General features: G+C 45.2%; 1 protein-coding gene across 3 annotated transcripts; it reads right to left on the bottom strand.

Moving 5' to 3' along the window:
- Window positions 1–32,822: 32,822 nt before the first annotated feature.
- Window positions 32,823–61,945, bottom strand: LOC121539222 (serine/threonine-protein kinase PAK 6-like). Of its 3 annotated transcripts, none has more exons than XM_041847559.1 (9): window positions 61,502–61,945; window positions 43,231–43,478; window positions 41,460–42,098; window positions 39,004–39,537; window positions 36,313–36,446; window positions 34,945–35,071; window positions 34,711–34,836; window positions 34,392–34,533; window positions 32,823–34,281 (listed from the first exon to the last, which is right to left on the bottom strand). In XM_041847559.1, exons 2-9 carry the CDS (start codon window positions 43,432–43,434, stop codon window positions 33,929–33,931), a joined length of 2,259 nt encoding a protein of 752 aa, XP_041703493.1. In that variant the 5' UTR covers window positions 43,435–43,478; window positions 61,502–61,945; the 3' UTR covers window positions 32,823–33,928. The 3 variants fall into 3 exon arrangements, with proteins under 3 accessions (XP_041703493.1, XP_041703494.1, XP_041703495.1); XM_041847560.2 differs by having other exon boundaries at window positions 34,030–34,281; window positions 34,399–34,533; XM_041847561.2 differs by having other exon boundaries at window positions 34,030–34,281; window positions 34,417–34,533.
- Window positions 61,946–62,596: the final 651 nt, after the last annotated feature.

Here is a 62,596-nt window from a genome sequence, read left to right as displayed (position 1 = left end):
GTCTTGCTCACATCGGCTACGGAGAGCGTGATCTCACAGTCCGGAACAGCTGGTGCTCTCATGCATGCTTCAGTGTTGCATGCCTCGAAGCAAGCCTAAAAGGCATTTAGCTCGTCTGGTAGGCTCGCGTCACTGGGCAGCTCACGGCTGGGTTTCCCTTTGTAGTCCATAACAGTTTGCAAGCCCTGCCACATCCGACGAGCATCAGAGCCGGTGTAGTAGGATTCAATCTTAGTCTTGTATTGACGCTTTGCTTGTTTGATGGTTCGTCTGAGGGCATAGCGGGATTTCTTATAAGCATCCAGATTAGTGTCCCGCTCCTTGAAAGCGGCAGCTCTAGCCTTTAGCTCAGTGTGGATGTTGCCTGTAATCCATGGCTTCTGGTTGGGAAATGTACGTACGGCGACTGTGGGTATGACGTCGTCGATGCACTTATTGATGAAGCCGGTGACTGAGGTGGTATACTCCTCAATGCCATTGGATGAATCCCGGAACATATTCCAGTCTGCGCTAGCCACACAGTTCTGTAGCGGAGCATCTGTGTCATCTGACCACTTCACTGGTACTTCCTGCTTTAGTTTTTCTTGAAAGCAGGAATCAGGAGGATATAATTATGGTCAGATTTGACAAATGGAGGATGAGGGAGAGCTTTGTATGCGTCTCTGTGTGTGGAGTAAAGGTGTCTAGAGTTTTTTTTCCTCTGGTTGCACATGTGACATGCTGGTAGAAATGAGGTAAAACTGATTTAAGTTAGCCTTAAATCCGCTCCTGGATGAGCATTTTCTTGTTTGCTTATGGCCTTATACAGCTCGTTGAGTGCGGTCTTAGTGCCAGCATCGGTTTGTGGTGGTAAATAGACGGCTCCGAATAATATAGATGAAATCTCTCTTTGTACAGTCGTTGTCAAAAGTTTTGAGAATGACAAAAAATACTAATTTTCACAAAGTCTGCTGCATCAGTTTTGATGATGGCAATTTGCATATACTCCAGAATGTCATGAAGAGTGATCAGATGAATTGCAATTAATTGCAAAGTCCCTCTTTGCCATGAAAATGAACTTAATCCCAAAAAACATTTCCACTGCATTTCAGCCCTGCCACAAAAGGACCAGCTGCCAACATGTCAGTGATGTCAGTGAACACGTGCCGTCATCATTGCTTTGCACAAAAAGGGCTTCACAGGCAAGGATATTGCTGCTAGTAAGATTGCACCTAAATCAACCATTTATCGGATCACCAAGGACTTCAAGGAGAGAGGTTCAATTGTTGTGAAGAAGGCGTCAGGGCGCCCAAGAAAGTCCAGCAAGCGCCAGGACCATCTCCTAATGTTGATTCAGCTGTGGGATCAGGGCACCACCAGTGCAGAGCTTGCTCAGGAATGGCAGCAGGCAGGTGTGAGTGCATCTGCACGCACAGTGAGGCAAAGACTTTTGGAGGATGGGCTGGTGTCAAGAAGGGCAGCAAAGAATCCACTTCTCTCCAGGAAAAACAACAGGGGCAGACTGATATTCTGCAAAAGGTACAGGGATTGGACTGCTGAGGACTGGGGTAAAGTCATTTTCTCTGATGAATCCCCTTTCCGATTGTTTGGGGCATCCGGAAAACACCTTGTCCGGAGAAGACAAGGTGAGCACTACCATCAGTCCTGTGTCATGCCAATAGTAAAGCATCCTGAGACCATTCATGTGTGGGGTTGCTCACAATTTTGCCTAAGAACAAAGCCATGAATAAAGAATGGTACCAACACATCCTCCGAGAGCAACTTCTCCCAACCATCCAAGAACAGTTTGGTGACGACCAATGCCTTTTCCAGCATGATGGAGCACCTTGCCATAAGGCAAAAGTGATAACTAAGTGGCTCGGGGAACAAAACATCGAAATTTTGGGTCCATGGCCAGGAAACTCCCCAGACCTTAATCCCATTGAGAATTTGTGGTCGATCCTCAAGAGGCAGGTGGACAAACAAAAACCCACAAATTCTGACAAACTCCAAGCATTGATTATGCAAGAATGGGCTGCCATCAGTCAGGATGTGGCCCAGAAGTTAATTGACAGCATGCCAGGGCGGATTGCAGAGGACTTGAAAAAGAAGGGTCAACACTGCAAATATTGACTCTTTGCATAAACTTAATGTAATTGTCAATAAAAGCCTTTGACACTTATGGAATGCTTGTAATTATACTTCAGTATACCATAGTAACATCTGACAAAAATATCTCATAACACTGAAGCAGTGAACTTTGTGAAGACCAATACTTGTGTCATTCTCAAAACTTTTGACCACGACTGTATATAGTGTGGTCTACAGCTTATCATGAGGTACTCTACCTCGATACTTCTTTAATATTAGACATCGGGCACCAGCTGTTATTGACAAATAGACACACACCCCCGCCCCTCGTCTTACCAGACGTAGCTTCTCTGTCCTGCCGATGCACGGAAAACCCAGCCAGCTCTATATTATCTGTGTTGTCGTTCAGCCACGACTCGGTGAAACATAAGATATTACAGTTTTTAATGAACCGTTGGTAGGATAATCTCAAACGAAGATCATCCATTTTATTTTCCAGTGATTGCACGTAGGCCAATAAAATCGATGGTAGAGGCGGGTTACCCACTCGACGACTAATTCTCACAAGGCACCCCGATCTCTGCCCCCTGTATTTCCGTCTTTTCTTCACGCAAATGACGGGGATTTGGGCCTGGTCTCGGAGAAGCAGTATATCCTTCGCATTGAACTCATTATAGAAAAAATCTTCATCCAGTTCGAGGTGAGTAATCGCTGTTCTGATATCATAAGAAACGGTAGCAGCAACATTATGTACAAAATAAGTTACAAGCAATGCGAAAAAACAAACAAAATAGCACAGTTGGTTAGGAGCCCGTAAAATGGGCAATTGCATTTGGGTGTCTAATTCCTGGTTGTCCAAAGTGCCTCAGTGTGAGAGCTGATATTAGCTATCTTAAATCTGAAGAGTGATGACACAGCCTTGTAATTACCATCTGGCCATGGTGGGGACGAGGGAGGCGATAATAGATGGGAGAGCAGAGGGAGCGGGGGCTCTGAGGGGCTCAACTTCATGGTCAATAACATGCTGAGGCCCCTGTGATTGACAGGTCCTAGCATGCTGCCAGGCTCCTCAGCTGAAAGCCTGCAACTCACTGTAATAGTCCTCTCAGTCAGCACTGTGCTGGCCTGGCCTGGGTTCCTTCACTGAAATATAACCCTAAACAACAACAACGCACTCTGACTCCCTCTATTTTTTATTCCTGTGAAGTAAACACTGAATGCTAGAGGTGAAACTTCTTTATTAAAGTTGGGAAAACATTTCCACAAGAGAGGCTGTACAGTTGAAAAGGACATGTGCCGTCGACAGTAGCACTGACCTGGTCTCCTCAGAGACCAGCTCCATGACAGGAGGCCAGCTGCTTCCTCCCTGTGTGTGAAAACTTCTCCTGAACTCAAGCTGTCGTGTCCTCGTACCAAATCAAAGGCCATTAGTACAATTAGAAGGAGATGAGGAAAGCAAGACACTCGAGCAGACTCCTCTCCACTACATACAGAGAGATCAATCTAGTGAGCCCCAGTCAGTTATCTACCACCGCCCAACCAGAGAGGTAGTGTTCAGCTAATATGTAACAGTGGAAAAACACAGGGAGACACAGGGATCTGTGCACAATGGACTGGTGTTCTGCCCTGTCCACTCTGATGTATACGTATAATGCAAACATCTCATCATGGACAACTTTAGCATTTTAACTCATTAGCAACTTTCCAACTACTTACTACTTTTTAACTATTTTGCAACTACTTAGCATGTTAGCTAACCCTTCCCCTAACCCTAACTTGAACCATTTAAGCTAACCCTTCCCCTAACCCTAACCTTAACCCTTTAACCTAACTCCTAAACTTTACCTTAACCCCTAACGCTAACCCCTAGCCTAACCACCTAGCTAGAATTCGTAAAATATCTTCAGTTTAGCAAATTCATAACATATTTTACGTTTTGCAGATTCGTAACATATTGTACGTTTTGCAAATTCGTAACATATAATACGAATTGTAATTAGTAACATATCATACGAAATGGGTGATGGACATCCACACATTAATACATACTATACGAAATGTAACATATCATACTAAATAGAGTGTCTCAGATTTACATACAGAATAAAACAAAATGCTCTGAAACCAGGTTGCTCACTCAGCAACTTCACTCCCACTCATCTCCAGTTCCACATTCCAACCCTCGGTTTCCCTCAGCCCATCCCACCTATCTCTGCTGGCCACCCTCTTTGGATTTCTATAAGCCATATATCTTTCAACTATGCTGTGATGTTTAACATACAATTTGAATATATCTAATCGAATAGAATCCACCAATTGCGAGTTGAAGATAAATACTTTTGCTAAGAGTATTAATATATTATCCATTGACTGACCAGGTCTCGCCAAATCTTCCAAAAATGCTACACTACATATACAAAAGTATTTCAGCCACACCCGTTGCTGACAGGTGTATAAAATCGAGCACACAGACATGCAATCTCCATAGACAAACATTGGCAGTAGAATGGCCTTACTGAAGAGCTTAGTGACTTTCAACGTGGCACCGTCATAGGATGCCACCTTTCCAACAAGTCAGTTAGTCAAATTTCTTCCCTGCTAGCGCTGCCCGGTCAGCTGTAATTGCTGTTATTATGAAGTGGAAACACCTAGGAGCAACAACGGCCATGGCCGAGCATGGCCGAGCAGCCGCACACAAGCCTAAGATCACCATGTGCAATGCTAAGCGTCGGCTGGAGTTGTGTAAAGCTCGCCGCAATTGGACTCTGGAGCAGTGGAAACGCGTTCTCTGGAGGGATGAATCACGCTTCACCATCTGGCAGTCCGACGGACTAATCTGGGTTTGGCGAATGCCATGAAAACGCTACCTGCCTGAATGCATAATGCCAACTGTAAAGTTTGGTGGAGGAGGAATAATGGTCTGGGGCTGTTTTTCATGGTTCGGGCTAGGCCCCTTAGTTCCAGTGAAGGGAAATCTGAACGCTACAGCATACAGTGCATTCGGAAAGTATTCAGACCCCTTGACTCTTTCAAAATGTTGTTACATTACAGCCTTATTCTAAAATTGATTAAAAACTTTTTTTTTCTCATCAATCTACATACAATACCCCATAATGACAAAGCAAAAACAGCATTTTAGAATTTTTGCAAATGTATTAAATATAAAGATGTTCGATCGGGTTCAAGTACGGGCTCTGGCTGGGCCACTCAAGGACATTCAGAGACTTGTCCCAAAGGCAGTCCTGCGTTGTCTTGGCTGAGGGGTCGATGTCCTGTTGGAAGGTGAACCTTCGCCCCAGTCTGAGGTCCTGAGTGCTCTGGAGCAGGTTTTCATCAAGGATCTCTCTGTACTTTGCTCTGTTCATCTTTCCCCCGATCCTGACTAGTCTCCCAGTCCCTGCTGCTGAAAAACATCCCCACAGCATGATGCTGCCACCACCATGCTTCACTTCAGGGATGGTGCCAGGTTTCCTCCATACGTGACACTTGGCATTCAGGCTAAAGAGTTCAATCTTGGTTTCATCAGACCAGAGAATCTTGTTTCTCATGGTCTGAGAGTCTTTAGGTTCCTTTTTGCAAACTGTGGGCTGTCATGTGCCTTTTACTGAGGAGTGGCTTCCATCTGGCCACTCTACCATACAGGCCTGATTGGTGGAGTGCTGCATAGATGGTTGTCCTTCTGGAAAGTTCTCCCATCTCCACAGAGGAACTCTGGAGCTCTGTCAGAGTGACCATCGGGTTCTGGGTCACCTCCCTGACCAAGGCCCTTCTCCCCCGATTGCTCAGTTTGGCCGGGCAGCCAGCTCTAGGAAAATAATTGGTGGTTCCAAACTTCTTCCATTTAAGAATGATGGAGGCCACTGTGTTCTTGGGGACCTTCAATGCTGCAGAAATGTTTTGGGACCCTTCCCCAGATCTGTGCCTCGACACAATCCTGTCTCTGAGCTCTACGGACAATTCCTTCGACCTCATGGCTAGGTTTTTGCTCTGACATCCACAGTCAACTGTGGGACCTTATATAGACAGGTGTGTGCCTTTCCAAATAATGTCCAATCAATTGAGTTTACCACAGGTGGACTCCAATCAAGTTGTAGAAACATCTGAAGGATGATCAATGGAAACAGGATGTATCTGAGCTCAATTTCGAGTCTCATAGCAAAGGGCTGAATACTTATGTAAATAAGGTATTTCTGGTTTTTATTTTTAATACATTAGATTTTTTTTATAAAAACCTGTTTTCGCTTTGTTATTATGGGGTATTGTGTGTAGATTGATTAAGAATTGTTTTTATTTAATCCATTTCAGAATAAGGCTGTAACGTAACAAAATGTGGAAAAAGTACAATGACATTCTAGACGATTCTGTGCTTCCAACTTTGTGGCAACAGTTTGGGGAAGGCCCTTTCCTATTTCAGCATGACAATGCCCCCGTGCACAAAGCGAGGTCCAAAGCGAGGTCCATGCCCGACCTCACTAATGCGCTTGTGGCTGAATGGAAGTCCCCGCAGCAATGTTCTAACATGTAGTGGAAAGCCTTCCCAGAAGAGTGGAGGCTGTTATAGCAGCAAAGTGGGGACCAACTCCATATTAATGCCCATGATTTTGGAAAGAGATGTTCGACGAGCAGGTGTCCACATACTTTTGGTCATGTAAGGTATTTCTAGGGTTAATTTTTGATAATTGTTATTATTTTTCAGCCATTCCTGAAACTGAGACCAGAAGCAGGATACCTGAGGGCAATAGTCCCCTGTAGCTCAGTTGGTAGCGCATGGTGCTTGCCACGCCAGGGTTGTGGGTTTGTTTCCCACGGGGGGCCAGTATGAAAATGTATGCACTCACTAACTGTAAGTGGCTCTGGATAAGAGCGTCTGCTAAATGACTAAAATGTAAATGTAAATACCAGAACAAATGGTCTATTGATTCTGTATCCTCGCAACAAAATCTGCAGAACTGCGATGGTTGTATGCATCCCATGGAGTTAATACAGTACCATGTCTGAATATGAAAGCTTAGTTAATTAATCTGGAGGGGTTGGCCTGGCGTGTCTTATTTTTCTTGTCGGGAAGTCGTCGAGGGAGAAGCAGAATAATGATAGTGAAGGAGTACATCCTGTTTTCCTCAGTGTGTTCTGGGTAATCCCAGACCCAGGCAGGCATCCTCAGGTGTTCTCCAATTAGGACAGACAAGATTAAACACTCCTAATGGGCTGTGTGCCTTTTGCCGTTTACTGGTAAAATGAAAAGGTCTCGTTGAATCAGGTCCCAGACTAACTCCTGTTCATGATTTCTATGATTTTTTAAGTCATAAAAGTTGTGAGGATTCTTTGCCATCCACAAGTAGCTATGTTATTTTTCTCTGCTGTGCCTTGAGAGACTTGTTGATTCAGTATATGTGGACGTGTCCTCTCCCTAGAGACTAATTCAGTCATTATGACTGATGATACCACACTGGCTTTACATGAGCCTTAATTTTTGATCAGCCATTCTAGTGGGCTGCAGCTGGCTGAGAGCGAGCAGGGAATGGGAGATAGAGTATTTATCCTGGCATCTCTGCTTTCTCCGCATACATCTGTTCAATTAGTCAGCCTCATGGGTCCTGCTCATTCAGACTCTGCATATTTAAACTATATCCCTTTCATTCTATTATCTGAATGGAAGGTATAGTGTATTTAATGACAAATGCAATCCCTGTGCATTTTTGTCATCTCTGAACATATTCAATGATCCAGTCTGGAATGACAATTCTTATTCTGCACTCTTTTGGATCACTTAAAATTCTAACCACATACAATTGCACTTTTTGTCAAAGCCTAGGAAAATGCATGAAAATGATACATGAAAATTATGCATGAAAATGATGTACATATAAATTAGAACGACATGCCACCCACAGATCCTGAGCTGTTTCTGTATTAGGGACTGTACATTATTTATAATGAGGAATACCTGGAGAAAATCGTATCTCTGAAATGAAATATATTTTTACCCGACCCTCCCTGAATGCTTAAAAGAAAAAAACTGTCCCTCCCCTATACCCAAAAGAATTATTAAAACATAAAATGTATAGCAGAGACCATGTCTACTGTTTACTCTCACTACTAGGACAGACCAGAGCCTTAGATATGCCGTTTTAGAAACTGTTATTAGTTTTGTTAGCGTTACATGGCAAACTAGCCAGAAGGTTGTGAATTTGCAGACCACCGCGGACAAGGGTGAAAAGATATCCATTATAATAAAAGCACTGCATGAATCTATTATCTTATTTGTGGTCCGAGAAGAAATGGCCTTTTATAAATGCATTTCATGCAATTCTACTTCATTTTACATGATTGGAGACAAGCAGAATCTTTTTTAATATCACAACAGAGCATGACAACGAATGACTGCATGTTGCAGCACTGGAGATGTTTTGATTTCTATACAGGCTATTGTTGAAAAATAGGATAATCTAAGTTTGGGACAGTGCTAAAGTTGTTTATCAACTGTAAAAATGTAGCTCAACAGAACCAGTTACAACTGAAGTATCTGATCATCCATTAATTTGAGAAAAAGGCATTCATTGTTTAATACAACAGCCACATATCATCAGGTATGCACTTGTAACTATTTTTTCATTTGGGAAAGTATTATTTTCTAATGTATTATATTTTATTCCATGATATTGTTGTTACAAAATAGATTTGTGTTGACTGTGATTAGGTCGTGGGAATATAAGAGCATCTGATAGGCTAAATTAACAAACTAGGCATGCATAGCTCACCACATGATCCTCAAACCAAAGACTGGCAAACTCAAGTTTCTAAAAGTGAATTCAGAGGCACTGTTGAATGACTGTATAGCCTAATAAGGCATTTTTCGTTTAATTATTATTTAATTCTAAGATTTTTTAAAATGTATATTTAATTGTATATAGCCTAAATGCTAAATGTACAGGCATGTTGTTGAAGTACTGAGCGTTCCTGCCAGCCTGTAGTGTGTCACAAATGCTTTATAATTGATTTCTTAAATGGCCTTGAAATAATAGTAATATAGCCTAAATAATTCATTTTTGTTCCTTAGGCTACCTGGCTTGCTCCAGACTGATTTACAGTTAGTATGTTGTTTAATAGTCTGTTGAAATGTAAAGTACATTTTTTGTCTCCTCGTCGGCTGTAGAAAACTCTGAATGTCATAGAGACAAACCAAATATATCCCATATGCATCGGAGTCACGTCTTTCCCCAGCATTTTACAGCTTGTTTCTAGAATAAAGCATTGCGGACTAAAGCGTCGTTATAGATCGCTTTATATAAACAGGTCCATATATATATATATATATATTTTACAAATCTTAAGTTAACAAGGGGTAGGCCTATGCTTTTAGCCATTTTCTTTAACAAAAGCCACAATACCCTCACATACCCCCTCAATTTGAGCCCTGGTTTTAACGTAACACACCAAGCTCTTCACTGACACTGAGATATTTAAGGAGTGTATGGTGACTGAAGGAATTGGCTGACAAAATCTATGGATAGTAGACTATAATTTCGTCTGTCAAACAGACCTACCTCTTTTTTCTTGAATAGGAAGAAATAGGCTCCAACACAAAGCCCTCTTGTTGTTAGTAGCCTAAATTACAATTAAAATGAAGACTGTTTAAAAGAATTAGGTCTTCTCGAATTAGCCTACTTTCATCTCCACGGTGGCCGCTTCATAGTAATGTATGTAAATTACTTGAATATGGCTTATCTACAGTATAAGCCAGCCTTTCTCAAACTTTTTTTGTGCCAGGGACACCCCAGAGGTGTCAAGGTGTTTTCAACAGCCAGTCTGTTGCCATATTTAGATATTGTTGCAGCAAGAGAGGAGAAACTGGTCTCATATAAGTAGGGAGAATGAAAGGGGATTAACGTCTTCACTGCCATCTCACAGAGTTGCTGGTATTCTCCGCTGCTGAACAGCTAGAATGTGGATAGGCACATCTCATTAAAGCGAGCACTCAGGCCTTGGTCACAGGACAGCTCCAATAAGGTCTGAATACTTTCCGAAGGCACTGTATGCTGCAGACCAGCAAGCATTCCTCCACAGACTGTTGTCGGTCCACGGACCGGGGTTTAAGAAAGGCTTTTATAGGCTATGGATCATTTTATTGAGACCACACTAGGCGCACTTGATGTTGCACACCCAGCAGAGAGTCAGGGATGAGGGGCATCGTCGAGCACACATGAGAGACTAAGCAACTAATTCTCAAACCCTGAGCAATATGACATTTAATTGATTACAAATTACATGACCCTCCCCTAGACTAAATAAAAAAAATACTAAACCCTCTCCGTCTGAAATTTTAAAAGCATTACACTCCCCCATTTTCCTCCAGGTAACTATTGTATACATTTCGACCTCTCCCTTAGATCACAAATCCTAAAATATATGTGTAATATTATGCACCTCAAAAGGCAAAACTGGCAATATCAACAAGTAGGCCTACAGATTATCTGGAGTTGGAGAGAATTGTGGGAGCCAACACAATAACTCAAGCACAGCCTGCAGACTCCCTGCTAGGATTCACTTTAGTCTGAGAGCTCAAGTCTATTTCTGAAGGAACCCAGCTCTGAAATAGCCGCCAAGGGCAGCAAGCACTCCACTGGAATACAAGATAAGCGGACGCATGGAGAGCACAACTTTTATCAAGTAGCATACTGTGCAACTTTCCGCTTAGTCATAATCTACGAGGTGGGCTTGTTTGTACACTACATGGCCAAATGTATGTTGACACCTGTTCATCGAAAAGCTCATTCCAAAATCATGGGCATTAATATGGAGTTGGTCCCCACTTTGCTGCTATAACAGCCTCCACTCTTCTGGGAAGGCATTCCACTAGATGTTGGAACATTGCTGCGGGGACTTGCTTTCCATTCAGCCACAAGAGCATTAGTGAGGTCGGGCATGGATCTCGCTTTGGACCTCGCTTTGTGCACTGGGGCATTGTCATGCTGACACAGGAAAGGGCCTTCCCCAAACTGTTGCCACAAAGTTGGAAGCACAGAATCGTCTAGAATGTCATTGTATGCTGTAGCGTTAGGATTTCCCTTCACTGAAACTAAGGGGCCTAGTACGAACCATGAAAAACAGCCCCAGACCATTATTCCTACCCCAACAAACTTTACAGTTGGCACTATGCATTGGGGCAGGTAGCATTCTCCTGGCATCCTCCAAACCCAGATTCATCATTCGGACTGCCAGATGTTGAAGCGTGATTCATCACTCCAGAGAATGCATTTCCACTGCTCCAGAGTCCAATGGCGGCGAGCTTTACACAACTCCAGCCGACGCAATGCATAGTGCCAACCGCTTGTGTGCGGCTGCTCGGCCATGGAAACCCATTTAATTAAGCTCCCGATGAACAGTTCTTGTGCTGACTTTCCTTCCAGAGGCAGTTTGGAACTTGGTAGTGAGTGTTGAACGGCGGTCCCGTTCTGTGAGCTTTTGTGGCCTACCACTTCACGGCTGAGCCGTTGTTGCTCCTAGACGTTTCCACTTCACAATAACAGCACTTACAGTTGACAGGGGAAGCTCTAGCAGGGCAGAAATCTGACGAACTGACTTGTTGAAAAAGTGGCATCCTATGACGGTGCCACGTTGAAGGTCACTGAGCTTCAAGGCCATTCTACTGCCAATGTTTGTCTATGGAGATTGCATGGCTGTGTGTTCAATTTTATACACCTGTCAGCAATGGGTGTGGCTGAAATAGCCAAATCCACTCATTTGAAGGGGTCCACATACTTCTGTATATATAGTGTATCAATGACTCATATAATTACCTTAAAGATAGAATCCATTTTTGGACTTATTAATTTATGATACAGTATATATACATATTGATTATTGAAGAATATAATTTATTAATTGCTCATGAGCTTAGTTCAACTGTCGTATCCCATCAAAACCCAGAATATAAGCTTGCTTTACTCCAATGTTTGTAAACAATGAAAATTTAAAAGAAATACTCTATAGACTCAAAACATGGTTAAAACTATAAATTGTGATATCATGGATGGTCAGTCCTTGCATCAATAGCTCTGTCTATGAATTTAAGAGTAGTTACATTTCTCCAGGCTCATCCCTCAGCCTTTTACCAAAACAGAGGCGGGCTGCCTGCTTTGTTATTGTTTCAATTAAGGATTCTAGCTTTAACTAGCTCCCTCTGCTGAGATAAGAACTCTTGTCATTGAGTAGTTATTAATATTTTATTGAATATGCTGCTGTGCTGACGTGGTCTGCGATATCATCATGTATCTATTACCATGCTGCGGTTGAGGGAAATTGACCTGACCTAGTTTGGCCTCCTGGGATTAGGTTATATTTGCTTAGTTAACAGAATCTGCTGAATCTTATTGACCTGATTAAGATCTCATCAGCATTGGCGGAGACAGAGGTTGCATCATAAACACAATGGCTCATTGGTATGGAGAGCGTGCGTTAGCAGCAATTAAAGTAGGATGGTGGAGGGAAGCAGAGACACTGGCTGTCCTGGAGCTAAAGGGATAACTCAGCTGTCTCTGAGGACATCCTGCGCTGACACACCACTCAGTCTGAGCTTTTACCGGGAAATACAACTAAGGTCCTCTGGAGTTAAGTTACCACTTGGGATCGGTTATTGAGGATTTCTTTTGAAGGGAAAAGCCTAAAATATTTGAGGGTATACGGGGAAATGTATCCTTGAAATCAAGAGGGTGAATGTAGAACCATAATTAAGACATTTATTGAAACATTTGCTAAGACCACATTATTACATACCTGCACTACAATTATATATTATAAAACTGGTTGTTTGATCCTGGGTGCTGATTGGACAAGCAGCGTTCCAAGCCGTGCTGTATTGGCCATCACAGACACACCTCTAACTGCTAACAGGAACCTGTCAAGAACAGGAACCTGTCAAGAAAACAACACAAGGAGCAAAGTCTACTGATGCAGCTCCCATTGAGGCTACTAGCAACACTCAGACTCCTAATGTCACGGAGGAAGTGCCAGAGACCATCTCCAAAGCTACAGTTGTGGCAGCTACAAAAGGAAGAGGAAAAACGCCCAAAAAGGGAAACGCTGTATCTCGGGAAATTGACATTGAGCAAGCTACTGAATCAGAGCAGCCGAGAAAGCCCTGCAGAGGGAGAGCGGCAAGAAAATAGAGCTTAGGCATTCATATATTTTTGTTTGTATGATTGCTAATGTATGACTGCTCAACTTATTGCATTTTTTTTTTAACTTGTCTGGTGTTATAGTTAAGCAATAAGGCCCGAAGGTGTGTGGTATATGGCCAATATACCACGGCTAAGGGCTGTTCTTATGTACAACGCAACGCGGTCTGCCTGGATACAGCCCTTAGCCGTGGTATATCGGACATACACCACAAACCCTCGAGGTGCCTTATTACTATTATAAACTGGTTACCAACGTAATTAGAGCAGTAAAAATAAATGTTTTGCCATACCCGTGGTATACAGTCTTATACACCACAGCTGTCAGCCAATCAGCATTCAAGGCTTGAACCACACAGTTTATAATAACATACACAGTGCATTCGGAAAGTTTTCAGACCCCTTGACTCTTTCCACATTTTGTTACGTTACAGCCTTGTTCTAAAATTGATTAAATTATTTTTTTCATCAATCTATACACAATACCCCTTAATGACAAAGCAATAACAGGTTTTTTGAAATGTTAGCAAATGTATTAAAAATAAAAAACAGAAATACCTTATTTACATAAGTATTCAGACCCTTTGCTATGAGACTCGAAATTGAGCTCAGATGCATCCTGTTTCCATTTATCATCCTTGATGTTTCTACAACTTGATTGGAGTCCACCTGTGGTAAATGTAATTGATTGGACATGATTTGGAAAGGCACACACCTGTCTATATAAGGTCCCACAGTTGACAGTGGATGTCAGAGCATAAACCAAGCCATGAGGTAGAAGGAATTGTCCGTAGAGCTCCGAGACAGGATTGTGTCGAGGCACAGATCTGGGGAAGAGTCCCAAAACATTTCTGCAGCATTGAAGGTCCCCAAGATCACAGTGGCCTCCATCATTCTTAAATGGAAGAAGTTTGGAACCACCAAGACACTTCCTAGAGCTGGCTGCCCGGCCAAACTGAGCAATCGGGGGAGAAGGGCCTTGGTCAGGGAGGTGATCCAGAACTCGATGGTCACTCTGACAGAGCTCCAAGGTTCCTCTGTGGAGATGGGAGAACCTTCCAGAAGGACAACCATCTCTGCAGCACTCCACCAATCAGGCCTGTATGGTAGAGTGGCCAGACGGAAGCCACTCCTCAGTAACAGGCACATGACAGCCCACTTGGAGTTTGCAAAAAGGCACCTAAAGGGTTCTCAGACCATGAGAAACAAGATTCTCTGGTCTGATGAAACCAAGATTGAACTCTTTGGCTTGAATGCCAAGCGTCACGTCTGGAGGAAACCTGTCACCATCCCTACAGTGATGCATGGTGGTGGCAGCATCATGCTGTGGGGATGTTTGTCTGCGGCAGGGACTGGGAGACTAGTCAGGATCGAGGGAAAGATGAACAGAGCAAAGTACAGAGAGATCCTTGATGAAAACCTGCTCCAGAGCGCTCAGGACCTCAGACTGGGGTGAAGGTTCACCTTCCAACATGACAATGACCCTAAGCACACAGCCAAGACAACGCAGGAGTGCCTTTGGGACAAGTCTCTGAATGTCCTTGAGTGGCCCAGCCAGAGCCCGGACTTGAACACGATCGAACATCTCTGGAGAGACCTTAAAATAGCTGTGCAGCGACGCTCCCCATTCAACCTGACAGAGCTTGAGAGGATCTGCAGAGAAGAATGGGAGAAACTCCCCAAATATAGGTGTGCCAAGCTTGTAGCATCATACCCAAGAACACTCAAGGCTGTAATCGCTGCCAAAAGTGCTTCAACAAAGTACTGAGTAAAGGGTCTGAAAACGTATGTAAATGTGATATTTCAATTTTTAATTTTTTATAAATCTGTTTTTGCTTTGTCATTATGGGGTATTTTTTGTAGATTGATGAGGGAAAAAATAATTTAATCAATTTTAGAATAAGGCTGCAATGTAACAAAATGTTGAAAAAGTCAAGGGAGCCCGACCTGTTTTGAACCTCAACTGTTTAGCTAAAAAAAAAAATATATATATATATATATATATATATATATATATTAATAGTTTTGTTGTTGCCTGTTCTGCATGTTATTTTGCCATTAATATGTGTCACATATCAGTTTGCAAACAATGTAAAAAAATATATAATTGCATTAATAAAGCTGCATACAAACATAATCTCTTTTTTGCTTTCCTGAGTAAGGCAGCTCCAAAATGCAGGTGTTTCAGCCTAGCTCAGTGCTTTCTGTGGTGGTGGGGCAGCCAGCAGAAAATACAGAGCTTAGGGATTGGTAATGTTCTCTAGTTGCGCCGTGATTGGCTCAGTGTTCTGTCACTCATGGGGACACTACATCACCACAAAATCTATGGGGAGTGCTAGAAAATTCAAGCCCCTTGGGTGCTGCCATAGATTTACATTAGAAGTGCCCATCCAAGAAGGCACAAGGGCATTGGCCACAGATAAAATTACATCAAATCACGTTATATCTACCGTAGCTTTGATCGGACTAATCATGTCAACATCATACTTTCAAAATCTTAGCTAGCAAGCAAGACAAGCAGTGATCATCATGAATCAAGTCGACAATCTACTGGCAAATCCTTTTCCATCCTTGTCATATGAAGAGTAATTATAGATAAAACGTATCGGTGCTCATCGACCATTGGACATAAACATTACAAAACAAGTTGGAAATCGCAAATTCAACCATGACTGGTTTAGAAGGAATCAGTGGCGAACTGCAATCGTTGCAAAGCAATCACTAGCCTGCTATTCAGTGGAGCGGGTGTGTGGTCCAAGTCTGGGTTTAAGGGTCTCGTTTCCAAGCTTAAAAGGATAAACATTCACATGCAACACCATGGGCCAGAAAAGGTTGAATACATTGGCCATGCTGTCAATCCAGCGTGACTTCTGCCACGTTCAATACAACTGGGAACTCTGAAAACAACGAGCTCCGACTGGGAAAATACGTTTTGAACAGTCATCCAACTCGGAATTCCAAGTTCGGAACATGGGCCTCTTTCTAGAGCTCCGACCTGAAGATCACTGCCGTCATGATTCAACCTTGTTTTTTTCAGAGTTCCCAGTTGTCTTGAAAGCACCATAAATCCAGAGATTGACAGACTTTGATGACAAAGTTTGATGACAAAATATGCCCACAAGAAGGACGGCCGCGCCACCTTCCTGTTCAAGTGAGCACAGCACAATAAGGTGAGTCCAAAAATGTATTGTCTGCTGCTGCATAAATTATGTAATATGCCAGGGAGATACGTATACTGTAGCTAAGAAAGTAATACTAAGAGTATGTTGTGTAGTAAGCTGTTAGTAACCCTCACCCTAAAAATGTGGTCCCGTTTCCCCTCATAACTTAGCCTACTGTTCTAACTTGGTGGTGCACATGTAGCCTATAGCCTGTTTTAGAGAAATGTAATCATCAAATCAAATCAAATCAAATCAAATTTTATTGGGCACATGCGCCGAATACAACAGGTGCAGACATTACAGTGAAATGCTTACTTAATCATTGAATATTGTAAGAGCTTTCATTGTATGCTTTATTTATCCTACGGTTCTGACTTGGTGTACAGGGAGAATACTGTAAGAACAGCCCATGTTCTGAATTCTGTCGCTGTACATTTCAAAAGTGCTGACCAAATAGTTATATTGACTACGTCCATCTTAGATAGCTCATTAATGTCTTAATCGAAATTACGGATTGCCTCTTATCCGCTCATCGTTCCCTTATGCCATAGTTTGTACATCTCAATTGTCAGTAGAAACCACATTTGTTTAAGCAAGTCAGCCACATCAGCTATGTTTTTTAAAAAGGCAGTAAATGAGGTTGAATGAACTGTTTCGCTGCCAGACAAGGCTCTGTTGATAGACAGGTGTAGCGGTGGTAAGGATTCACTCCATGGTGCTGAAAAGAAAGCTCTGCAGTTGGGACAGCTTTATGTAGGCCCTAACAGTTTGTGGGCACCGTTTGTCACCGTTATAGTGCAATTAATGTATTGTTTAGTGTTGTGTCGTGATGTGACTTATTTTAATGTATGACTGTTATTTATCAAATCAACTAACTATGTTTAATTGTCACTCGATTAAATTAATCATGTAACAATTAACTCATTAGGAATTTGGGGCATCACGGAGGAAGTTGTTTAACGAGTTACCATCTCCCGAATTAAACTCTTAGATATATACAGTGGGGGAAAAAAGTATTTAGTCAGCCACCAATTGTGCAAGTTCTCCCACTTAAAAAGATGAGAGAGGCCTGTAATTTTCATCATATGTACACGTCATCTATGACAGACAAAATTAGAAAGAAATATCCAGAAAATCACATTGTAGGATTTTTTATGAATTTATTTGCAAATTATGGTGGAAAATAAGTATTTGGTCAATAACAAAAGTTTCTCAATACTTTGTTATATACCCTTTGTTGGCAATGACACAGGTCAAACGTTTTCTGTAAGTCTTCACAAGGTTTTCACTCACTGTTGCTGGTATTTTGGCCCATTCCTCCATGCAGATCTTCTCTAGAGCAGTGATGTTTTGGGGCTGTCGCTGGGCAACACGGACTTTCAACTCCCTCCAAAGATTTTCTATGGGGTTGAGATCTGGAGACTGGCTAGGCCACTCCAGGACCTTGAAATGCTTCTTACGAAGCCACTCCTTCGTTGCCCGGGCGGTGTGTTTGGGATCATTGTCATGCTGAAAGACCCAGACACGTTTCATCTTCAATGCCCTTGCTGATGGAAGGAGGTTTTCACTCAAAATCTCACGATAAATGGCCCCATTCATTCTTTCCTTTACACGGATCAGTCGTCCTGGTGCCTTTGCAGAAAAACAGCACCAAAGCATGATGTTTCCACCCCCATGCTTCACAGTAGGTATGGTGTTCTTTGGATGCAACTCAGCATTCTTTGTCCTCCAAACACGACGAGTTGAGTTTTTACCAAAAAGTTATATTTTGGTTTCATCTGACCATATGACATTCTCCCAATCCTCTTCTGGATCATCCAAATGCACTCTAGTAAACTTCAGACGGGCCTGGACATGTACTGGCTTAAGCAGGGGGGACACGTCTGGCACTGCAGGATTTGAGTCCCTGGCGGCGTAGTGTGTTACTGATGGTAGGCTTTGTTACTTTGGTCCCAGCTCTCTGCAGGTCATTCACTAGGTCCCCCCGTGTGGTTCTTGGATTTTTGCTCACCGTTCTTGTGATCATTTTGACCCCACAGGGTGAGATCTTGCGTGGAGCCCCAGATCGAGGGAGATTATCAGTGGTCTTGTATGTCTTCCATTTCCTAATAATTGCTCCCACAGTTGATTTCTTCAAACCAAGCTGCTTACCTATTGCAGATTCAGTCTTCCCAGCCTGGTGCAGGTCTACAATTTTGTTTCTGGTGTCCTTTGACAGCTCTTTGGTCTTGGCCATAGTGGAGTTTGGAGTGTGACTGTTTGAGGTTGTGGACAGGTGTCTTTTATACTGATAACAAGTTCAAACAGGTGCCATTAATACAGGTAACGAGTGGAGGACAGAGGAGACTCTTAAAGAAGAAGTTACAGGTCTGTGAGAGCCAGAAATCTTGCTTGTTTGTAGGTGACCAAATAATTATTTTTCACCATAATTTGCAAATAAATTCATAAAAAATCCTACAATGTGATTTTCTGGATAATTTTTTCTCAATTTGTCTGTCAAAGTTGACGTGTACCTATGATGAAAATTACAGGCCTCTCTCATCTTTTTAAGTGGGAGAACTTGCACAATTGGTGGCTGACTAAATACTTTTTTCCCCCACTGTATATGTTATCTATCAATAAGTCACTTATTAAATAATTACCTCTTATCAGTCTCATTCTGAACATTGCATAATCCTTGAACCTGCAAGAACCCTAACTTTATTGATGTATCAGCAATTCACAAATTGGCTTAATTATTTATTTACTAACTAAATAAATAATAACACAATACAAACACACACACACATAGGGTATTGATTACTAACTTAATACAATGAAAACAGGTCCCTTGTGGACTGGACTAACAGCATGAATGCTTGGAAGGGAGGGACAGAGATTCAAACTATCATTGATACTTTGGAAACTACGCTCACGGAAATACAAATGTTTAGCACCCGCTCATTCGGATTAGAAATGCAACATGTATTTACGTGTAGCTGTCCTCGATAGTTGAGTTGATGATGTAGGACTCTGGTTTGCCCACCAGAGATCCCAATGTCCTTGGTAGAGTTTCTGCTCGTAGTGGTGGTTAGAATGGATTACTTCAGCGTACCCTGTAGTTCGTAGAGTTGATCTGTTAGAATAGGTACTTCAGATGTACCAACGGTTGTCTGAGAGGGATTGTCCTTCCCAACTCGTGTCTTTAGTGAAAGGTCTCTAGACGACTATACATGCCAGCTGCAGACTGAGATGATAAGGTCTAGTGCGTTGTCTTCTTCTTCACCTCAAACAGTCATCTCATCTAGAATGCTAAAATCACATTGTTATTTTCACAAAAGTATTATTATACTTAATCATTCGTTTTATACAACAATTAGACACAAACCTCATAACTGGGAAGTGTACACCCCCAGAGATACAGTCATGTTGTTCCACCGTCTTTAATGACATCACAACATAGTGACAAATTTGACATGATTGTTCTTTAAGTCGCCACCGAAGTATTTAATTATCCACTTTTGGATGTTGGAGTCTTGGCGGGAAGACTTCATTTGTTCCACAGGGAAATTCCCTCTCCCAATATTGCATTGCACAGAAAATAACGTTTCTGCAAGGAATTTACGACCGGTCATAAAACTGGCCCCCAGGAAAGGGGGTGTTCAAACCTTTGCCTAGCCCGCATCTTTGATCCTCAACCCATGAGGGCAAGTCATGACAGTTGTGTAGTGGCTTTGCTGGCATGCATAACATTTTGGGGGGGGGAGTTTGCCCCACCAAAATGTACATGCTAAAATCGCCACTGTTCTTGTTGCTTTCCGAATCATCTCTTGTATCTCAACTGGCACATTATTTTCCCTTGCTTCCAGCCTAGCATTTAGTTTGGTACAGCGGGGGTTAATATAAGCCTCGCCATCTGCCTGTCCGACCTCAAAAACAATTTCGATCTCTATAGTACCACGTGCTCTCACCACTGGTGTCCCCCAGGGCTCAGTTCTATTCTCCCTATACACCAAGTCACTTGGCTCTGTCATATCCTCACATGGCCTCTCCTATCATTGCTACGCTGACGACACACAACTAATCTTCTCCTTTCCCCCTTCTGATAACCAGGTGGCGAATCGCATCTCTGCATGTCTGGCAGACATATCAGTATGGATGACGGATCACCACCTCAAGCTGAACCTTGGCAAGACGGAGCTGCTCTTCCTCCCGGGGAAGGACTGCCTGTTCCATGATCTCGCCATCACGGTTGACAACTCCGTTGTGTCCTCCTCCCAGAGTGCGAAGAGCCTTGGCGGGACCCTGGACAACACCCTGTCGTTCTCCGCTAACATCAAGGCGGTGACCCGATCCTGTAGGTTCATGCTCTACAACATTCGGAGAGTACGACCCTGCCTTACACAGGAAGCGGCACAGGTCCTAATCCAGGCACTTGTCATCTCCCGTCTGGATTACTGCAACTCGCTGTTGGCTGGGCTCCCCTGCCTGTGCCATTAAACCCCTACAACTTATCCAGAATGCCGCAGCCCGTCTGGTGTTCAACCTTCCCAAGTTCTCTCACGTCACCCCGCTCCTCCGCACACTCCACTGGCTTCCAGTTGAAGCTCGCATCTGCTACAAGACCATGGTGCTTGCCTACGGAGCTGTGAGGGGAACGGCACCTCCGTACCTTCAGGCTCTGATCAGTCCCTACACCCAAACGAGGGCATTGCGTTCATCCACCTCTGGCCTGCTGGCTCCCCTACCTCTGCGGAAGCATAGTTCCCGCTCAGCCCAGTCAAAACTGTTCGCTGCTCTGGCACCCCAATGGTGGAACAAGCTCCCTCACGACGCCAGGACAGCGGAGTCACTCACCACCTTCCGGAGACATTTGAAACCCCACCTCTTTAAGGAATACCTGGGATAGGATAAAGTAATCCTTCTACCCCCCCCCCTTACCCCAACCCAAACCCCAACCCAAAAAAAAAAAAAAAAATACATTGTAAAGTGGTGATCCCACTGGCTATAAGGTGAATGCACCTATTTGTAAGTCGCTCTGGATAAGAGCGTCTGCTAAATGTGTAACGATTCCGGCAGTCTGAGTCGGTTCCGTCTGTGTATTAGTTTTTCTGCTCGGGATCTCCAGTTTCCCGAGGGTTCTGGAACGCTCCCTGCCTGGTTGCCGGGCAACGTTGCTAGGCGGGAGCTCTATTGATTTCCGCACCTGCATCCCATCAGCAATCTGCACACCTGGTCCTGATCATCACCCTTCTTAGGCTCTGTCCTAACATCCATTGCCTGCCGGATCGTTAGCCATGAACAGTATGTTTGTCAGTGTATCAGCCTTGGAGTTTCTAGCGTTAGTTTTGTTGTTTTGCACCTTTTTGACTTGCTGTATACTTACCTCCGTTTTGTTCTATCTGCAGTCACTCACCCGGAACCTTCACCCAACCTCTGCCTGATGGTCGGCGGCTGCCGAGCCATTACTGGACCTACCACTGCACCCTCAACAACCCATCCACGCCACCCGCTCTGTTCCCTGGATTATTCAGCCTCACTCGTGGATCTATTAAATAAACACTCACCTTTGTTTCAATTTACCTTGTCCTGGTCTGCTTCTGGGTTCTGGCTTAGTAAACCGTGACAGAACGATCCGGCCAGTAATGAACCCAGCGGACCTGGACTCTGTTCGCCATGCCATTACCCATCAGGAGAAGATGTTGGGCCATCATAGCACGGAGCTACAGGAGATCGCGTTGGCAGTTCGAACCTTTCTACCGGTCTGACGGAGGTCCAGAACCAGCGCAAGTTTCCGGTGGAGGATCCACTACCGGTTTCACCCATCTCGCCTGCCGCTTCTGGAGCTGTGTCCTTCCGTGAGCCCAAGGTTCCGACGCCGGATAAATATGAGGGGGAGCTGGGAAGATGCCGTTCTTTCCTTATGCAGTGTGGGTTAGTGTTCGATCTACAGCCCTACTCTTATGCCACAGACAAGGCTAGGATAGCCTTTGTGATTGAGTTACTGCGTGGTCGAGCGCTGGAGTGGGCTTCAGCCGTTTGGGAACGACAAGACCCCTGCATGGCTTCATACCAGGGGTTCACGGCCGAGATGAGGAAGCTCTTCGACCATTCCGTCCGAGGGAGGGACGCAGCTAGGCGCCTGTTTTCGCTTCACCAAGGAACTCGCAGCGTGGCCGACTTCGTGATCGAGTTCAAGACGTTGGCTGTGGAGAGTGGGTGGAATGAGGAGTCTCTGCAAGCGGCCTTTTACCAGGGTCTGTCGGAGCAGCTCAAGGATGAGTTGATCTCCTATCCGGAGCCTAGTGACCTGGACAGCTTGGTAGCCTTGTCTATTCGGGTGGATAATCGAGTCCAAGAGCGAAGGAGGGAGAAGCAATGGGTTCCGTCCAATCGATCAGCTTCTCAGGTTCCAGTCGGGTCGGGGATTGGACCAGAATACGTCGATCATCGTCCACCACACAGGATTAGTGGAGAGGTCCTGTCTCCCGATTCTGAACCAATGCAAGTAGGGCGGCACGGGTTAACCAAGGAGGAACGCCAACTCAGACGTAGGACTAACCGTTGCCTCTACTGTGGTGGTTCGGGACATTACCTCGCCACCTGTTCCCGGCGGTCGTCAAACTGCGCGGCTCGCTAAAGTTGGGAGGACTTTTAGCGAGCCAGTTTCGACCTCTCAATACCTCTGTCAGACCCCGTTTCCGGCTACCCTTATGAACAGGAATCAGAGCTTAGCGATTAACGCTTTTATCGATTCAGGTGCCGATGGAAGCTTTCTTGATGCCGAGTTGGTGGAACAGCTGGGGCTTTCCAAGGAGCAATTGCCGGAAGCCATTGAAGCGACCACTCTGAACGGCAGTAGTCTGGCACGTATCACGATGAGGACTGAACCGGTTAAGATGCTGTTGTCGGGGAATCATTCGGAGATGATTTCATTCTTCATTCTGCCGTCTTCCCATGTTCCTCTGGTCCTTGGATACCCCTGGCTGAAGGAACACAATCCCACGTTCGATTGGGTGACGGGCAAGGTAACGAGTTGGAGCCTTGATTGTCATGCTAACTGTCTCAAGACTGCCTGTCCCCATTCGGTTCCCAGTCAGGTGATTGAGGCTAAACCCCCAGATTTGTCCCTGGTTCCCGAGACATATCACGATTTGGGGGAAGTGTTCAGTAAGCAGAAGGCTCTGTCACTCCCTCCCCACCGACCATATGATTGTGCCATCAACCTGTTCCCTGGAGCTGTCTACCCCAAGGGAAGGTTATACAGTATCTCCCGACCTGAACGTGAGGCTTTGGAGACCTACATCAAGGAGTCCCTAGCTGCTGGTCTCGTTCGTCCCTCGTCATCACCCCTGGGGGCAGGATTCTTCTTTGTGGGTAAGAAGGATGGCTCTCTTCGACCGTGTATTGATTATCGGGGTTGAATGACATCACGGTCAAGAACAAGTATCCCCTGCCCTTGATGAGTTCTGCCTTCGACTCCTTACAGGGTGCTACGGTGTTCACCAAGCTAGACCTACGCAATGCGTATCACATGGTCCGGATCAGAGAGGGGGACGAGTGGTTGACGGGTTTCAATACACCGATGGGTCACTTCGAGTATCAGGTGATGCCGTTTGGACTGACCAATGCTCCAGCGGTATTCCAGAGTATGGTGAACGACGTCCTGAGAGATATGATCGGTCTCTTTGTGTTTGTTTACCTGGATGACATTCTGATCTTCTCGAAGGAACCTTCCGACCACGTCCAGCATGTCCGGCAGGTTCTGCAGCGATTGTTGGAGAATCGCCTGTTCGTGAAGGCCGAGAAGTGCGAGTTTCACGCCCACACGACATCCTTTCTCGGGTACATCATCTCCAGGGGAGAGATTAGGATGGACCAGGAGAAGGTTAGAGCGGTTCTGGAATGGGCCCAGCCCGGTACGAGATTGCAGCTCCAGAGATTTTTGGGGTTTCGCGAATTTCTACCGCAGATTCATCCGGGATTACAGCCGTGTGGCCGCTCCGTTAACTGCCTTGACTTCCAGTATCAGGATCTTCAAGTGGAATCCGGAGGCGGATCGAGCGTTTCTGGATTTGAAGAGGCGATTCACCAACGCACCGATTCTCTCTCAACCGGACACGGCCCGTCAGTTCGCTCGTTGAAGTGGACGCGTCTGATGTGGGAGTTGGCGCCATCCTGTCGCAGCGATGCTCCACGGACAGTAAACTCCATCCCTGCGCCTACTACTCTCGTCGCCTTTCGCCTGCGGAGAGGAATTACGATGTGGGTAACCGGGAGCTTCTCGCGGTGAAACTTGCCTTGGAGGAGTGGCGCCACTGGTTGGAGGGGGCGGAGCAACCGTTTATTGTCTGGACTGACCACAAGAATCTTGCTTACGTGCAATCGGCTAGACGTCTCAACTCCCGTCAGGCCAGGTGGGCGTTGTTTTTCGGACGATTCAATTTTTTCCCTGACGTTCCGACCTGGATCTAAGAACGGCAAGGCGGACGCCTTGTCCCGGATGTTCTCCAAGACGGAGGAGAGTGGGTCCAAGACCGAGACAATTCTCCCCCGGGACTGCGTCGTGGGAGCAGTTAGGTGGAAGATTGAGGAGGAGGTGATGGCGGCCCTTCGGACGCAGCCCGGTCCCGGTAACGGTCCACCCGGTCGGTTGTTTGTGCCTGAGTCGGTTCGTCCTGCTGTCCTCAAATGGTCCCACGCCAGCAAGATGGCTTGTCACCCTGGCGTGGCTCGGACGATGGCGTTTCTTCGCAGACGTTTTTGGTGGCCTGCCATGGCCGAGGATACTCGGGGTTATGTTGCTGCCTGTCCAGTGTGTGCGCAGAATAAGAGTACCAATCGGCCCAGCTCTGGACTACTTCACCCCCCTTCCTATTCCCCGGCGACCATGGTCGCATCTGGCCCTGGACTTTGTCACTGGGTTGCCCGCTTCTGAGGGAAACACGGTCGTTCTGACTATCGTGGACAGATTCAGCAAGTTCGCCCACTTTGTGCCTATTGCCAAGCTTCCCTCTGCCTCGGAGACGTCCGAGATCCTGGTTAGGGAGGTTTTCAGGGTCCACGGTTTGCCCAGTGATATCGTTTCCGACCGTGGCCCTCAGTTTACCTCTGCTGTCTGGAAGTCCTTCTGTTTGGCCATTGGAGCTACAGTCAGCCTCACATCTGGGTTTCACCCCCAATCTAATGGTCAGGCGGAGAGAGCCAACCAGAAGATGGAATCCACGCTACGCTGCCTTGTCTCCTCCAACCCCACCTCCTGGGTCTCTCAGTTGCCTTGGGTTGAGTATGCCCACAATACTCTCCCTACATCTGCCACTGGGATGTCTCCCTTCCAGTGCCTGTATGGCTACCAACCTCCCTTGTTCCCTTCTCAGGAGAAGGAGCTCTCAGTGCCCTCTGTTCAGGCCCATATTCGTCGTTGCCACCGGACCTGGCATCGGGCCAGAAAGGCACTCCTTAGAGTTTCGGACCGGTATCAGCTCCAGGCGAATCGTCGCCGGATCCCCGCTCCCACCTATACCATCGGAGATAGGGTCTGGTTGGCTACACGGGATCTTCCTTTACGGACTGAGGCTAGGAAGTTGTTACCGAAGTTCATTGGTCCGTTTGTGGTGGAGAAGGTGATCAATCCGGTGGCAGTTCGACTCAAACTACCGAGGACGCTCAGAGTCCATCCCACCTTTCATGTCTCCTGCCTCAAGCCTGTTCTCCTCAGTCCTCTGTTGCCTCCTCCGCCTCCCCCTCCTCCTCCTCGGATGATCGGAGGTGGTCCTGCCTACACGGTGCGACGCATCATGGATTCCAGACGGCGGGGCCGGGGTTTCCAGTATCTCGTGGACTGGGAGGGGTATGGTCCTGAAGAGAGGAGTTGGATTCCGCGGCGACAGATCCTAGATGCTGACCTCATTCGTGACTTCTACCGCCTCCATCCTGGCGCTCCGGGGAGTCCGCCCGGTGGCGTTCGTCGGAGGGGGGGTACTGTAACGATTCCGGCAGTCTGAGTCGGTTCCGTCTGTGTATTAGTTTTTCTGCTCGGGATCTCCAGTTTCCCGAGGGTTCTGGAACGCTCCCTGCCTGGTTGCCGGGCAACGTTGCTAGGCGGGAGCTCTATTGATTTCCACACCTGCATCCCATCAGCAATCTGCACACCTGGTCCTGATCATCACCCTTCTTAGGCTCTGTCCTAACATCCATTCCCTGCCGGATCGTTAGCCATGAACAGTATGTTTGTCAGTGTATCAGCCTTGGAGTTTCTAGCGTTAGTTTTGTTGTTTTGCACCTTTTTGACTTGCTGTATACTTACCTCCGTTTTGTTCTATCTGCAGTCACTCACCCGGAACCTTCACCCAACCTCTGCCTGATGGTCGGCGGCTGCCGAGCCATTACTGGACCTACCACTGCACCCTCAACAACCCATCCACGCCACCCGCTCTGTTCCCTGGATTATTCAGCCTCACTCGTGGATCTATTAAATAAACACTCACCTTTGTTTCAATTTACCTTGTCCTGGTCTGCTTCTGGGTTCTGGCTTAGTAAACCGTGACAAAATGACGTAAATGTAAATGTAATAGTACCATACATAGAGTGTGAACGGTGCCCAGACTAGACAACTTTTTCTGAGACAGTCGAAATCACGCATCAAAGTCATTATCATCGACATATCCAAGTAAATGCCAATAGAAAAACAGCTCAAACAAAAATGGAGGTAGTGTACTGTCATTCCAGGTTCAATGTTTGAATTGACTGAGGTAGCAAGTGACAGAACGTTATCCAACCTGCATAGCAACCATTTTGTTTAGAACGGACGACCAGTCCTTTTGCATAGCAACTATCCAAAAATAATGAATGACTGGGTCGCGTCTGTAGCAACAAGACCTAAAGAACTAACAACCAGATTTTTGTCCGGACTATGTCTTCTGGTGGAAGAATGAAATTGTATGAATTGACTTGTAAAAATAACATTAATGAAAATATGGAAATCATTGTTATTTTAATATGTTGGTAACAGTTTTATAAAATCAATAAGGCACACAAGGCAGTGCTGTATCATGACTACAACACCATTTACCTGTGACTATATTCATGACACAGCACTGCCTCTTGTGCCTTGCTTAAATATACTAACACTTACTAACTCTTACTGTCAGAATATTACATCAGTCACTGCATGAGTAAGCTTCAGTCCTATTTGTAACACATTGCCTCTGATCAAATCTATCTGAAGGGGAATTATATATGTAATGGTGAGATGGTGGATCTGGCTCATCAGAGACCTGCTGTGGGTTTTGATGAAGAGACATGTTGACCGGCTGGTGAACAGTAAGGAAGTGCTGCTTCTCTCACCTACACTATCTGGGTCCGGCTTTGCTCCTGCTGTCTTTTATATTAGCAATTAAAACCTAATTAAGATTATCAGAAGGCGTGGAGGGGTGGCTGCTGGACATGAGTTAAAAATTGCCTTTTTTACCTTAAGCATTTTCTACTTCCTAGAATTCAGGACAAGTTGTGTTAGTGTGTTAGAGACATGTTATACTGCTGGTGGTTAGTTACACCAGTTGACACATTTTTGGAATGGTCACAGGTTAATGAAAGTTTACTTACTTTACTTGGGCCCATCGCTCCTCTCCACTGCACCCTACTTTGGGCAGTCCTCAGCATGCCTGGTTCTCTTGGTGTTGTCTGGCTCATGCTCGTTCCCTTTACTAGGTATTCAGCATGCACACTTGTTTCCCTTGGCCTTGCAGGTTTGAGGAAAGAGCTTGTCTGGTGATGTTGGTGGGGCGGCTTTCAGAGAGAATAGCTGATCCTCCCCATTTTCTCCTCTAAATCTGTGCTCTTACAGGTCAATGCCATTGAACCTGAAACAATCAACTTGTTGAAAGGGATTGCTGAGGGGAACATTAATAATGTTTTTTGAACAACCCCATCAAATGAATGAACTATGTACACTGAGTGTACAAAACATTAGGAACATGTTCCTAATATTGAGTTGCACCCCCTTTTGCCCTCAGAACAGCCTCAATTCGTCAGGGCATGGACTCTACAAGGTGTCGAAGTGTTCCACAGGGATGCTGGCCCATGTTGACTCCAATGCTTCCCACCGTTTTGTGATGTTGGCTGATAGTGGATCTCTATTCCTTATAGCTCATTCCATCTCATCCCACAGATTCTCAATTGGATTGAGATCTGGTGACTGGGCAGGCCACTGCAGTAAGCTGAATTCACCATCATGTTCATGGAACCATTCCTGGATAATCCTAACCTTGTGACATGGGGCATTGTCCTGCTGAAAAAAGAAATGTGTAGATGGATACACTGCTGCCATGAAGGGATGCATCTGATTGGCAATGATGTTCAGATATCCTGTGGCATTCAAACGTTGCTCCACTTTTATCAAGGGGCCCAATGTGTGCAATGGAAACTACCCCACACCATCACACCACCATCACCAGCCTGCAATGTTGACACACGGCAAGATGGATGCATGTACTCATGTGGTTTTCTCCATACCCTAGTCCTCCCATCAGCGTGAAACAGCAGGAACCAGGATTCATCAGACCATGCAATGTTTTTGCAATTCTCCAGTGTCCAGTGTTTTAATTCCTTAGCCCACTGCAACCCCAGTTTCTTGTTTTTTGCTGAAAGAAGTTGAACTCTGTAAGGTCGTCGGCTGCCATACCCCATTAATGTCACCGTACGACGAGTTGTACATTCTTTTATGGGTCTTTGGGCACCTATGTTGTACTGGACTGTCAGTTGACTAACTGTAGCCCGTCTGTTGCTCTGCACAATTTGTGTCAGCCTTCTTTGTCCTCTTTCATCAATTACTATTTTTTTACCACTGGCCTGCCATTGGCTGGATGTCCTTTGGGTGGTGGACCATTCTTGATACACACGGCAAACTGTTGAGCGTGAAAAACCCAGCAGTGTTGCAGTTCTTGACACACTGAAACCGGTGCGCCTGGCACCTACTACTATACCCCGTTCAAAGGCAATTCAATTCATTCACCCTCTGAATGGCACACATACACAATCCATGTCTCAATTGGCTCAAGGCTTAAAAATCCTTCTTTAACCTGTCTCCTCCCCTTCATCTACACTGATTGAAGTGGATTTAACAAATGACATCAATAAGGGATCATAGCTTTCACCTGGATTCACCTGGTCAGTCTATGTCATGGAAAGAACAGATGTTCCAAAACATTTTAACACTCAGTGTATATGAAAAACAAAAAATAACAGTGATATACAAAACATTTGGTTGCAAAACACTTCAACAGGACAAATAAAGCATTGAAAAAACATTATCCTCAATACAGTATTCATCACGGTAGCCATGTTCAGAGACCTCTCTCCTGTCACGTGGACAGAACATGATATTATTAGTATCACAGCATGCAGCAGGTTACATGGAAAAATAATAGACGTTGTGGTACAAACAGAGTTCATGTCACTGATTACAGAGATCAAAGGGATCAAAGGCAGTGAGAGGGCCAGGTTTCCTGGCACAAGGAAGCAGAGGGGAGTCGCTACAGTATGTAAATAATACCTCAATTAATTGCCGCTGTATCATAGGGGTGGGACGGTGTTTTTGGCACCTGTGCAGTGATGAAAATCCCTTGAAAACAATCGCATTTCCATTCTATCTTAAAAAGCTAAATCAGTGCTCCAAACCTGACAATACTATATTATTCTCTGAAACCTTTGGTAAGAGAAGAAACTATTATCATGCATATGTATAAGTCATAATATAATACATTATTTAAAACATTTATATCATGCAGGATTAGCTGACCTTTAGCAACAAAATGGTATAAATGGAAAATCCAAGCTTTCTATTTTGACCCATGTGAGAGAGGCTGGTAAAGTTAATTAGAGCTGTATGTGAAAGAATGGTATTAAACCTGGGGGGAATAGAGACTGGTTTAAGCACCTCTTTTGCAGCCGCTTTAACCTGGCACACATAAAAAACACAGCCATGTTTTTCTCCTTGAGTAATTATTCCGTTCAAATAGCATATATTTCCTCCCGGCGGAGGGAGGTTATTCTGAATAGATGTTGCAGCAGCATAATGGTCCTCAGATGGCTGTTTCCTTGACAACGTGGGGAGGGTGTGTGGAGAGAGGTATAAAAACACAGGCAGCTCCTCGCCGAGGCTCACTCTGAGATAAATACACTCACTGTCAACACAGAGAGGGCCCTGATTCACTTTACCTTCCTATCTCAGAACACAGTCTGAGCCTCACCTCCAGAAGTTACCGTCAAGCATGATGAGACCTAAGGATCTGCGCCAGGGCTCTGGCACCAAGACCTTCCTGGACGCCATGCACGATGGCAAAGTGCACCTGGCACGCTTTGTCCTGGACGCGCTGGACAACCGCATAATCAACTCCAAGACGGAAAATGGCCGTACCCCTCTGATGTTCGCCGTTTGCCTGCAGGACCCCGGGGGCAGGGCTAAGTTTACCCGCTTGCTGCTGGAAAAAGGGGCCGACGTGAATTGCCAGGACGAGCACGGGCGTACCTCCTTGAGCCTGACCTGTGAGCTGGGCCACCTGGACGTGGTCAAACTCCTGGTGCAGTTCAACGCCGACCCTGATGTATCTGACGCCTGGGGGAACAGCGCCCTGATGTACGCAGCCTACACCGGCCACAGCCACGTGCTGGAGTTCCTGGTCAGGGCTTTCAAAAGAATGGGCCTGAGACTGGACCGCACCAATCAGGCTGGCCACTCTGCCATCCAGGTGGCCAACTTCTTTGGGCACGACCAGTGTGTCCAGGCCCTGAACTCTGGGAGGAGGGGGGTGGTGTCAGATGACCCACTAGGGGAGGTCGGAATTGGGAAGGAGGCCGGGACAGAGCGGCAGCAGCCCAACAAGCTCCCCAGGCAGGTTCTGGAGAGGTTCTCTAAACAGTTCCACAGCCAGGATGAAGACCATCTGCCTGGCGTGTTCCAGAGACAGCTGAGGGTCGGGGACAGTAACAAACTGTGGGCGCGCATCAGATGCCAGAATCAGTCCCTAGATAGAAATGGCAATCACCTTGAGAGGGCCCTGTCGGAAGAAGAACAGGATGACATATTCACAGCCAAACAGATACAGAACCATAAGCTACGGGACATGGGGGGAGTTAAAAAACTAAGCCATCACCCAGAGCCATGCCAGAAAGATGTCAGCAGACACAGAGGAATGAAACTGGAGGTGCCAAAGAGTATTCCACTCTGGGACAAAGCAAAGCCATTTAACCTGGACCTCCTGAGCAGCAGAAAGCAGTCATATCAGGGTGATATGCGTGACATGAGTCTATCAGGCAGTAAATTAAAGAGAGCCTCGCTGCAGGATGAGAGATCCCTGATAGCTAAGATTGAGTGTCAAGAGAGCACCTGTGAGGTGACAAATGACGCTGACAAAACTGTCACGGCACCAAAAGCACTTTTAAACTGTAAAAATAAATCTCAGAGAGCGCCCGAGGATTCCACCAGGGCGCCAAATAATGATAATAATGACGTCACTCAATCAAGCAGGAGAGGGAGTCAGAAGCGCGGCAGCCTCCCGTCGAATGGGCGACTCAACAAACTCCTCTTCCACAGAGCAGAGATGGAGCCAGAGACGATTCCTGTCCGTCCACCGGGGTTCACCGGGCTGGGGACCAGATTACTGCGGCGATTCACTGCCCCCGAGTTCATGAGAATGGTAATTGACTGTTCCTCCGGTTCCTCACAGGGCAGAGGGAGGATGTCCCGGTCCGAGACTTTTCCCTTTTCAAACACGCACCAGAGAGTTAACAGTCAGCCAAGCGTGGACAGCATTAGCGGGGTGAAGTGTGAATTTGAGAGCAGTTCCCGAGTTGTCTCCCTCGAGTAAAAGGGAAACCAACTGTTCAATTTGGAGAATTAGTGGCAGTCGATTTGGTAAAGCACTTTAGATTCCACATGTTCAAGCAGTGTGGTAGCTTATCTCCTTTATTCTTAGATTGTAAAATAACAATAATCATATAGCTCTAGCTAAGCTCGTGTTTCTTCAGACTAACGAATATAGCCCATTGCTTTGTCTGTAGATTCAGTCATGTGCTATATGCATAAATCGTAATGATGGCAGTGTCGCTTTTATTTGACAAAAATAATGTTATCTTATAATATTAATGGAATATGTAGCCTATACTCTATGTAAGCCTGTCATGTATAATTATTTACAATGAATCATGATGTTAATATGCACAAGCTATGCTATATGAATTGTCATATATTTATTAAAATATTTAAAAATATGACAGAATTCTCATTTCTGTATTTGATATGATGTGTGTGTGAGAGAGAGAGAGAGCGAGAGAGAGAGAGAGAGAGAGAGAGAGAGAGATGCAACTATGTGAAAGGGGACATTAAACATCAAACTGAATTGAATCAAAATAGCAGTGCTTAAATTATCAAGATCAAGAGTCAATATGCATTATTTATTGATTTTTAGAAAATGTAAATAATGTATAATTCTCTTCTTCGTGAATGTCCTACATAGAAATACAAATACGTGAAATATGTTGTATCACTGGTAAGAATACAAAGACAATGTGCAATGTGTTCTCAGCTGGTGGACGTTCTTCAGCATTACATGCCAAGCCTGTGTGCTTTATCTATTCAAACCAATGCAAATACTGTCACACACACATGTTCAGTAGCAACACACACATCCTGTAGTTTCAAAAGTCAGTCACAACACAGTGGAAGGGATGTTTGAGGCAACACTAACACAGCATCCAAGCGTAAACACACACACTTTCAAAATTAAGTTAAATTCATCCCATATAACTAACTATACAAGTAGTAAGTCCTAATATACAGTATCTGTATTTACATTATTTGTTAATCCGCTACGTTTCAAGTTGATAATCTAAAATTAAAATGTATTTGCAATTTCACATCTTAGGCTACAAACAGTTCACAACACTTTTCGGAAAGCAACATCTAATAAGTATTAAAAGGAACATGATTCCTTGAGCCCAATAAAAACAAACAGCCAACCCCTCATCTACACATTTGTCATGGTGATGTTGGAGGAAGGTCTCTCATGTCATCGCTCAGTAGCACGTTTTAAACATTCCGATCAGGCCAGGTGTGCCTTCATTTGGCCATGCAAATTGTTCACTGACAAGGTGCAAGGTTCCACTGAACTTCGGTCAGTGACCCATATGGTTGTAGAGGTATGTAACATCACGATTCTCTCCAAGTCATGAGCTACCATAACTTGAGCCTATATCACAAGCTGAAAATACACAACTAATATCCAAACACTGCGATGGGAAACTGCTCAATTACAGTAAAGGTTCACAATAGGCTACAGTTTACAGTTCCCTTGGATTTCAAGTCTTATATAATGCACTAATGCTAGATTGGTGTTGTGTCGAGAGGAATTCCATTGGATGTCGTCTATCACAGGTAGGCCCAGACGTTGTTGAGATAAGTGAGGAATTCTGTTTGTTTGCATGCTGCCGTTACACTACGCCAACTCACTACTAAAGTGCTTCTTAGGTTTGCAAGCCCAGGCTGTGTCACTGTCTACCAAGCCTGCAAGCCTGCTGCCATGAGCTCTGTAGCAGTACCAGGCTCTCTGGGTCTGGATCTGCTCTCTGGTGCTGCTCCCTCACTGGGCTGGGTGCTGGCTGGGTTGGGCCTGGGTAGGTCACACTCAGGGTACAGTAGTAATCAGGGATCAGGGTCCTCCACGGGGGGAGGATCAGCAGCGGGACATGCGCTTGCGGTACTGCTCCACCAGGGGCACCAGGCACTGCGGGGAGCCGCTCTGTAGGAGAAAGGGGTGTTCTAGCAGGTCTGTGGCGCTGGCCCGCTCCACTGGGTCTCGCGTCAACATACGGTCCAGGAAGTCCTTCAACACTGGGGAGACCTACACAAAGTATAAAGTCCAAGTTAATTCAACAGACATGTTGAAAGAGCGAAAAGGTGTGTGTGTTTCTGTGAGAGTATGAGAGAGTATGTGTATGTATTCTGTTTGACCTATGACCTGTGTTGCGTTCCGTACGGTGGGAGCTGGCTCATCCCTCAGTCTTCTCATGGCTGCAACGGGGGTCTCACTGAAGTAGGGGGGCTCTCCATCCACCATCTCAACTACCATGATACCGAGAGACCACACATCCACCTGGCAGACACAATAAACCAGTATATTCTAACATCAACATCAGACAGTGTTGACATGCACATGAATACTGGACATCATGAGTATTTGTTTGGATACAGCTAGTATGTCATTAGTATAAAGTAATAAACCTGTACAGTTCATTAGGATACAAAGTATTTTGAATATCTTCTTTCTCACCTCAGTGCTGTACGGTGATTTAGAGATGACCTCCGGAGCCATCCAGTAGGGTGTTCCCACTAAAGACTTCCTTTTGGGGATGTCTTTACTGATCTGAGCACAGAACCCAAAGTCTGACAGCTTGATCTATACAGGACAGGGACATTAAAATTCAATTATCAACAGTTATGAATACATAAACAGGTGTGTTTTTCTCAACTGAAATAAAAATACTTATGAGAGAGAGAGACTTACCCTCCCATCCAGTGTTAGCAGTATGGAGTCACTCTTTATGTCCCTGTGGATAACCCCCTGGGAGTGAAGGTAGGCTAGGGCTTGCAGCACAGCCTCACACACTGTGGCTATCTGCTCCTCACTCAGCCTGCAAGGGAGAGTGACACAAATATACACAACACTCAACACGGCACTGCACTGCAAAATGGCTGCTGTCGCATCACCCAGGTGATGTTACACTTAGAAAAAATGGTTCTGAAAGGGTTCTTCGGCTGTCCCCATATGAGAACCCTTTTTGGTTCCAGGTAAAACTATTTTTGGTCACAGCTAGAACCATTTTGGGTTCCATGTAGAACCCTCTGTGGAAAGGGTTCTACATGTAACCCAAAATGGTTCTACTTAGAACCAAAAGGTTCTACCTGGAACCAACAAGGGTTCTTTAAAAGGTTATCCTGTGGGGACAGCCGAAGAACCCTATTAGGTTCTAGATAGCACCTTTTTTTCTAAGAGTGTAGTGGTGGGTGGTTTGGTGAGGTTCAGACAACTACATGCATTCACAGTATCTCGTGTTTGCATTATGAAAATACAGCCTAGGTGATTTTGAACACTGAAGAACTGTGTTACAGAAACACCTCAGAAAATACTTTTTTTCAGTTATGGCTGATAGCTTTTTTGAGAAAGGATTGGAGTATGAAGGAGGTATAATTTAGCAAAGGGGTATTCCAGACAGTTAAATCAATACAAATACTAATCTTGGGTTCTGACAAGCACTGAAAATGACAGCCAATATGATTTGGCCCATTTTTATATTTGAGAAATGCACTCAGTCCCCATGTGTCTAGACTCTGAAGTCAACTCCTGTCTCTGTATTGTGAATGAGCCAACTTTCAGTTTGGAATTTAAAATACATTGACAGGTAAAGTTAATATTCACTGACAATTCCACCTCTCTGATATCAAGTGGGCTATTTTCTTGCTTTTGTTTATGCATATAGATAGAGTATCTGATGTACAGTATTGAACAGGATGGGAGCATAGATAAAATCGTGTTTTGGGACTAAATTAATTTCACCACATTTTATTTGAACATACACTAATCTAATTATGTTATCAGATTATATTTTCCCATAGGAGGACACAGTGTTTTGCTCCAGTGGCAGTGAGAATGAGAGCGACTGTGTTTAGTACCACACTACCCCCTAACGGTGAATATAGGTACTGAGGACATAACTAGAATTTTGCTCCATCATTCTGTCACACGTCTTTGAAGTCTTGTCTCTTTAAAAATGCCTATATTTCACTTTCCATTGACCCCTCAATACAATTTGCCCCTTCTATGACAGCAATTATTTCTGGGGGTGTAGGTCAAGTCTGTGCTGTGTCTCCATACCTGGTCTCAGACACGATGTTGGTTAGTGCTCCACCCTGTAGGTACTCCATAATGACCCAGAGCTCCTCCTCCACCAGGGCACTCTTAAACATCTCCACCACATTCCTGTGCTGGTAGTCCCTCATGATCACCACCTGGACAAACACATACAGTTGATAACAGAGGTGTCATGTAATGTAGCTGATGATTTCGAGAGGGCACTCATGGGCAAAATAGGTTATTTGGGTATTATTGTCAGGGAAACAGTGACTACATGTTATCTATCTCTAAGCTAGAACTAGATGGATCTAAGGGGGCATTTGCCCCCGCAGTTTCAATGTATTTTATTTGACAATTTAAAATATATAAACATGTTAAACCCGGCAACAGATACATAACATGTGGGCTCTGTTATGTGATGTGTTTTTTTTTTGGGGGGGGGGGGGGTTCAGGGGGGTGGGTTGATCAGCTTTAATATTGCAGATAGATTGTAACTTCCATCAATGCAATTGTCTGCATCACTTCCAATCCCCCATATGTTTTCTTCTCTCGCAAATATATATATATATATATATATATACATACATACATACACATACATATACACATACAAATACATATACATACATATATATACATATCCTTAAAAAATATATATATTTCCCAACCCCACCACCCCTTCCCTAATTGGAGTAAACTAGTGAACAACAATGCTTAGGCCTCTACTTCCAGCTTATACATACTATTTTATTTTTTAATTTTTAATTTTACCTTTATTTAACTAGGCAAGTCAGTTAAGAACTAATTCTTATTTACAATGACGGCCTACACCGGCCAAACCCGGACGACGCTGGGCCAATTGTGCGCCGCCCTATGGGACTCCCAATCACGGCCGGTTGTGATACAGCCTGGAATCGAACCAGGGGGTCTGTAGTGACGCCTCAAGCACTGAGTTGCAGTGCCTTAGACCACTGCGCCACTCGGGAGCCCATATATACATTTTATGGACACAGTCAATTTTACAATATTTATATTTTGTTTGTTTTTACTCCTGAACTTCCTCTACCCTCAACCTCTCCGATCGTTTTCATGATGTCCATCCGGTTTGCTTCTATATGCCATATCTTTCTAACTGTGCTCTTTCACAAAAGCTCTCAACCTATAACCTATATACTTATTATGGACACAGTATGCTTTACATTAGTTATCTTGTTGTTATTAGTTGTTGTTAGTTGTTATTAGTCCCATCCCTCAACTCCATTCAACACCTCCCATCTATCTCTTAACACCATCCATATTGGATTTCTATTTGCCATATATTTTTCAACTGTACTGTGATGTTTTACAAAAGTTCTGAACCCTTCTATTCTCATTGTTTCTACAGATTGTAAATTGAAAATAAACATTTTTGCTAAAAGTATTATTATATTATTGATCGATTGACTATGACTTTTCAGATCACCCAGTAGTGCTATCTGCAGGGTTAGCTCCAGGTAAATATTGCAATCCTTTAGCCATTCCTGGACCTGTGTCCAAAAACAAGCTACAAATGGACAGTACCAAAACAAATGATCTAATGATTCTGTCTCTTCGCAGCAAAATCTGCAGAGCTGGGAAGATTGTATCCCCCATATAAACAACATTATATTGGTAGCAAGAATTCTGTATAATAATTAAAATTGAAAAATTCTACGTTTTGAATCCGGCGTCGTTTTGCGTATCAGTTCATAAAGACTATGCCATGGAAACTCCACCAGTCCTACCTATGATATCATTTACGAAGATTATACCTTTTTTTTTTTTTATTCAAAAAATAATGCTTTTTTAATCAATTAGGATATTTGAGTTTAACCCCAATATTTGTTGCATTATTTGTTCTGTCATTTCTGGAGGATTAAATTGAAATTGCAACCAACTTTCTATGGCTTGTTTTAGAAATAATGATATTTAGGAGATTATTTCCTTTTCAAATAACTGAAAGTGAGAGGTTGTAATCTGAATAAAGGGAAAAAGGCCATTCTTGAACATTGGGTGAGACAATCTTACTAATTTGCTAGAGAACCAGTTCGAATTTAAGTATAACTTTTGTATGACTGAAGCTTTTAGTGATAGGTCTAATACTTTAATATTTAATAATTTATGTCCTCCGAATTCATATTCATTATATAAATAGGCCCGTTTAATTTTGTCTGGCTTGCCGTTCCAAATAAAATTGAATATTTTTTTCTCATATAATTTAAAAAACTGTTCACTAGGCGTAGGCAAGACCATGAGCAAATAGGTAAACTGGGATAATACTAACGAGTTAATCAGGGTGATTTTTCCACAAATAGACAGGTATTTACCTTTCCATGGTAGCAAGATCTTATCTATTTTTGCTAACTTTCTATTAAAATGTATTGGAGTGAGATCATTTATTTCATTTGCGATATGTATTCCGAGTATATCCACATCACCATCAGACCATTTTATTGGTAAACTACATGGTAATGTAAAAATTGTATTTTTTAGTGATCCAATACGTAACATCCAGAGAGGTTAGAAAATGTATCTAGATCCTCTATGAGGCTGTGGAGGGATTCAAGTTATGGATTTAAAAGAAAACATGAATCATCAGCGTACAATGACACCTCCCAACATGATTTATTGGTAATTCGGGGTGGTGTTGTGAGGAGGGTCATTGAGGATGGTGTTGATTGGAGGTCGTCATACCTCGTTGAAAAGCAGCTCTCTACGTTGTTGTCTCCGCAGGTCCATCATCTTCACGGCCACCTGCCTGCCGCTGTGTTTCTCCCGAGCGATACACACCACCCCTGTGGACCCTTCTCCAATCTTCACAAAGTTCTCCAGGTACGACCGAGGGTCTCCCTTGTCCACCACCATGTGCAGGGCAGCCTTAAACTGTTTATGGGTCACCTTGGGGGGGTCTGGTGGCGGCCTCTGGGGGTGCTGAGTTGGTCTGAAGGCAGGGGAGCATGTGCCTGGGGGGCTGGTGGCCAGGGAGCCGGTGGGGGAGGGCCGGAGCTGGGAGGGGCTGTCCTGCCTGAGGAAGGGAGCATTAGGGCAGCCTGAGTGTCTCAGAAAGGGGTCAGGGCCGTTGGGTCTCAGGCCCATGTTGGGAGACAGTCCCAGGGTGTAGCTGGCTGAGGAGCGCACCGTCCTGTGGGGTCTGATGCCACTCATGAAGGGACTGCTGGTGGTGCTGGGTAGGAAGCCTGACTGGTGGTGCCTCAGAGCCGACTCTGCCTGGACGATAACACACAGACAGAGAGAGAGACAGAGAGAGAGACAGAGAGACAGAGAGACAGAGAGAGAGAGAGAGAGAGAGAGAGAGAGAGAGAGAGAGAGAGAGAGAGAGAGAGAGAGAGAGAGAGGGGTAGAGTTGGCTGTCTTCCCAGGGTCCCTGGCTTGCTTTATTGCTGGATGTAAATCACAGTGTTTCACTCTCACACTATGCATTGACTTCACCTGGTGCGCTCCCTGCTATGACGGTGCCATAGGTACCTCAATGTACCTTTGAGATTATGAAAAACACAGCATCGCTCAATGTTTACAAGCACATCAAAGCAATAAAGTCACAAATCATATTTTAGCACCTCGAAAAAACCAACAGCATTAATTGAACAATCAACTGTAGAATGCAGGAATGCAGGCTGCTGTAAGATGGAGAGGAGCTACGGGCTCTATAGATGTTTTACCTAAAAAACTGTTTAAGAAGTAGCTCACAGTCCATATTATGCAAAGGTATTTTTAAAAGAGTAAAGCTGTAAGTTACAGTTTATACCACAGTCAACTTCTGGCCAATGTGAAATTAGTTGATGTACACTATATATACAAAAGTATGTGGATATCCCTTCAAATTAGTGGATTCAGCTATTTCAGCCACACCCATTACTGACAGGTGTATAAAATCGAGCAGACAGCCATGCAATCTCCATAGACAAACATTGGCAGTAGAATGGCCTTACTGAAGAGCTCAGTGACTTTCAACGTGGCACCGTCATAGGATGCCACCTTTCCAACAAGTCAGTTTGTAAAATGTCTGCCCTGCTAGAGCTTCCCGGTCAACTGTAAGTGCTGTTATTGTGAAATGGAAAAGTCTAGGAGCAACAACGTCTCACCCGCAAAGTGGTATGCCACACAAGCTCACAGAACGTGATCGCCGAGTGCTGAAGCGCGTAAAAATCGTCTGTCCTCGGTTGCAACACTCACTACCGAGTTCCAAACTGCCTCTGGAAGCAACATCATCACAAGAACTGTTCGTCGGGAGCTTCATGAAATTGGTTTTTCATGGCCGAGCAGCCGCACACAAGCCTAAGATCACCATACGCAATGCCAAGTGTCGGCTGGAGTGGTGTAAAGCTTGCCGCCATTGGACTATGGAGCGGTGGAAACGCGTTCTCTGGAGTGATGAATCACGCTTCACCATCTGGCAGTCCGACGGACGAATCTGGGTTTGGCGGATGCCAGGAGAACGCTACCTGTTCCAATGCATAGTGCTAAGTGTAAAGTTTGGTGAAGGAGGAGGAATAATGGTCTTGGGCTGTTTTTCATGGTTTGGTCTAGGCGCCTTAGTTCCAGTGAAGGGAAATCTTAACACAACAGCATACAATTACATTCTAGACGATTCTGTGCTTCCAACTTTGTGGCAAAGGTTTGGGGAAGGCCCTTTCCTGTTTCAGCATGACAATGCCCCCGTACACAAAGCGAGGTCCATACAGAAATGGTTTGTCGAGATCGGTGTGGAATAACTTTTACCCAAAATAAATGATTCCAATTATTATTAGTATTATTATTTTTTTGTTGAAGAACTTGACTGGCCTGCACAGAGCCCTGACCTCAACCCCATCGAACACCTTTGGGATGAATTGGAACTCAGACTGCGAGCCAGGTCTAATCGCCCAACATCAGTGCCCGACCTCACTAATGCTCTTGAGGCTGAATGGAAGCAAGTACCCTCAGCAATGTTCCAACATCTAGTGGAAATCCTTCCGAGAAGAGTGGAGGCTGTTATAGCAGAAAAGGGGGGACCAACTCCATATTAATGCCCATGATTTTGGAATGAGATGTTCGAGGAGCAGGTGTCCACATACTTTTGGTAATGTAGTGTGTGTCTGTGAATAATGTATCAATATAGATGAGAGATTATGATTAAGTGAAATGCTCACCTTCAGGTCATAGGAGGAGTATGGTCTGCCAGGGCTGTTGTGGGAGTGTATGTAGAGGTTGGTGCGGTACTCCGGAGGGGGGTGACCCCCATGGTCGGTATGGGTCTGCTGGACAGCCATGGCTGGGCTGTAGAAGAACGAGATGGGCCTCTGTTTTTGTGGCATAACCCTGGGCACCTGGAAGTCTCTCTTCACCATCAGTGTCTCTGTGGGACTGCCCACCTCACAGCTGATATAAGCCCCCTTAATAGGCACCTGCATTGGCTGGGACGGAGCCGGGGTTCCCTCCAGAGAGCTGATGCTCACTTCATAGGTGGACTTGGCCCTGGGGAGAACTCCGTTGGGCTGTAGGGTGATACTCTTCTTCATGCCCATGTGGGGCATCCCACTCTCACTGTGGATGTTATGAGCCCTGTCCCTCCACTGCTCCTGCTCCAGGTCATCTTCTCTCAGGTCTTCATACTGGTAGGTGTCCCCCTCCTTCACCTCACCCAGCCTGCCCAGGGACTGGGCCCTCTTCCTGGTCGAAGGGCTGCTCTTCCTCAGGGAGTTGGAGCTGGTCACGGACAGCCTGCTCATGTCGGAGATCATGGCTGAGATGTAGTCTCCATGGCCAATCATACTCCCACGCACGATGGTCTGAAAGGAAGGCAGTGATGTTCAGCCAACCACATTGACTGGAATGATTGTAACATACTGCACACAGGCACTTCTATTTTGCAATGTGGGTTGTATAAAAACTGTAATGACGGATAGATTATTTCTGATGACTGAAATCTCAAGCAGCACACATCACAGCGGCGTAGAGAAAGAGCATTAACTTGCCCTGACAGAACAAGATGACACAGACTTAAAAAATGTGTTGGCCGAAGTGCCTTCCAGTTTAACCTATTAGAGAAAAGGCCCATTGGCTGATTACTCAATCTCTAGTTAAAGTCAAGTTATGTTCACCATCACGAGAGTCTCCTATGTTTCTCTGTCTTTGGTATGGTGCTCTGGTCTGCTCTCACAGTTGCACAGGTGACTTAGCCATACTAATTAACATCCTACTGCAAACTCTTTACAAATGACAAAATTGTTCAAATGTCTCAAATGTAATCATGTTTTTTGTAACCTCTCCAACCTTTGCCTCTGCCATACACGCTACATTATTTACAGAACACAAGTCTCCTCTGTACTACCAATCCAATCCTGATGATCCTAGTAAAACCATGACTATGCTTCAGAAGCTGACACTGTGATTATGAAACGCAAAGCTCAAATTTATCCACTGGTGGTAATGAAAATGTATTTTTATAAGGGGCATGTCGGCATGAGCATTCAGCCGAGTGCAGAAATCCTTAGATTTGAAGGCTCTATCGCTCACTGGCATTTCCAGTGCTGTACCTGGACTTTCTATCCCTCAGCCTGACATCTATGGGAAGACACCATGGATCGTTATCAATTGCCTGCATGGAGTAATAAATCTTGGAGCCCTCCAAGGATTCATGTTGTACTGTCAATGTACACAGCAACGTCATTAGCTGAGCCCCGTGATAGATAAGAAAGCAATATGACAGGGAGAACAGCAAGTGTTGTCCACCACACTGCCATCACTGGACTAGGGAAACTTTAGACTACAATGGCAGGGTAACTCTGCTGCAGATCTAAAGGATGTTATAATTAGAAAGAAGAATGCTTTTGATGGAGGGTTTTGAGGCTTACTAATACTGGAATATTCTCAGAAATAAAATAAAATCCAACAAGGTGAGCTGAGAATAAGGTCCAGTACCTTCTTTGGCTTGAGCTCCACAGGGGTGATCCGGGAGGGGTCCACCATAGGCTTGGGCCTACGGAGGTTTTCTATCAGACTGTGCCATTGGGTCGGCAGGCCCACGAAGCAGCCCCGCTTGGCGTCAAACGAGGTGTGCACCCGGTGCTCAAAGTTCTTTGGTGTTGAGATCTCTGGCCTCTTCTTTTTCTTCTTACGAAACATCGTCAGGTCCAGGAGAGTGACAGCTTGCCAAATTCAAGACGGCCCTGCACAGACAAGAAATAGACACATTAGAGACATTATTTTTCTAAATTAGCAGCTCACTGTTAACATCTACTGTTGATACAATTGATAAAGTCACTTACAGCTTCTCTAATCTATGAACAGTCAATTATCCAGCAATGTGTACGTTGAAGTGACTACGCCATCATCAGACACCCTTCCATTAGAAAGCAAAATACAAGTGAATAAACTCCAATCTGTCTGTCAAAAACATATTCTCTCTGTGATATGTCCATCTTCCAGACTGGCTTTCTGTCTGTCATTTGCTTTTGTGCCTTATAACCCGTCTTAGGGGGACAGAGTGCATTAGGTTTGTAAGCCTGTGTGTAATGAAGGACATCTGGACAATTAAGGCTTATTCATTCTTACTTAGGAGCACACAGTCGGCCTGGCCAGAGCCCACAGGCTTTCAGTGCATTAGAGGGAGGAAAACACAAATAGTCTACCCACCATAACCCCTAACGTCCCTATGCTGGAGTCTACCCCCATCCTTATGCTAATGAAGAAGCATGACTTTCTCTGGCTTCTAGGGAAAGTGACCTCTCAAGTTTTAGGTATAAAGCGGAGTGGTATAGTGTAAGCTAGGGACACTGCTGTCATGAATCTTATATGTACAGTGGGGTCTGCAATTATTGACACCCTTGATAAAGACGAGCGAAAATGACTGTATAAAATAAATAATTCAAAATACTGAGCTATATTGTATACAAAAAAAATTCGGTAATTATATTATTTTATACTAATATAATTGCTCAGAGAAAGAGATTTTGTTTAACAAGTAACATTTTATTTTCTCAAAATGTAGGGGTCAAAAGTATTGAAATCTCTGTTAAATACTTTCAATACCAACATTTTGCAATGGCCATCTCAGTCTCTGGACTTGAAACCCATTAAAAACCTGTGGTTTGAATTGAAGAGTGCAGTCCATAAGCGCAGACGAAAGATATCAAGGATCTGGAAGATCCCTCCCAGTGTGTCCTCCAACTCACAAAACATTTTAGAAAAAGGCTCAGTGCTGTTATCCTCGGAAGGTGAGGTATTGAAAGGTATTGAAGACAGGGGTGTCAATAATTTGGACCCCTTCCTTTTTGAGAAAATTGTTTATTACTTGTTCAACAAAATCTCTTTCTCTGAGCAATTGTATTAGTATAAAATCATATTTTGGAGCATACAATATAGCTCGGTATTTGAATTATTTATTTTATACAGTGTCACGACGTCGGCCGAGGCTGCCTCCCCTCCTTGTTCGGGCATGCTTCGGCGTTCGTCGTCACCGGAGTACTAACCATTGCCGCCCCAATCATCATCACAATTGTCTTGTCTCGTTATCACACACACCTGGTTCTAATCCCCTAATTAGTCTGTGTATAAGTGTTCAATCTGCCCCCTTGTCCTTGTGGGTGATTGTTTATTGTGGAGGTTAGTGAAGCTTGTGTATTTTGTATCGACGGGAATGTTTTCCCGTGTGCCTTGTATTTTCCAGTGCACCTGTTTTGTGCCCTGGAGTGTGTTTGACACATTTCTGCGTAAACCTGTATTTTGCGGATTAAAGCCTGTTATTCTGTGATTTACCCTCCTGCGCCTGACTCTTTCAACACCACCTTATCACAGAATCACCCACCTGAATATGGAGTCAGCGGGAGAAGAGCGCATGCCTGGAGTCGTGGCACGGGTTCTTCAGGTCGTCCAACGCCTGGAGAGGAGAGAACCCAATCTGTCGAGACCAGCTGGCCAACCGGATCCAGCCACCTACACCCCAGCACCCGGAGGGATCCAGATATCCCGACCACAGGCGTTTGATGGGATGACGGCGCTGTGCCAGGGATTCCTCCTCCAATTGGAGCTTTACTTCGCCAGCATCAGGCCGGAACCATCGGAGCGGGAGAAGGTGTCCGTCCTCGTTTCCTGCCTCTGTGGGAAAGCCCTGGAGTGGGCCAACGCGGTGTGGAACGAAGGAGGAGCCGCGTTCGAGAACTACAGGGAGTTCGCTCGCCTCTTTCGGGCGGTCTTCGATCACCCGCCCGAGGGTCGAGAGGCGGGTGAGCGACTGGTCCACCTGAGGCAGGGGATGAGGACCGCGCAGGACTTCGCCTTGGAGTTTCGGACGCTGGCAGCGGGGTCTAGGTGGAACGAGCGGGCCCTGATCGACCATTTCCGGTGCCATCTGCGGGAGGACGTCCGACGGGAGCTAGCCTGCCGAGACCCCATGTTGTCCTTCAACAAACTGGTGGACATGGCCATTCGTTTGGACAACCCGCTGGCAGCCAGAGGACGTCCTGGTAGGGGTCTGCCCGTTTCCACCCCGGACGACTCGGATCCTGAGCCGATGGAGCTGGGTGGAGCCGCCGGCCGAGAGAGCGGAGGAGGACAGCGACAGTGCCACTCTGGTGGCACGAAGGGACAATACACCACACGTCGTAGTCAACGTTCATTTGGGCTGGGAGGCGGCAGGCAGGGCACTCACGCATCACCCCTCTGCTGCGCACTGTACCCTACCTATCCACTTTCCCGATCTCATGGTAGTTCCCCAGTGTAAGGCGCTAGTCGATTCAGGCGCAGCTGGGAACTTTATGGACAGGGCATTCGCACGCTGTCAAGGCATAACATTGGTTCCCCTATCCATTCCACTCCCCATCAGAGCACTCGATAGTCGACCAATAGGGTCCGGGTTTGTTACGGAAGTCACGATACCAGTCACCATGATCACCCAGGAGACTCATTGTGAGCAGGTAATTTTTTCGATTATTGAATCTCCTGCTTTCCCTGTGGTATTAGGTATCCCTTGGCTAGCACTCCACAACCCCACCTTCTCATGGCCGCAGAGGGCTCTCACAGGGTGGTCGCAAGAGTGTCAGGGTAGGTGTCTAGATGTTTCCGTTGGTGCAACCACGGTGGAAAGTCCAGACAGTACCTCCACCGTGCGCATTCCCCCTGAATACCTCGATCTGGCGCAAGCGTTCTCTAAAACGCAGGCGACTAAATGACCACCTCATCGGGCAGTGGATTGCGCAATAAACCTCTGGGTAGACGCTGTACCTCCCAGGAGTCATATATACCCCCGTCACAGGCTGAAACGGTGGCTATGGAAACCTATGTCACCGAGTCCCTGCGCCAGGGGTATATACGTCCCTCCACTTCACCCGCCTCCTCGGGTTTCTTCTTTGTGAAGAAGAAGGATGACTGAGGTCTGCGCCCGTGCATTGATTATCGACCATTGAACAGGGAGACGATAAGATTTAGTTATCCTCTCCCCCTCATTCCTTCGGCAATTGAATCAATGCATGGGGCACGCTTTTTCACCAAATTAGATCTCAGGAGTGCGTACAACCTGGTGCGTATCCAAGAGGGAGATTAGTGGAAGACAGCATTTAGCACAACCACGGGGCATTATGAATACCTGGTGATGCCCTATGGTTTGATGAATGCTCCCTCAGTTTTCCAGTCCTTTGTGAACGAGGTGTTTTGGGACATGCTTGGTCGCGGTATAGTGGTCTACATCGATGACATCCTGGTGTATTCCGCTACGCGCGCCGAGCATGTGTCCCTGGTTCGCAAGGTGCTGGCCCGACTGTTGGAAAATGACCTTCATGCTAAGGCAGAGAAGTGTATGTTTTTCCAGCAGTCCGTCTCCTTCCTTGGATACCGCATTTCCACCTCAGGTGTGGAGATGGAGGGAGATCGCATTTCAGCCGTGCATAATTGGCCGACTCCAACCACGGTTAAGGAGGTGCAGCGCTTCCTTGGCTTTGCCAACTACTATCGGAGGTTTATCCGGGGCTTTGGCAAGGTGGCAGCTCCCATTACATCCCTGTTGAAGGGTGGGCCATCCCGGCTCCGCAGGTCTGCTGAGGCTGACCTGGCATTTAGGAGACTACGGGGTCTGTTCACCTCAGCTCCGATACTGGCCCACCCCGATCCATCACTACCGTTCGTAGTGGAGGTGGATGCGTCAGAGATAGGGATAGGCACTGTCCTGTCCCAACGCTCGGGCACGCCACCCAAGTTCCGCCCCTGTGCCTTCTCTAAGAAGCTGTTGGCTGTTGTCCGAGCCTTGACCGTGTGGAGGCATTGGCTCGAAGGGGCGAAACACCCTTTCCTCGTCTGGATGGACCACCGTAATCTGGAGTATATCCGGGCAGCGAGGAGGCTGAATCCTCGCCAGGCCAGGTGGGCCCTATTCTTCACCCGGTTTGATTTTACATTGTCATACATTCCGGGTACGAAGAACGTGAAGGCAGACACACTGTTCCGGCTGTATGACACAGAGGAGAGGCCCAGAGACAAAACCCCCATACTCCCGGCCTCCTGCATTGTGGCGCCGGTAGTATGGGCGACGGACGCGGATATAGAGCAGGCATTACGCACAGATCCATCTCCACCGCAGTGTCCAGCTGGGCTGCGGCACGTGCCTGCTCTTATCCGTGATCCTCTGATCTTCTGGGCACACACGTCACCCTCCTCTGGTCACCCAGGTATCAGCCGTACAGTGCGCTGCTTGAGTGGAAAGTACTGGTGGCCTACCTTGGCTAAGGACGTGAGGCTGTACGTCTCCTCCTGCTCGGTGTGCACCCAGAGTAAGACACCTAGGCACCTCCCAGCGGGTAAGCTACAACCATTACATGTTCCACAATGACCATGGTCTCATCTTAGTATTGATTTTCTGACTGATCTTCCCCTCTCCCAAGGTAACACCACCATCCTGGTCGTTGTGGACCGCTTCTCCAAGTCCTGCCGCATCCTTCCTCTGCCCGGTCTCCCTACGGCCCTGCAGACTGCGGAGGCCCTGTTTACTCACGTCTTCCGGCACTACGGGGTGCCAGAGGATATAGTGTCCGATTGAGGTCCCCAGTTCACGTCCAATGTTTGGAAGGCGTTGGAATGTCTGGGGGTCTCGGTCAGCCTGACCTCTGGGTTCCACCCCGAGTCAAATGGGCAGGTGGAACGAGTAAATCAGGATGTGGGTAGGTTCCTGCTGTCCTGCTGCCAGGACCGGCCGGGGGAGTGGTCGGTGTTCTTGCCATGGGCAGAATATGCCCAGAACTCTCTCCGCCACTCCTCTACTAACCTAACACCATTCCAATGTGTTTTAGGTTACCAACCGGTTCTGGCACCGTGGCACCAGAGCCAGACCCAGGCTCCTGCGGTGGACCCCCTCCAAGAATAATTAAATCACAAGGCTAAGTGTTGCATAAGCGTATCATTCTGTGCTCTCCCTATGTACGGTGAGGGAAAAAAGTATTTGATCCTCTGCTGATTTTGTATGTTTGCCCACTGACAAAGACATGATCAGTCTATAATTTTAATGGTAGGTTTATTTTGTACAGTGAGAGAAAAAAAATATCCAGAAAAACGCATGTCAAAAATGTTATAAATTGATTAGCATTTTAATGAGGGAAATAAGTATTTGACCCCTCTGCAAAACATGACTTAGTACTTGGTGGCAAAACCCTTGTTGGCAATCACAGAGGTCAGACGTTTCTTGTAGTTGGCCAACAGGTTTGCACACATCTCAGGAGGGATTTTGTCCCACTCCTCTTTGCAGATCTTCTCTAAGTCATTAAGGTTTCGAGCCTGACGTTTGGCAACTCGAACCTTCAGCTCCCTCCACAGACTTTCTATGGGATTAAGGTCTGGAGACTGGCTAGTCCACTCCAGGACCTTAATGTGCTTCTTCTTGAGCCACTCCTTTGTTGCCTTGGCCGTGTGTTTTGGGTCATTGTCATGCTGGAATACCCATCCACGACTCATTTTCAATGACCTGGCTGAGGGAAGGAGGTTCTCACCCAAGATTTGACGGTACATGGCCCCGTCCATCGTCCCTTTGATGCGGTGAAGTTGTCCTGTCCCCTTAGCAGAAAAACACCCCCAAAGCATAATGTTTCCACCTCCATGTTTGACGGTGGGGATGGTGTTCTTGGGGTCATAGGCAGCATTCCTCCTCCTCCAAACACGGCGAGTTGAGTTGATGCCAAAGAGCTCCATTTTGGTCTCATCTGACCACAACACTTTCACCCAGTTCTCCTCTGAATCATTCAGATGTTCATCGGCAAACTTCAGATGGCCCTGTATATGTGCTTTCTTGAGCAGGGGGACCTTGCGGGCGCTGCAGGATTTCAGTCCTTCACGGCGTAATGTGTTATCAATTGTTTTCTTGGTGACTATGGTCCCAGCTGCCTTGAGATCATTGACAAGATCCTCCCGTGTAGTTCTGGGCTGATTCCTTACCGTTCTCATGATCATTGCAACTCCACGAGGTGAGATCTTGCATGGAGCCCCAGGCCGAGGGAGATTGACAGTTATTTTGTGTTTCTTCCATTTGCGAATAATCGCACCAACTGTTTTCACCTTCTCACCAAACTGCTTGGTGATGGTCTTGTATCCCATTCCAGCCTTGTGTAGGTCTACAATCTTGTCCCTGACATCCTTGGAGAGCTCTTTGGTCTTGGCCATGGTGGAGAGTTTGGAATCTGATTGATTGCTTCTGTGGACAGGTGTCTTTTATACAGGTAACAATATTTTGTTGTTGTTATTCTGTCTCTCACTGTTCAAATAAACCTACCATTAAAATTATAGACTGATCATTTCTTTGTCAGTGGGCGAACGTACAAAATCAGCAGGGGATCAAATACTTTTTTCCCTCACTGTACATAATTTGGAGCTGAGAAGGAATTTAATTTAATTCCATCTGACAGGGACACTATGGCGTGAGGGAGGGTGTCGGGAGGTGGGGCTGGGTGAGATGGAGGATGGAGCTGGGACCACATAGCAGGGTAAACCTGGCTGTGGTTTCAGACAGGGACCTAGTTTTTCACTCTAGAACATGAAAAGGCTTTTAATAACTGTTTGTCTTTTGAGTTTGAGTAACGAAAGGTTCGATATAGACAGAAAGTACACTACTGTTTTTGTAGTTTTTACTCCATATGCCCGGTTCTCTGCTTCTGTGTCTGTTCAGCACTGATGTGCAGATGTTGGCAGTACTGAGCCAAATATTTACACACTACGCTTGTGTTTCCTGTACAAGCAGATCAATCAATATTTACTCATGAGTGAATTGCAAACTGCTACAGTCATCCGTTGCCAGTGATAATGGGATGATACTGTCACAAACAGACTGGCTGCTCTCAGTGCTCTGTGCTATTCTATGAGGCATCATTGCCTTGCAGAACTGCAGATAACATAACACAACCGCATTCATTATACATCACTGTATTCCTTCTATGTGTTTCCATTCGGAATACATGGACATTACAAAGTAAAGAACCAAGTATTTGGACCCCAAAAAAAATACAGTATCTTGATTCATGTTCAACAAAATTATTTGAAAAGTGGAAGCTTTAATAACATGCATCTGCCCTTATATCGACCTCTCACAAATCTACTAAGCTTATGAATGTCCAGATAACAATATCTTATTGATTTTTCAGCCATAGGAAAATACGTATATATGCATGCGGAGCTAAACTTGCATTTGCTGTAGTAATGGCTTCTGGTCACATACCTCTGAACTTCAGGGACTTAACCCCACGCCTCAGCAGCTTGCCTTGAATCCTATCAAAGTGCTGAAGCAATATTTGGGGCAATATTTGTCAAGGATATCAACAACCAAAGAGGATGAGGTCATTCTAAATTGTGCCTCACTGGTTTATTTCTTTCCAACTCCATGAACACACAGGCAATATAGCATGAATCCAAATAGCTGCCATGAACACAGAACCAATCATGTGTCCCTTTGACAATAGATTTTTAAACGACTGATGGCTCAGAACCATAAATCGTTTAAAATCATTTGTCAAAGGGACACGTGCTAAAATCTTTACCAGTCGTACTGGCCTACTTACGTTAGAAGGCATACTTACTCTAGTAGTACAGTGACAGTCTGACCAATAATCACTCCTGAGATTTAGCCTGTTTCACACCTCTAATTTGTATGAATTACAACCCCATTTTTTCAAACAGACAGCCTATAATTCCAGTATGACAGTGGCCCTGTAAACAACATGCCTTCACACCCTACGCCCATCTCCAGATCTAAAAACAGCCATACTCCCTGTGAGCAGCTTTCAGGCAGACAAGCCTCTCAGTTATCCCGTCAATCCATGGTGGACAGGACTGGTGAGGGATGGCTTATGCACCCCCCTACTGTGGTCACATCAGCCAGATTTGGAGTTGTAGAGTGGGAGGGGGTAAAAAGAGATACAGAGATACAGAGAGATAAGAGAGGTATTGGATTTGAGACCGCCAAGCTCAAGTAAATGTTTTCCCTATTTTGCCCAGATTCCCTTTCTATCTTGTTTTGGCAGGCTTGTACTAATGTATGGAGAGTGAAGGTAACTATGCTTGTAGGATTAGTAGCGTGTTCACTGTTCAGCCCTCTTCTGATCCAATTTTAGGACACAGTTTCTCCCCCGAGTCCTGATGCATGTTTGTTGTGCACAAGATTAGTGTCAAATTGTGAGGTGTGGGTGGGAAACAGGACAGAAGGTAATCCTCTTTTTGTGTTTGTCAATGCATGAATAAGCATAATGCAGGGCTTAATAACACAGCTAGATCTGTGCCGTGGCATAGATAGCATCAAGGTCTTAACTGCTGTTTCGGACTCTGCAGTGCAGTGGTGTGGACTCAGAGATTTATCTTCTATCAGCTACATTATGATGACCGTTTTGCCCTTTGAGTGTAATGAGACTGTGTTGCCCCTCAAAGGGGCCAGGGGTGGAGGGGTCTGTCTTTTCAGTACTCGCACATGTATGCACACACACACACACAGCACACACACACAAACACACATACACACTCTGAGGGTAGGGGAAAGGTAAACAAGAACTGGACGTGACTGGACAGCACAATTGCAGCGTTTATGATTGTGGTTGATGCAGTCCTTTCATTCAGTAGGAATGCCTGTTTTCTCTAAAAAGTCACTTCTAGAGGCAATAGCTGAGATGAGTCAACATGCAATAATGTGACGATTATTGTGTTAAACAGCTGTAATGAAGCTAGATTCATATGAGACAGAAAGACACACTCCCTCCATGTATATTTCATTAATAGGTGGTCTGATGTATCATGCAAGTCATGTGCAAGCAAAAGGCGAGACACGCTATAGAACCTGCATTAAGTTACTAGTTGCCAGAGTGTGACTGTGTGACTATATCATGCTCCCACCAGCCGTGTTATAGCATGCTAGACAGTAGAGTCACTAGGGACAGACCTTCCTCATAGAAAGAAAATCCTTGCTGATAATCATGTAACAATAGTCTCAATAATCATGTTACAATTACTCAATATAACATGAGCTATTTCAGGAGAGGGTACAGTACACTACAGTACAGCATATACAATGAGATTAATTACACACATCAAATGTGGTATAGGAGCCAGACAAAAAAATGCAATGAAAAGAAAGAAAGTTAATTTGTGCTTACTGCTTACCCCTCCCAAGTGTGGTTTTTATTTGAGCTAGTGGTACAACAACAGCATTTCCGAAACCTTATTGTTGTATCGCTAGCACAAATAAAGATCACACTTGGGAGCAGAACAAGATTCATTTCACAGTCACACTGCAGTTTATTAAAGTAAAGTCTTGGTGGCCCTAAAACAGAACAATATTCTGAAAAAATGAGAATGCAAAACTCACTGAACTACGTCATCTGTCCCTGCAAGAGACCAGTAAAGTAAGCAAGTCAGAGCTGTTTGAACCTTTTACTGCAGTGGGCTAAATCAGGCTCACACAGAGTGGTTCTTGGTAGTCCTAAACAGATCTACTTTGAAACCAAAGAATGGACACACATGGTTATGGGCTTTAAAAAAGAAGATACCTGTACCATGTCAGATACAGAGTTTAAATGTATTCAATTTTGAGTTTTCATCACAATATTACACTTTATATTCATCACAGAAGACTGAAATATAACAAACCGTTTGACATAGAAACACTGGATGTTCTGTGTTTATTTATTTTTTATTGTTTAGTAATTATGGAATTATGAAACATATGAATAACATTCCACCCATGAGGGCACTTGTCATCATACTGAATCAACCACAGAAATTCTGGTTAGAATTTTTTTTTCTCAGTCACTCAATGAACAGAAAACAGCCCCGGGTATGGAGGAAGAGACAAGACAATACATAAATGTCCTTATCCTACAACTTTGCCTTTTCTGAGCTTCTAGGGTAGACACAGTGCATCCCTTTTGGTTTAATGTTTACAGTATGGAGTGGAGGAATAGTCTGAGAGAAGGAACAGACCAAAGAGAGAGAAAGCGAGGGGGGGGGATATTGAGTGAGGGCTGTCACTGTCGCCTGCCACTGACAACGTTTCACTTGTTTTGCTGACTCACTTTATTATCTTGCCGCATGTTGTTATCCCTCCTCAACACCAAGATACTCAATGTCTTTTATACATCAACCTTGACTGGCTTCGCTGGCTGTAAACAAGCCATAATAAGAGTGATTTGAGAAGAGGACAGGGAGCTTGACAAAGAACATACATCATTCTGCCTGAATTAGATTGGCACAGATTCTCCAGGCCCAATAAGTGTGAGAGAAAATGGCTTTGTTCTCTATTAGACCAGAGTCAATGAAACACTAACGTACGAGTCATGTACATTCAAAGCTAGCTCTTATCTACGCCAAGCACTTTGACATAATTACATTGTAAATGCAGCACCTCTCAAGTCATAAGCTCTGATGTGCTATTCACTGCATGTCTCCAGGGATGCTGCTGACACATGCCTGTAGCAAATGAGTGCTCTAAAAAATAAGTCCTAGCCCCCAAACCACCGGGCCATAAAGTGTACTTCTAACTGTACCACAGGCCTATAGGCAGTAGGGAAGTGAAGTGTAGTACTGACCCGCACTATGTTTACAGTGCCTTGCAAAAGTATGCATCCCCCTTGGCATTTATTCCTATTTTATTGCATTACAACCTGTAATTTAAATGGATTTTTATTTGGATTTCATGTAATGGACATACACAAAATAGTCCAAATTGGTGAAGTGAAATGAACAAAATAACTTGTTTCAAAAAATTCTAAAAAATAAATAACGGAAACGTGGTGCGTGCATATGTATTCACCCCCTTTGGTATGAAGTCCCTAAATAAGATCTGGTGCAACCAATTACCTTCAGAAGTCACATAATTAGTTAAATAAAGTCCACCTGTGTGCAATCTAAGTGTCACATGATCTGTCACATGATCTCAGTATACAGTTGACGTCGGAAGTTTACATAAAACTAGTTTTTCAACCACTACACAAATTTCTTGTTAACAAACTATAGTTTTGGCAAGTCGGTTAGGACATCTACTTTGTGCATGACACAAGTAATTTTTCCAACAATTGTTTACAGACAGATTATTTCACTTATAATTCACTGGATCACAATTCCAGTGGGTCAGAAGTTTACATACACTAAGTTGACTGTGCCTTTAAACAGCTTGGAAAATTCCAGAAGACGATGTCATGGCTTTAGAAGCTTCTGATAGGCTAATTGACATCATTTGAGACAATTGGAGGTGTACCTGTGGATGTATTTCAAGGCCTACCTTCAAACTCAGTACCTCTTTGCTTGACATCATGGGAAAATCAAAAGAAATCAGCCAAGACCTCAGAAAAAAAATTGTAGACCTCCACAAGTCTGGTTCATCCTTGGGAGCAATTTCCAAACGCCTGAAGGTACCACGTTCATCTGTACAAACAATAGTACGCAAGTATAAACACCATGGGACCACGCAGCCGTCATACCGCTCAGGAAGGAGATGCGTTCTGTCTCCTAGAGATGAACGTGGTAGCGAAAAGTGCAAATCAATCCCAGAACAACAGCAAAAGACCTTGTGAGATGCTGAAAGGCCGCTCAGCAAGGAAGAAGCCACTGCTCCAAAACTGCCATAAAAAAGACAGATTACGGTTTGCAACTGCACATGGGGACAAAGATCGTACTTTTTGGAGAAATGTCCTCTTGTCTCATTAAACAAAAATATAACTGTTTGGCCATAATGACCATCGTTATGTTTGGAGGAAAAAGGGGAATGCTTGCAAGCCGAAGAACACCATCCCAAACGTGAAGCACGGGGGTGGCACCATCATGCTGTGGGGGGTGCTTTGCTGCAGGAGGGACTGGTGCACTTCACAAAATAGATGGCATCATGAGGAAGGACAGTGGATATATTGAAGCAACATCTCAAGACATCAGTCAGGAAATTAAAGCTTGGTCGCAAATGGGTCTTCCAAATGGACAATGACCCCAAGCATACTTCCAAAGTTCTGGCAAAATGGCTTAAGGACAACAAAGTCAAGGTATTGGAATGGCCATCACAAAGCCCTGACCTCAATCCTATAGAACATTTGTGGGCAGAACTGAAAAAGCGTGTGCGAGCAAGGAGGCCTACAAACCTAACTCAGTTACACCAGCACTGTCAGGAGGAATGGCCCAAAATTCACCCAACTTATTGTGGGAAGCTTATGGAAGGCTACCCGAAACGTTTGACCCGTTAAACAATTTAAAGGCAATGCTACCAAATACTAATTGAGTGTATGTAAACTTCTGACCCACTGAGAATGTGATGAAAGAAATAAAAGCTGAAAGAAATAATTATCTCTACTATTATTCTGACATTTCACATTCTTAAAATAAAGTGGTGATCCTAACTGACCTAAGACAGGGAATTTTTACTAGGATTAAATGTCAGGAATTGTGAAAAACTGAGTTGAAATGTATTAGGCTAAGGTGTAAATAAACTTCAGACTTCAACTGTATATACACCTGTTCTGAAAGGCCCCAGAGTCTGCAACACCACTAAGCAAGGGGCACCACCAAGCAAGCGGCACCATGAAGACCAAGGAGCTCTCCAAACAGGTCAGGGACAAAGTTGTGGAGAAGTACAGATCAGGGTTGGGTTATAAAAACAATATCCGAAACTTTGAACATCCCACAGAGCACCATTAAATCCATTATAAAAAAATTGAAAGAATATGGCACTACAACAAACCTGCCAAGAGAGGGCCGCCCACCAAAACTCACAGACCGGCAAGGAGGGCATTAATCAGAGAGGCAACAAAGAGACCAAAGATAACCCTGAAGGAGCTGCAAAGCTCCACAGCGGAGATTGGAGTATCTGTCCATAGAACCACTTTAAGCCGTACACTCCACAGAGCTGGGCTTTACGGAAGAGTGGCCAGAAAAAAGCCATTGCTTAAAGAAAAAAATATGCAAACACGTTTGGTGTTCGCCAAAATGCATGTGGGAGACTCCTCAAACATATGGAAGAAGGTACTCTGGTCAGATGAGACTCAAATTGAGCTTTATGGCCATCAAGGAAAACGCTATGTCTGGCGCAAACCCAACACCTCTCATCACCCCAAGAACACCATCCCCACAGTGAAGCATGGTGGTGGCAGCATCATACTGTGGGGATGTTTTTCATCGGCAGGGACTGGGAAACTGGTCAGAATTGAAGGAATGTTGGATGGCGCTAAATACAGGGAAATTCTTGAGGTAACCTGTTTCAGTCTTCCAGAGATTTGAGACTGGGACGGAGGTTCACCTTCCAGCAGGACAATGACCCTAAACATACTGCTAAAGCAAGACTCAAGTGGTTTAAGGGGAAACATTTAAATGTCTTGGAATGGCCTAGTCAAAGCCCAGACCTCAATCCAATTGAGAATCTGTGGTATGACTTAAAGATTGCTGTACACCAGCGGAACCCATCCAACTTGAAGGAGCTGGAGCAGTTTTGCCTTGAAGAATGGGCAAAAATACCAGTGGCTAGATGTGCCAAGCTTATAGAGACATACCCCAAGACACTTGCAGCTGTAATTGCTGCAAAAGGTGGCTCTACAAAGTATTGACTTGGGGGGGTGAATAGCTATGCACGCTCAAGTTTTCTGTTTTATTTCTTGTTTGTTTCACAATAAAAAATATTTTGCATCTTCAAAGTGGTAGGCATGTTGTGTAAATCAAATGATACAAACCCCCAAATCCATTTTAATTCCAGGTTGTAAGGCAACAAAATAGGAAAAATGCCAAGGGGGGTGAATACTTTCGCAAGCCACTGTAATTAAAGATGCTCCTGGCTTCCACCAGTCCTTTAAACAATCTGTCTCTCAGCAGATGAAGACGTGTCATCTGGCCGGACCAATGGGACAGGTCAAAGGGCCTCTTAAGGGGTCTAATTTATTGATGCGGTGGGCCTCCCTAGCGAGCTTTACTGTACACCCTTCTCCCTATGAAAGCCATGATTCATCTTTCGCCGCTCCATCCTCAGCGTGCCTCTCCCATGGACAAAATGACAATGTTATCAAATGACATGATATCAATTTGCGGCAGCTCAGTTCCTCTTCCTTCATCCAGTATGGCCGCTGTCTCATCACACAGTGTGACTGCTGGGCACCCTGTCCTCATTTTACTTGGTCGCGCTTTAATCCTCAGTGTTTGACATCTCATGGCCAGTGGCCACAGTAAGCTCTTAATAACCACTCTCCTCTCCTCTCCTCTCCTCTCCTCTCCTCGGCTCTCCTCTCCTCGGCTCTCCTCTCCTTTTCTCTCCTCTCCTTTTCTATCCTCTCCTCTCCTCTCCTTGGCTCTCCTCGGCTCTCCTCTCCTCTCCTCGGCTCTCCTCTCCTCGGCTCTACAGTGTGACTGCTGGGCACCCTGTCCTCATTTTACTTGGTCGTGTTTTAATCCTCAGTGTTTGACATCTCATGGCCAGTGGCCACAGTAAGCTCTTAATAACCACTCTCCTCTCCTCTCCTCTCCTCTCCTCTCCTCTCCTCTCCTCTCCTCTCCTCTCCTCTCCTCTCCTCTCCTCTCCTCTCCTCTCCTCTCCTCTCCTCTGCTCTCCTCGGCTCTCCTCGGCTCTCCTCTCCTCTCCTTTTCTCTCCTCTCCTTTTCTCTCCTCTCCTCTCCTCTCCTTTTCTCCTCTCCTCAGCTCTCCTCGGCTCTCCTCTCCTCTCCTCTCCTCTCCTTTTCTCTCCTCTCCTTTCCTCTCCTCGGCTCTCCTCTCCTCTCCTCTCATTTCCTCTCCTCTCCTTTTCTCTCCTCTCCTCTCCTCGGCTCTCCTTTCATCTCATTTTCTCTCCTCTCCTCTCCTTTTCTCTCCTCTCCTCTCCCGTTCTCTCCTCTCCTCTCCTCTCCTCTCCTCTCCTTTTCTCTCCTCTCCTCTCATTTTCTCTCCTCTCCTCTCCTTTTCTCTCCTCTCCTCGGCTCTCCTCTCCTTTCCTCTCCTCTCCTCGGCTCTCCTTTCCTCTCCTCTCCTCGGGTCTTCTCTCCTTTTCTCTCCTCTCCTCTCCTTTTCTCTCCTCTCCTCTCATTTGCTCTCCTCTCCTATCCTCTCCTTTTCTCTCCTCTCCTCTCCTCTCCTCTCCTCTCCTCTCGTGGACATGACTGGAAAGCAAGCATTCCTCTGGCCTCTGGCAGGCCAACATGTGCACACAGTGCTGGGCTGTATGGTAAGGGTACAGTATGGGAAGCAGTATGTCTCAGCAGCACCTGTGTGCTTCTCCATGGGGTCTGTCTGTCACCATCCCAGCTGTACCTGAGACAGGCCAGATCATTTGTCATCGCTCTGACAGCACTCTAAAGCAGTGCTAGACCGTGAAGGGAAAAATGTGTGACAGAAAAAAAAGGCTTAAAAAAAAGTAATGAAGTGAGAAGAGGACCCATGAGTGTGCATGACACGTCACTCACCCTCAGCTAACATACTGTATGTCCACCTGGCTCTGTGTGGAATATTAGAACTCTCCTTTCACATGCTCTTCCTCTCCTTCCCTCCATGGCCTTCTTGAATATCAGTAAGAAACGTGAGACACAAACACATGGCGTGTTCGTTACCGCTGGCTGTGGTATACAGAGTAGCCAACGTTTAGTGTTTGCTAGGAGCTGTAGCCGCCCCCCACCAATTAGTTAAACATACTTATAAAACGTAGAATGGGGTAAATTAATGACTGATCAAGTTGCATGAGTACTGATTAATGATTAACCTCAATTAATCATCCAGCACTTATGAGTGGAGCCTCTGCCACTCCTAACCTTCTCTGGTTTGGGGGAGCTGAGCTCTATAGATCTGTTGATCCAGGATATCCCAGAGCAGCGCTTCCCTGTCTGATGGCTCTAACTGGCCATTAGCCTGCTAGGTAACAGACACATCCCTGTGCTGTACTGCAGGTGCACAGGGGCCTTTCAGCTGAGTCAAACGGGATCAACTACTCACACCTTTATTAATGGTGTGAGAGGTAAGTGCTGCATGTCATACTGCTGCAGTCAGACAGGAATGATTAAAGTAACCGTCCAGTGAAAATCTCACTTTAAAAGTTCATATTCTGTTAACTCATACCCAAATAATGTGGTTGACTCATCCTATACTCGTATTTGTGGCCAAAGCATAAATTGGAGGAAAAAAAACACTTCAAAAACCCGACCTCAAACAGACCGTTAAAAATATTATTGGTATTTCCTCATAGAGGATGATGTCATCCTCCTGAGGAAGACGAGCAGGCCAATCAGTGGTCTACTCGCATTAATATTTTGAATGACCAGTATATGCCCAAGCCATTCTGTTGTTCGGGTACGCCCACACCATTCCAACATAGAAAAGCTGCTTTTTAACATACTTAATAAGTAAAATATGGGAAGGAAAACTATTTAACTTATATTGTAATTAATTATAGGTCATATTTAAGAGAAATCTGGAAACATTGGACAGTTACTTTAAGACATAATTGGCAGTGTGTCCCTCCAGGGCATGTAGTTAGAGTCCTAACCACTGGTCACAGGAAAGAGTAATCCAGCAAGCTTTGACCATACCAGCAATCCCATGAAAACCATATCCCATTCTATTCTCTAATTGATTTAATTACTTAAAACAAGACTAGTCTGGCGTAGACTATTACAATAATGCAATCTACAGTATAAGACCTTGTAAAATGACATGAGTGTTTAACTGTCAGTCTGCCACTGGGTCTCTGCTATTCCCTGAACACTTCTTCTCTGTATCCTCTCTTCCACAGAGTACACTAAAGTCAGTGCTTGACTTGGACTGAAATAGGTGGCGGTACTCATTTTGGGGGCCGGTACTGTTTATATTTAGGTGCACAGGAGCTCCACAATATTTTTCAGCTAATATTCTATACGAGGAACAGGAGCTCAAGCAGTAGAACATTTTAGGTGCTGGTACTCAGCTGAGCTTCTGCCCAAGTCAAGCACTGAGCACAGTACAACCATCCTGACTCACAAAAGGAACACGTTTTGTGCATGTTGTCACAGAGCAGAAGAAGAAAGCGAATGTTTACCTAACAAATCCCTTCCCTCGGCATCCACGTAAGCATAACTATACATGCAGCAGCTGGATCCCTCTGGCACTAATTCAACTCAGTGTTCGTCTGATATAAAGCTAGAGTTCACCTGAGCACTCAGCTCACAGTCACAGATAAGGACAGATGCATAGTGAAAACAATAAGTACCTCTATTCTCAGTGCATACATGCAATCAGCATCAAATGTTATAGCTTTGTCTGTATTATCTTGACATGATTCATTCTCAGTCAAAACTCTGTTTGCTCACCAGCCACACTGGGGTTACATCCTTTCAACAGAAGCTGAGGACAGAGGGAGGGAGGGAGGGAGAGAGACAGAGAGCGAGAGAGAGGACGTGGGGTGGATGGCAGAAGGTGAAAGCAGCTCCTTTCTGAGATGCAGAATTTCCCAGAATCCAGCACAGCAGCCAATCAGCTTTTCAATAGTATTTTCTTCTCTCCCTTATTACCACCTGGGCATTCTGCATTCTGCTCTCTCTCTCCCTCTCTCTGTCTCTCTCTTCCTCTGTATTTGCGTCTCCTCCACCACCGCTGTTGCCTGCAGACGTCACATATATATATATATATACACACACACAGTACCCCACTCTTTATCAATGGAGCTAAGCCTCTTTTCCTTTTTTCGCCCCCCTCCCCCATCGGGAATACACAGGGTCTGTGGAGGGATAAATTAGTGCTATAAAGAAACGCCAGGCTTCTTACCTTGCGGTTCGCTGAAAAGGAGAGCCTCTCCTCCAGGAAGGGAAGAGGCTTGCGAGCAAGAGTGAGCACACACACATACACACACATATACACACGCACTCGTTATACACACTCCATCACACAAACCCCCACACACTCACGCAGACACACACACACCGTCGAGGAGGGCTGGCTCTCAAGCAGGCGCACACTGCAGGCTGCTGCTTGCTTGAGAAAGCCTGATGCGTTCCTCCCTCCAGGCAGACGCACACACTGTCATCTCAAAGGCTCTTTGTTGGGGATGATTCATCCCCAGCTTTCTCCATGGCTAACAACTTGTCCGTGCGCCGCTACACCGCTGCCTGCTCCTGGGCACACATGGTGGCCAGTGAAAGTGACAAAACTAGAGAGGAAAGGCACTATCCAGGATGAGAGAATATCACAGCCATACAGAGAGCTTCTTCCCTCCCCCCTCTCTCTTTCACTCTCTCACACACACATCCCCTCCCTCTCTCTCTCGCTCTCTTTATCACCTCCCTCCCTCCTCCCACCCTCTCATTGGGCTGTCTTTGCAGTGTCCCTAAATTGATAGCAGTGTGCCATGTGTGTCTGTTCAGGCTGATTTCCAATGACTGAAAGGAAAGGAGAGCTGCTGTACACATCACCTGGGATACCTTTCATCCACCTGGCCCCCCTGCCCTTCTGCCCCACATGAGGGGCTGGTATGAGAACAGTGGCAGTAACCGAAGGTGCCATTTTCTTCCTGCCCGGTCAACGGATGCATTATCCATGTTAATGATCGGGTCAGGGATGGCAGGGTGGCCAGAGAGGGCTATTTCTGTGGCTGGTTATTATGACTCATCCTAATCTCAAATATGATCCAATCTCTGTTTCTCTCTGAATTTATGACCTAAGGATTAATATGTTAACACTAAATTTATGCTGAGGGAAATCCTCATGTCAGCATAATAATTTTGGATTACCATTATCGTTATCCCCTGCTGCACAATTTATAACCGAGCTACAGACTCCCTTGCATTTAATAATACACATTCAGCCCAAGCTATGTATTAGGATACAGATCCATTATTTCTCTCAAACAAAACATATCTGGAA

The sequence above is a fragment of the Coregonus clupeaformis genome, chromosome 25 (genome assembly GCF_020615455.1).
Source record: "Coregonus clupeaformis isolate EN_2021a chromosome 25, ASM2061545v1, whole genome shotgun sequence".
Classification (NCBI taxonomy): Eukaryota; Metazoa; Chordata; class Actinopteri; order Salmoniformes; family Salmonidae; genus Coregonus; species Coregonus clupeaformis.
This window is presented reverse-complemented; position numbering and strand designations above follow the sequence as displayed.

Excerpts from the sequence above, each read along its gene's own strand:
- LOC121539222 (XM_041847559.1), bottom strand. The coding sequence starts at position 43,434 with ATGTTTCGTAAGAAGAAAAAGAAGAGGCCAGAGATCTCAACACCAAAG. Across the intron at positions 42,099-43,230 it reads TGGAGCTCAAGCCAAAGAAG|ACCATCGTGCGTGGGAGTAT; the intron begins GTACTGGACCTT and ends CCTTCCTTTCAG. Across the intron at positions 34,282-34,391 it reads GAACGCAACACAGGTCATAG|GTCTCCCCAGTGTTGAAGGA; the intron begins GTCAAACAGAAT and ends TACTTTGTGTAG.